This window comes from Papaver somniferum, unplaced genomic scaffold (assembly GCF_003573695.1).
Source record: "Papaver somniferum cultivar HN1 unplaced genomic scaffold, ASM357369v1 unplaced-scaffold_19, whole genome shotgun sequence".
Classification (NCBI taxonomy): domain Eukaryota; kingdom Viridiplantae; phylum Streptophyta; class Magnoliopsida; order Ranunculales; family Papaveraceae; genus Papaver; species Papaver somniferum.
In genome coordinates, this window is record NW_020628818.1 from 12260588 (window position 1) to 12321535 (window position 60948).

The following is a 60948-nucleotide window of genomic DNA, read 5'->3' on the forward strand; positions in this document are numbered from 1 at the left end:
ACTGCAAAGATATTTTGGAGTAATTGAGATGATTGTCGACCTAAGATTGGCTTCACAATATAAATAAGAGTGTCTTAGGTATCAGTGTGGGGGATGGAGAGTTTGGGGATCATTTAGAGCAAACCCGGTTTAATCATTATTTTCTCCCATTTCATCACTTGTAAACACTTTTGAGCAATGAAAAATTATTCTGAGAGTGTTTCCAATATGCGGAGCTAAACCCAATCCTCGGGGCTATGGAGGAAGCCGTTGTTTTGGTAAAAGTGATATATTTTTGGTAAAAGTGATATAAGTACAAAAAATCGACTACCAACAATACATGAAATTAAGGACAACGTAGACACAAAAATGTGTCTATCAAATACCCCCAAACTTATTATTTGCTAGTCCTCGAGCAAATCTAGAAAATAAAAATGACTACACTTAGCACGTGCAGCAAGCCGTTAAACCGCTAGGTGGCCCTAGTGGCGGAGTGTTGTCTCCGGAGGGTTTACCAGAGGTGTACCCACAAAACCTTTACTCCAGACCCTAGCTATCTATGCAGAACCTAGGAAGGCACTATAGAATCTCCTTGGTTGTCATACAATCATTGACTATAGGAGGAAGTACCTGATACGAAATTCCAATTGTTGTACACGAGTTTGCACTCAGCATACTAAAATTCATATATAAGTGACAGAGCTCTACTCAGATAGTTTCTGTACATCATAACCGGAGTCAACTAATCACATGGAAATATTAAGAAGATGGATAAAGAGATGGTTAAAAGTGAACGGTGTTTCCCATACCCGTTGTTGTAATTAATTAATAAAAATATATCACTTTTACCAAAACAACGGATTCCTTCATAGCCCCGAGGATTGGGTTTAGCTCCGCATATTGGAAACACACTCAAAATAATTTTTCATTCCTCAAAAGTGTTTACAAGTGATGAAATGAGAGAAAATAATGATTAAACCGGGTTTTCTCTAAACGATCCCCAAACTCTCCATCCCCCACACTGATACCCAAGACACTCTTATTTATACTATGAAGCCAATCTTAGGTCGACAATCATATCAATTACTCCAAAAGATCTTTGCAGTTAATGAAAGTATTTCACGGGAATATTTCTTTTCCATTTTCACACGTCTTCTGAGTTGTATGGTATATCCAAATCTTCTCATTTAATTGAGCCAAATAATGAAGAGAATATCTTCAATTAATTCCGTGAATAATTCCTTCTTTGTTTTCGAAAATATTCAAAAGTATACGATTTCCTTCCATTCAAGACATGTAAAAAATCTTATTGTCATGGTAAGAAGATAATCATGTCTTAAAGACACAAATATCCCCATAATATCATGATCAGAATCTCACACAGTTGAGATTTATTTTCCCGCCAATATCTTTCCCGTGAAGAAGAAGATGGGTGCCCCCTATCCGGTCCTGGGGTGCGAATAGCAGATGCCATGAGGGGTGTCTCTGATCAGCTGCTTGGGTGCAAATATCCTTTGGGTACCCCTTATCATTTGGGCGCCCCTTATCCACAAGTGAGAGTCTGAATAACACGTTCCTTCCGGTGCTTTAGACGACTTTCGAGCCGATTTTTCCAAAAATACCTAAAAACACATAAAATACCATAATAAGTACAAAAAATCCAATACCAACAATACATGAAATTAAGGACAACGTAGACACAAAAATGTGTCTATCACCTACTGTTTCCGGAAGTAGTACATAAGAAGAATATAGGTCTCTAGCCTCTACTGCTACAAAAGTTCTCTGGATTTGTCACATTCTCAAAGATCTTTATATCTTTATACCAGTCCCTCCTTCTATTGCCTGTGACAACAAGGTTCTATTGCATTAGCCTCAAGTCCAGTCTTTCACAGCAGAATCAAACACTTAGCTCTGGATTTTCATTTTGTCAGAGAGTTGGTGTAATCTGAAACTTTGCAGGTGGTCTATGTTTCAACACTACAACAGAAAGCTGATATATTCACTAAGGATCTCAGTACTCCAAGATTTGAGTTTCTCAAGCATAAGCTGAAGGTGATGAATCCCCATTTAGCTTGAGGGGGTCTAGTAAATGTATAATCAGTTGACAGTTACACTCTTGGTTAACTGTTTTATTACTTGTTTGTAAATGAGTCTGCCTGTAGTCTTATTATTGTATGCCTTTAACCTTATGTGTCCGTACAGGTTGAGTGCTATTGTGACAGCCTGTATTGTTGACTTTTTGTCTATAAGAAGAGATTCATCTCTTCTGTATCTGTTAATGAGAATTATCCATTACCATTTATTTTAATCAACTACCTTCCACATTGCAGATGGTCATTAAGAAATCCAATAATTATCAGAGGTCCAACACGATCATAAGGGTTCAATTCCAATAACAAGTTTCTACAACTCTGGATATACACCCCGTTTAGAAACATCTGTACATGCCATCATTGTAATTGCAAAACAATGTCCATGTAATGAACCGTATCCTTCTCTTGGTGTCAACAGATCCAGTTCTATAGAAGACAAGATATCTACACCATTATTTGCCGAAATCTCTAACCAAAATGCAGTAGCAGCAGAATATAATTCATAGTCTTCTTCCATAGCTCTCAAAAAGAAAGATTCCACATTAGCTCTTCCTTGACCAAAATATTGATATGGCACAACCAATGAATCATGAATAAAATCCATATTATCATCGGTACTTCCAGGATGTAGAAAACATTGCGAATAAAATGCAAACAAAAGAATTCCAAACGAATCTGGAAATAATGGAATACCAGAAATTTCGAGAAAAGGTTTACATGATGCTTCTTCTTCCTGTCGTCAAGTATTAGTATGATATAACGAGTCGGAAACACACAGTTTCACTTGTTTGATCTCCTTTTCACACCCAACCAAATTGTAAGCAAAGTAATAATTACGCAAACTCAAAGTAGGAACATAAATTATCCAAAGAAACTCTCCATGATGCCGCAAATAAAAGATATTGAAGTTACCATGCCAAGACTAAAAAACAACTTGATTTTCATCAAAGGCCAGTTCGGATCATCTCGAACTCAAGTGCCTGGTTTGTCAACAGTAATCAACACAATATCATATCCTCTTATAGCATTAATCCCATGGGAACATATTGGATCAAGTTCTAAATCTTCTTCTATCGTTTTTCTCCCGGTGTTTGGGAAATTCTACCACGAGTTCTTCCAACATAATTTTCAGTAGTTATATCTTTTTGAGATCGACGCCCACACATATGGTCGCACAAAATAAACAACACAAAAAAATCCTTGTAGGTCAATTCAACAAACTCTGCCTTGCTAAAGAACACACTGGACACCGTTGGTGTATAACAAAAATCAATAACTTGATTATTCTTAAACGTATGCAGAGCACATATTTCATAATCAGGAACTAGTACATCCAAAGGTTTATTAAAGTTAGATAACTCACCAAAATCACCTATAGAATCTGAAACGACAAGGTAAAGAACATGGAGTTTTGTGTTATTCCAAAAGCTTGATATTAGGAGACACATATATTTGTACGGTCCGCGAGTTATAATCCCAAAGGTGTCACTATCCATCCACAAAAAACCCATCAAAACAAAAGTAACACAAAAACCCCTAAATAAAAAAAGTAACACAAAAACCCTAAATAAAAAAAGTAACTCGAAAACCCCCAAAGAATTTAATGAAACCAATTTTGGTTTCAGCATAAAATTTGATGAAACATCATATAATTTGATGAAGCCAATTTTGGTTGCATCGTAAAATTTGATGAAACCAGTTTTGAAATTTGGGGGTTTTGTACCAATTTTGTTTAAGATGGAGTTTTAATGGATTCCAACTTTTGAATGGGGTTTTTGTACCACAAGTTTGGTCAACTTGGGTTTTTATGACTAGTTCTGATATATATTTTTATGACTAGTTCTGATATATATTTGTATATAGTAATATTGTATTTATGGTTGGGAAATATGTTAGTTAGGAAAGATATTAATTTGAGTTAATGCTAACCAAATTTGTTTGGGGTTCTCTCCTATTTAGTCTTGAGAAACAGTTTTGTAATCTCAATCTTTCAATAATAAGAAAACGTTTTATCATTCTCTACCTTGTCGTTTCATGGCATCTGAGATAGAATATTGCGACCATAGACCCATATTGGTAGATGGGGCTTAATTTAGTAGTTTATAAGTCAATGGGATCCCTCATCTAGTCAATCGGTTTCTGAGTTGAGTTCTACCCATGGGCTTATGACGAGTTGGGGTCGGTACCCTAACATTTGGCATCAGATCCAACCACCACGACCCATGCCCGCTCCACGGAGTGGGTGACCTATAGGCTAGATTAAAGTGTAGGGGCACCTGGTATCAGATCCAACCACCACGACCCATGCCCTCTCCACGGAGATTAAAGTGTCGGGGAACCTATGTATGGGTGTAGTTGTCAGCAGCATTGAATACTGGTAGGCGAGTGGAGCCGCCATAAGAGAAAGGGATACCATCCATCCAGTGTTGATAGAGTAGGACAACGAGGATATTGGGTCTGGAAGCGTGGTGGGATGTTGGGACCTTAGTCTTATATTGGTAGATGGGGATTAATTGGGTAGTTTATAAGTCAATGAGATCCCTCATCTAGTCAACCGGTTTTCGAGTTGAATTATACCCTTGGGCTTATGATCAGTTGGGGTCAGTACCCTAACATTTGTGTTAGGATACCAACACCAATTATGAAAGTCTAGTTATTTCAGGAATTAGTATATCTTTCCTTATTTATTATTAGCTTAGGACTCAAGTTATTATCTCTATATATTCATAGTTTGTTCTAGGGCTTATCAATCAATCAATATAATTAATATTAAGTGTTATGCTTATTTGGTGGTTAATCCCAAATTCAAAGGATTAAGGTGGCTGATCTCCAATCAACGGATCAATTTATCTATGTTTAACATTAGGATCCTCTAGTATCGGTGTCGGATCCTAACATCTGGATCAGAGCCGGTTAGGTCTTCATACTTTTTACCCCAATTTTTTTTCTTTTCTATACCATCTTCCGCTACTCCATTCAATTCATCTTTAAAAAAATAATTAAAAAAAAGATCGGTACAGTTTTAAAAAAAAAGATCATCCTTGTTACAAGTTGCGTCAACATCAACGTAAGGCTTTCGCTACTGCTGGTTGGTTTTGTCTCCATCAAGGTACATCACCAACGTGATTACAAACTGGGTCAGGTGATTTTTAATTCTCAGTGGGTTAAGATTTTATCGGTAGGTTTTGTCTTATGTCTACTGCCATTTGTGATCATACCATTCAGTAGCATATTAGATTTTGTTACAATAACCTTGTTTGTTGTTAGCTTACTCGTCATCCATTGATTACCCATTCACCCAGTAGAAGTTATGATCTCGTTCTTTGAAAAATACAACTATTTTTCTCTCCTGGATTTTGACAATGACGAGTGTGACTAATACATCCTTGGTTGAGGAAGCTTCTCAAAGGATAATCACAGCAATTTCATCTATTTTTCTTGAGTCGCGGCAAGCTCCTTAAATTTTGAGGTTCCCAATATATGATGAAGATGATTCTGACGACTGGCATTTTAAGGCGGAACAATACTTTAGTCTCCATAGAGTCACTGATGCTGAAAAAGTTTCACTGGCTGCTTCCCATCTCAATGGTGATGCAATCCGTTGGTATCGATGGATGCAACATTCTATAGGAGAACTGACATGGCCACAGTTCTCTCGTACATTTCACTGGCTACATCCACGACCAACACCACCAGAAAAATTTTCATTAAATCAAAGACCATTACATGCTCTTTCCGCAACCCAAGACAAGACAAAGAGTTAACAAGACATACCCGAGAACACCATTGGAGAAACCATAGAAATGAAGACGTTAGAAACCATCGGAGTGGAAGTTTTCCTGGTGGTGTTGGTTTTAACCGATCTTGAGACGTTTGACTTTTGGTTAAACTCTACCTTGTGAAAACTTGTTCCTAAAGTTTAGGAACTTAAGAGCTAACTTAGGAAAACTTGTTCCCAAAGTTAGGGATTATTAAGGGCCAAGTTAGTTTCTCTATATAAAGGATTATAATTAGTGGTGTAGAGATAATCTAACCTAGAAGAATGGTAAATCCTTGTGCTCAGGATTTGGTCTCTTTGTTAGGGAGGATCGTGTGCTACCGTGAAGGTCAATATCGGTGTGAGAGAAAAACTTGTAGAGAGATGATTTTTGTGTTCTAGGGTTTAGGGATTGGGGATTTGACCTAAACCTAGTTTCCAGTGTTTCCATGTTTCTCCTCTACTAGTAGTAGCTATGAAGAAGGTGTAGAAGAGAAGACATGAGGCTGGTTCGAGGAATGGTTAGAGAATTGGTTTCTATGGTTTCTTCGATGGTATTCTCGGGTATGTCTTGTTAACTCTCTAGGTCTTGTCTTAGGTTGCGGAAAGAGCATGTAATGGTCTTTGATTTAGTGGATGTTTTTCTAGTGTTGTTGGCCGTGGATGTAGCCTGTAAAGGTGAACCACGTATATCTTGTGTTGTGGTTGTGTGTTTTTTTATCTTCTGCCTCTCTTATTATTTCTCCCATGTTTGGTTCATATCACCAATTTCCCTTTATGATCCACTGTTCCGCTGCGTTCGGGATGCCAATTTTCCCAACAGTTGGTATCAGAGCAAGGATGGGCTGGTGTGATTGAACTTGAAATTGAACGATGGTTTATTTTTCGGGTGGAGAAATATGTTTTGAAGATAATGTTTTCAACATGTATTTACACAAAGATGGATTTGTGATGTGATTTACAAATCGGAGGTTCAACTTTGTAGAAGTGTATGTTCTTCGTTTAGTTTTATGATGTAGTATGGGATGCAAAATAAAGTTGAATTAGGTGGAATACATATATAATTCTTGAAGAGTGTTAGTAATCATACACTATAAATAATGGGTTACAAAGTTTGAAGAAAGGATGGGCCTGTGAGGTCTCGTGTAGAAGCAAGTCTAGCAAAGCTTCAAAGTTATGCGCGAGACGTTATAGATTTATGTTCTTAAGTCTATGTTATAGTATTCTTGATGGCTTGCACTTAATATCAAGAATGTGCCCGATCTCGGAAGCATGTACGAAAATAGTATGGGTATTCACATGGTATATATTCTAAGCGAGTATGTTGGGTGTGATGGTGGTAAAAATATGTCAGATTGGTGATGACTTTGGGAATCGCTCAAAGGTTTAAGGTTGTTAATCACAGTGGAGGTGTCTGATGGTTTGTTTCAAATACACGTTAATCTTGACATGTGCTGGAGTATGATATTGAAGCTAATTTTCCTTTCTGGATTAGAGTTCAATATGTAATTAGCTTACTGGTTAGGTGGAGCTAATGGTGATTCTTCTGGATGGTTTTCTTGGTGATCAATGGTGGAGTCTGTGCAAGGATTCATTGATGGTGGTAGAAGATTTTCATGGTGTTTGTGAAGTGTGGTCAGTTTCACAAGTGTTCTTCTGAAGAAGATGGTTTGAATACTTTTATCAATGTCATGATGTTTTGATGAAAGAGATGGTTCTATGAAGATGGAAGTTCAGGTCTGAGCTTCAGAAGTAATTCTACGGGTATATAGAGATGGTGAATAACTTTGGTGTAAGATGGAGGTGGTTTCCTGTGATCGTCTCATGCTTGAAATCATGATCCGAGGTGGAGAATTGTTGGTTTTAACCGAACTTGAGACGTTTGAATTTTGGTTAAACTCTACCTTGCGAAAACTTGTTCCTAAAGTTTAGGAACTTAAGAGCTAAGTTAGGAAAAATTGTTCCCAAATTTAGGGATTCTTAAGGGCCAAGTTAGTTTCTCTATATAAAGTATTAGAATTAGTGGTGTAGAGATAATCTAAACTAGAATAGTGGTAAATCCTTATGCTTAGGATTTTGGTCTCTTTGTTAGGGAAGACCGTGTGCTACCGTGAAGGTCAATATCGGTGCGAGAGAAAAACTTGTAGAGAGAGGATTTTGGTGTTCTGGGGTTTAGGGTTTGGGGATTTCCCCTAAACCTAGTTTCCAGTGTTTCCATGTTTCTCCTCTACTAGTAGCAACTATGAAGAAGGTGTAGAAGAGAAGAAATGAGGCGGGTTCGAGGAATCGTTAGAGAATTTGTTTCTATAGTTTCTTCGATGGTGTTCTCGGGTATGTCTTGTTAACTCTTTAGGTTTTGTCTTAGGTTGCGGAAAGAGCATGTAATGGTCTTTGATTTAATGGATGTTTTTCTGGTGGTGTTGGCCGTAGATGTATCCTGTAAAGGTGAACCACGTATATCTTGTGTTGTGGTTGTGTGTTTTTTAGCTTCTTCCTCTCTTATTATTTCTCCCATATTTGGTTCATATCACCAATTTCCCTTTGTGATCATGTGTTCCGCTGCGCTCGGGGTGCCAATTTTCCCAATAGTTGGTATCTGAGCAAGGATGGGCTAGTGTGATTGAACTTGGAATTGAACGATGGTTTATTGTTCGGGTGGAGAAATATGTTTTGAAGATAATGTTTTCAACCTGTATTTACACAAAGATAGATTTGTGATGTGATTTACAAATTGGAGGTTCAATTTTGTAGAAGTGTATGTTCTTCGTTTAGTTTTATGATGTAGTAAAAAATAAAGTTAAATTAGGTGGAATACATATATACTTCTTGAAGAGCGTTAGTAATCATACACTATAAATAATGGGTTACAAAGTTTGAAGAAAGGATGGGCCTTTGAGGTCTCATGTAGAAGCAAGTCCAGCAAAGCTTCAAAGTTATGCACGAGAAGTTATAGATTTATGTTCTTAAGTCTATGTTAAAGTATTCTTGATGGCTTGCACTTAATATCAAGAATGTGCCCGATCTCGGAAGCATGTACCAAAATAGTAGGGGTATTCATATGGTATATATTCTAAGCGAGTATGTTGGGTGTGATGGTGGTAAAAATATGTTAGATTGGTGATGGCTTTGGGAATCGCTCAAAGGTTTAAGCTTGTTAATCACAGTGGAGATGTTTGATGGTTTGTTTCAGATACATGTTAATCTTGACATGTGCTGGAGTATGATATTGAAGTTAATCTTCCTTTCTGGATTAGAGTTCAATATGTAATTAGATTACTGGTTAGGTGGAGCTAATGATGATTCTTCTGGATGGTTCTCTTGGTGATCAATGGTGGAGTCTGTGCAAGGATTCATTGATGGTGGTAGAAGATTTTCATGGTGTTTGTGAAGTGTGGTCAGTTTCACAAGTGTTCTTCTGAAGAAGATGGTTTGAATACTTTTATCAATGTCATGATGTTTTGATGAAAGAGATGGTTCTATGAAGATGGAAGTTCAGGTCTGAGCTTCAGAAGTAATTCTACGGGTATATAGAGATGGTGAATAACTTTGGTGTAAGATGGAGGTGGTTTCCTGTGATCGTCTCATGCTTGAAATCATGATCCGAGGTGGAGAATTGTTGGTTTTAACCGAACTTGAGACGTTTGAATTTTGGTTAAACTCTACCTTGCGAAAACTTGTTCCTAAAGTTTAGGAACTTAAGAGCTAAGTTAGGAAAAATTGTTCCCAAATTTAGGGATTCTTAAGGGCCAAGTTAGTTTCTCTATATAAAGTATTAGAATTAGTGGTGTAGAGATAATCTAAACTAGAATAGTGGTAAATCCTTATGCTTAGGATTTTGGTCTCTTTGTTAGGGAAGACCGTGTGCTACCGTGAAGGTCAATATCGGTGCGAGAGAAAAACTTGTAGAGAGAGGATTTGGTGTTCTGGGGTTTAGGGTTTGGGGATTTCCCCTAAACCTAGTTTCCAGTGTTTCCATGTTTCTCCTCTACTAGTAGCAACTATGAAGAAGGTGTAGAAGAAACATGAGGCGGGTTCGAGGAATCGTTAGAGAATTTGTTTCTATAGTTTCTTCGATGGTGTTCTCGGGTATGTCTTGTTAACTCTTTAGGTTTTGTCTTAGGTTGCGGAAAGAGCATGTAATGGTCTTTGATTTAATGGATGTTTTTCTGGTGGTGTTGGCCGTAGATGTATCCTGTAAAGGTGAACCACGTATATCTTGTGTTGTGGTTGTGTGTTTTTTAGCTTCTTCCTCTCTTATTATTTCTCCCATATTTGGTTCATATCACCAATTTCCCTTTGTGATCATGTGTTCCGCTGCGCTCGGGGTGCCAATTTTCCCAATAGTTGGTATCTGAGCAAGGATGGGCTAGTGTGATTGAACTTGGAATTGAACGATGGTTTATTGTTCGGGTGGAGAAATATGTTTTGAAGATAATGTTTTCAACCTGTATTTACACAAAGATAGATTTGTGATGTGATTTACAAATTGGAGGTTCAATTTTGTAGAAGTGTATGTTCTTCGTTTAGTTTTATGATGTAGTAAAAATAAAGTTAAATTAGGTGGAATACATATATACTTCTTGAAGAGCGTTAGTAATCATACACTATAAATAATGGGTTACAAAGTTTGAAGAAAGGATGGGCCTTTGAGGTCTCATGTAGAAGCAAGTCCAGCAAAGCTTCAAAGTTATGCACGAGAAGTTATAGATTTATGTTCTTAAGTCTATGTTAAAGTATTCTTGATGGCTTGCACTTAATATCAAGAATGTGCCCGATCTCGGAAGCATGTACCAAAATAGTAGGGGTATTCATATGGTATATATTCTAAGCGAGTATGTTGGGTGTGATGGTGGTAAAAATATGTCAGATTGGTGGACTTTGGGAATCGCTCAAAGGTTTAAGGTTGTTAATCACAGTGGAGGTGTCTGATGGTTTGTTTCAAATACACGTTAATCTTGACATGTGAGTGGAGTATGATGAAAGCTAATTTCCTTTCTGGATTAGAGTTCAATATGTAATTAGCTTACTGGTTAGGTGGAGCTAATGGTGATTCTTCTGGATGGTTCTTGGTGATCAATGGTGGAGTCTGTGCAAGGATTCATTGATGGTGGTAGAAGATTTTCATGGTGTTTGTGAAGTGTGGTCAGTTTCACAAGTGTTCTTCTGAAGAAGATGGTTTGAATACTTTATCAATGTCATGATGTTTTGATGAAAGATGGTTCTATGAAGATGGAAGTTCAGGTCTGAGCTTCAGAAGTAATTCTACGGGTATATAGAGATGGTGAATAACTTTGGTGTAAGATGGAGGTGGTTTCCTGTGATCGTCTCATGCTTGAAATCATGATCCGAGGTGGAGAATTGTTGGTTTTAACCGAACTTGAGACGTTTGAATTTTGGTTAAACTCTACCTTGCGAAAACTTGTTCCTAAAGTTTAGGAACTTAAGAGCTAAGTTAGGAAAAATTGTTCCCAAATTTAGGGATTCTTAAGGGCCAAGTTAGTTTCTCTATATAAAGTATTAGAATTAGTGGTGTAGAGATAATCTAAACTAGAATAGTGGTAAATCCTTATGCTTAGGATTTTGGTCTCTTTGTTAGGGAAGACCGTGTGCTACCGTGAAGGTCATCGGTGCGAGAGAAAAACTTGTAGAGAGAGGATTTTGGTGTTCTGGGGTTTAGGGTTTGGGGATTTCCCCTAAACCTAGTTTCCAGTGTTTCCATGTTTCTCCTCTAGTAGCAACTATGAAGAAGGTGTAGAAGAGAAGAAATGAGGCGGGTTCGAGGAATCGTTAGAGAATTTGTTTCTATAGTTTCTTCGATGGTGTTCTCGGGTATGTCTTGTTAACTCTTTAGGTTTTGTCTTAGGTTGCGGAAAGAGCATGTAATGGTCTTTGATTTAATGGATGTTTTTCTGGTGTGTTGGCCGTAGATGTATCCTGTAAAGGTGAACCACGTATATCTTGTGTTGTGGTTGTGTGTTTTTTAGCTTCTTCCTCTCTTATTATATTCTCTCCCATATTTGGTTCATATCACCAATTTCCCTTTGTGATCATGTGTTCCGCTGCGCTCGGGGTGCCAATTTTCCCAATAGTTGGTATCTGAGCAAGGATGGGCTAGTGTGATTGAACTTGGAATTGAACGATGGTTTATTGTTCGGGTGGAGAAATATGTTTTGAAGATAATGTTTTCAACCTGTATTTACACAAAGATAGATTTGTGATGTGATTTACAAATTGGAGGTTCAATTTTGTAGAAGTGTATGTTCTTCGTTTAGTTTTATGATGTAGTAAAAAATAAAGTTAAATTAGGTGGAATACATATATACTTCTTGAAGAGCGTTAGTAATCATACACTATAAATAATGGGTTACAAAGTTTGAAGAAAGGATGGGCCTTTGAGGTCTCATGTAGAAGCAAGTCCAGCAAAGCTTCAAAGTTATGCACGAGAAGTTATAGATTTATGTTCTTAAGTCTATGTTAAAGTATTCTTGATGGCTTGCACTTAATATCAAGAATGTGCCCGATCTCGGAAGCATGTACCAAAATAGTAGGGGTATTCATATGGTATATATTCTAAGCGAGTATGTGTGGTGTGATGGTGGTAAAAATATGTTAGATTGGTGATGGCTTTGGGAATCGCTCAAAGGTTTAAGCTTGTTAATCACAGTGGAGATGTTTGATGGTTTGTTTCAGATACATGTTAATCTTGACATGTGCTGGAGTATGATATTGAAGTTAATCTTCCTTTCTGGATTAGAGTTCAATATGTAATTAGATTACTGGTTAGGTGGAGCTAATGATGATTCTTCTGGATGGTTCTCTTGGTGATCAATGGTGGAGTCTGTGCAAGGATTCATTGATGGTGGTAGAAGATTTTCATGGTGTTTGTGAAGTGTGGTCAGTTTCACAAGTGTTCTTCTGAAGAAGATGGTTTGAATACTTTTATCAATGTCATGGTGTTTTGATCGAAGAGATGGTTCTATGGGTATATAGATATGGTGAATAACTTTTGTGTAAGATGGAGGTGGTTTCATGTGATCGTCTCATGCTTGAAATCATGATCCGAGGTGGAGAATTGTTGGTTTTAACCGATCTTGAGACGTTTGACTTTTGGTTAAACTCTACCTTGTGAACACTTGTTCCTAAAGTTTAGGAACTTAAGAGATAAGTTAGGAAAACTTGTTCCCAAAGTTAGGGATTCTTAAGGGCCAAGTTAGTTTCTCTATATAAAGGATTAGAATTAGTGGTGTAGAGATAACCTAAACTAGAAGAGTGGTAAATTCTTGTGCTTAGGATTTTGGTATCTTTGTTAGGGAGGACCGTGTGCTACCGTGAAGGTCAATATCGGTGCGAGAGAAAAACTTGTAGAGAGAGGATTTTGGTGTTCTGAGGTTTAGGGTTTGGGGATTTCCCCTAAACCTAGTTTCCAGTGTTTCCATGTTTCTCCTCTACTAGTAGTATCTATGAAGAAGGTGTAGAAGAGAATACATGAGGCTGGTTCGAGGAACTGTTAGAGAACTTGCTTTTATGGTTTCTTCTATGGTGTTCTGATGTAGTTTTGAAAGTGATAAGTAGAAGTTCGTTCAACTCGGACTTGTGTAGACTCGATTCTAGACTTAAATATTAACCCTAATAAATATATACAAAAAGATGATATAAATATCGGAGAAACTGGGACTTAGGATTCCACCAAACCTCATATCATGTGGTTCAACAATCAATTCTTAGACAATTATAGCTCTAGTTTATTGACTCTAATTCTTTGCCAGGGTAGATTTTAAAAAGATTAACTGTAAATCACTAGCACGATGCATCAAAAGCACTTAGACCAAGCATACATCATCATACGAATTCACGACTAATCAAGAAAAATCATAAAACCATTAAATTAATGCAAAAAGTCATAAAAAGAATTAAACATAATTACCACATGCATGAAATATGGCTTTCTCCGCCATCCCAGTGTTGGGGTTTAGCTCCTCATATTAATCACTTGCTCAAAATACATGTTTGTTGCTCAAAAGTTGATTAAAAGAGTGAAAGGTGTAAAGCAGCTGATTTGCAACAACGTAAAAGTGTTACAGATCTCTGGTACAAAGAGGAACAATGATTAACTGATGTATATAAACGTTACTGATCTTCTGTTGTTTAACAACGATACTGTTCTGCGACTGTTTTTCGTGCGTCAATGTTCTTCGCGTTCTTGAGTTGTGCAATAGCAGCAGCAGCAGAAACAAAGTTTGATAAAACTCTGATTTCTTCTTCTCTGGCTCTCCTCAGGTCCCCAAACTCTCGACACCCCTTCTATATGATCCAAACAATCTATTTATATCAAAAATACCGATTAAGTCTCTCCCAAATCTTGCAAAATCTCTTCCCCTCTCTTCACGGCAAAGTTGTGGCAATTTCTTGTTTTAGAATTTCTACACGTTTCTGAGCTTTCCTTTTTATCCTAAACTCTTCCTTAGATAGATACAAATCTTTGGGAAGGTTCATAACACTTTAATCTCTCTAAAATTCCCTAAAACAGGTCACACATGTGACTTTCCATATATTTCTGTTGTGATAAAAATTCGTCGATTTAGCCCAGTCTAATCGATTTCAACACCCATATCAGATTCCTAGACCCATAAGGAGTTTATCCTATGAAAATCAGAGGTTTAATCGACCTCAAACTCCTCCAAATCAAGAACCCTAATATGTTCTTCACTGCAACAAATTTTCCCGCCTTTTTATCGAATTTGAATTTTGGAAGATGACCTCCCCCTATCCAGTTCCGGTTTGCCAATAGTAGTTGCCCTGGGGTCACCCCTTATTAATTGAAGTGCCCCTTATCCACACTGTGGATCGAATAGTAATTTTCTCCCACGAGTGCAAATACCACTTTTCGAGCCAATATTCCCGCAAAAGCTTATTTCTCCAAAAACACCTACAAAAACATAAAATAACCAAATAAGTACAGAATCGAGCACTAACAATATATACAATTGAGATCAAAATAGATACATAAATGTGTCTATCAAATACCCCCAAACTTATTATTTTCTAGTCCTCGAGCAAATCAAATCTAGAAAATAAAATCCTAGCTCACTGTCGCAGGCATCGTCGGTTGCATTTAGCGTATGCAACAAGCCTTTCAACCCCTAGGTGGCCCTAGTGGCGGAGTGTTGTCTCCGGAGGGCTTACCAGAGGTATACCCACAAAACCTTTATACTCCAGACCCTAGCTATCTACACAGAACCTTGGAAGGAACTAAAGAATCTCCTTGGTTGGCATACTTATTGACTACAGGAGGAAGTACCCTGATGCGAAATTCCAATTGTTGTACACGAGTTTGCACTCAAGCATACTAAAATTCATATATAAGTGACAGAGCTCTACTCAGATAGTCTCACTATGGACATCAATATCCGGAGTCAAAACTAATCAGATGGATAGATCAAGAAGATGGATATAGAGAAAAACATAGATGGTCTTGATGTTTACTAGGTGAACGGTGTTTCTCATATCTGTCTGAAGGCCTCCGCAAAAATGAACCTATCCTAATGGACTGAGATACTAGTCTGACTAATATCAACACACTGGCATATACAAGGGTACCAGTGGTCGATAATCCTAACTCTAGGTCAACACAACTGGCATATACAAGGGTTCCAGTGGTCGACTTTATTGAATTTATTCCAGTTGTCTGATGGTCTGGTCTCAATTTCTCTTTTTTTTCTTTTTTATTCTTTTTCAACTTTTTTTTTTTTTGTATCTCAATCACTCTAATTCACCCTAGCATTGGTAACAACTTGAATCGTGAGCCCCATCTAATCACTTAGAGAAACATAGTTTAAAAAAAAAACAAAATAAAAACAGAAGTGAACTCAACGAGATATGGTGAAACTATCATGTTATTTCTAACACCTGAGCTCTGTGCTTTTATGAATAGACTCTTTAGATGTTGCCATCTAGTCAGATTGGTTCCTCAACTCCTACAACCAAAATGCTTCCATCCACTTAGATTGGTTAGTGCCATCCTTAATAGGCATAAATTTCTAGGCTCTGGAGTTTATTTATTACAACTAAAAGCTAACAAAAAGTTTCTTCCCCACCCGCAAACTTAAATCTAACATTGTCCTCAATGTTTCTAATGAAATATCAATACCAAACAGTAAATTAACATGAGGAATTGGTAAAGAGAGAAGTCGGAAAGATAGTACCTGGGTGAAGAGAGAAATCAAAAACTAATACACAACAACATACAATCGCCTCGATGGTCAATCAAGGGTAAACAGGGTCCTCCAGAGGGACCTCCTCAATATCATCTGCATGAAAGGGATCTAAAAAGGGTTTCAATCTCTGACCGTTAACCTTTGAAGAACTACTACCATCTGGTGTCTCGATCTCAACAGCTCCATGAGGAAAGACAGTGCGAACAATAAAAGGACCCGTCCACCGAGAACGTAACTTCCCAGGGAAAAGATGCAAGCGGGTATCATACAGAAGAACTTTTTGACCTGGAGAAAATGACTTTCTTAAGATATTTCTATCATGCACAAGTTTCATTTTGTTCTTATACTCCTTAGCACTATCGTATGCATCTCTACGAATCTCTTCCAACTCATTGAGCTGGAGTTTCCTATGGGCTCCTGCCTTGTCAAGTGAAAAATTTAGCAGCTTAAAAACCCAATAAGCTCTATGTTCTAACTCAACAGTTAAGTGACATGCCTTGCCATACACAAGTCGATAAGGTGACATTCCAATGGGGGTCTTAAACGCAGTTCGGTAAGCCCATAAGGCATCAGTAAGCCTAGACGACCAGTCTTTCCGATTATGATTAACTGTTTTCTCTAATATACGTTTTATCTCCCTATTGGAAACTTCTACCTGACCACTAGTCTGTGGATGATACGGGGTAGCTACCTTATGTGTAATACCATATTTCTTCATCAAAAGCCTAAAAGGTCCATTACAAAAGTGCGACCCTCCATCACTAATTATAGATCGTGGTGTACCAAAACGTGTAAGTATATTATTTTTCAAGAACTCAATCACAACCCTGTGGTCATTGGTTTTACACGCAGCCGCCTCAATCCACTTAGAGACATAGTCTACAACGACAAGGATGTATAAGTTACCAAAAGAGTTAGGAAACGGACCCATAAAGTCAATACACCACACATCAAAGACCTCCAAAACTAAAATAGGGTTCAAGGGATCCATGTTCCTATGGGAAATGGTTCCTAATTTCTGGCAACATTCACAAGTCACACAGTAACTGTGGGAGTCTTTAAATAACGAAGGACAATAGAATCCACACTGCAATATCTTAGCAGCAGTTTTCCTAGCACTAAAGTGACCCCCACAAGCATGATCATGACAAAAGGAAATAATATTGGACTGGTCACTCTCAGGTATACATCTCCTAATAATCTGGTCTGGACAATACTTAAACAAATAAGGATCATCCCAGAAGAAGTGCTTAACCTCAGCTAAAAACCTAGAACGATCTTGTTTACCCCAATGTTGGGGCATTCGACCAGTAACAAGATAGTTCACTATATTCGCATACCAAGGTAATTGGGTAACAAAGAACAATTGTTCATCAGGAAAGCTATCCCTTATAGGAATGGAATCATCAGGGGAACTAACAACTAGCTTAGACAAGTGGTCTTCTACAAAATTTTCCGCACCCTTTTTGTCTCTAATTTCTGGAGAAAACTCTTGCAACAACAGGATCCACCTAATCAATCTAGGTTTTGTATCCTTCTTAAACAAAAGATATTTCAAAGCAGCATGATCAGTATATATGATGATCTTAGAACCTAAGAGATAGGGTCTAAACTTGTCTAAGGCAAACACAATGGCTAACAGTTCCTTCTCAGTAGTGGTATAGTTCAACTAGGCATCATTCAGAGTTTTGCTAGCATAGTAAATCACATGAAGTAATTTGTTTTCTCGCTGACTTAGCACAACACCAATAGCATAATCTGAAGCATCGCACATGATCTCAAAGGGTAGGTTCCAGTTGGGTGCCTGGACTATGGGGGCGGTTGTGAGTAAATTCTTAAGATTCTCAAAAAACTCTAAACAAGCATCATCAAAGACAAACTTAACATCTTTTGCAAGAAAATTGCAAAGAGGTCTAGAAATTAAGCTAAAATCCTTAATGAATCGACGATAAAAACCTGCATGCCCTAAGAATGACCTAATATCTCTTACGGTTTTTGGGACCTATAAAGTCTTACTCAGGTCAACTTTCGCTTTATCTACCTCTATACCCTTAGAAGATACGATATACCCTAAAACAATTCATGAACGAACCATGAAGTGACATTTCTCCCAATTAAGCACTAAATTCTTTTCCTTAGACCTAGTCAACGCTGGTGACAAATGATGCAAGCACTCATCGAAATACGAACCAAACACTGAAAAATCATCCATAAAGATCTCTAAGAACCATTCTACCATGTCAGAAAATATGCTCATCATGCAACGCTGAAAAGTCGCAGGGGCATTACAAAGCCCAAAAGGCATGCGTCTATACGTAAAGGTACCAAAGGGACATGTAAAAGTGGTTTTATCCTGGTCTTCTGGGGAAATAATGATCTGATTATATCCAGAATAGCCATCTAAAAAGCAGTAGTGACTATGTCCAGCTAATCTCTCTATCATCTGGTCGATGAAGGGAATTGGAAAGTGGTCCTTCCTAGTGACCTTGTTCAATTTCCTATAGTCAATACAAACACGCCAACCCGTGGTCACTCGGGTCGGGATTAACTCATTGTTATCATTCTGGACTACAGTAATACCGGATTTCTTGGGAACAACCTGAACGGGGCTGACCCACTTATTGTCTGAAATGGGGTAGATAATGCCTGCATCTAACAACTTAAGGAACTCATTTCGAACTACCTCTTTCATATTAGGGTTTAGTCGACGTTGCATCTCCCTAGAAGGTTTGGTATCACTCTCTAAATAGATCTGATGCATACAAACAGTGGGACTTATACCCTTAATGTCAGCTATGGTCCACCCTAAAGCTTCCTTGTTGTTTTGAAGAATGGTTACTAGCCTACTTTCCTGGTCACTATCCAAGACGAAAGAAATAATCACAGGTAAAGTCTCAGACGGGCCTAAAAACCTATATTTCAGGGAATCTGGCAATGGTTTTAGGTCCAACTTAGAAGGCTCTTCTAACAAAGGAACTAGGGTAGACTTAGAAACTGGTAGTGGTTCGAACTTAGGTTTCCATTCATTACTAGTATCTAACAAAGGGGTTGAATCTAACAAAGCATTCACCTCATTAATCACATTATCAAAATCACTCCCAAAGTGAGCTAGGCATTTCTCTAATGGATCTTCTAGCAAAGTGTTTGGTAATGACTCCTCGACTAATGTTCCGATCATGTTTACCACTTCTATGTTCGAGTCATCTAGTTCAGAGGGTAGCTTACTAATATTAAAAATGTTCAGCTCAATAGTCATATTACCAAAAGACAATTTCATAATACCATTTCGACAGTTAATGATCGCTTTGGATGTAGCTAAAAACGGGCGACCTAAAATTACCGGTATCTGGTTCTCTGGGTCAGGGACAGGTTGGGTATCTAGGATAACAAAATCAACTGGATAAATAAACTTGTCAACCTTTATGAGAACATCCTCGATCACACCACGAGGAATTTTAACGGACCTATCAGCTAACTGAAGTGTCATCTGGGTAGGTTTCATCTCACCAAGTCCTAGCTTAAGGTACACATGATATGGTAGTAAGTTCACTTTAGCTCCTAAGTCAAGCAACACTTTCTCAACACGGTATTTACCTATTGTGCAAGAAATGGTAGGGGACCCTGGGTCTTTATACTTAGGAGTAGTGGTATTCTGAATAATAGAACTCACCTGACTAGCTAGAAAGGCTTTCTTCTGGACATTAAGCTTTCGCTTTCGCGTACACATATCCTTGAGAAACTTGGCATAAGAGGGAATCTGCTTAATTGCATCTAGTAGTGGAAGGTTGATAGTTACCTGCTTAAAAACCTCCAATATATCATTAAAATTGGACTCCCTCTTAGTTGGAACTAGCAGTGGGAATGGGGCTCTAGGGACAAAGCCGGGCTCAATATGACCCTCATTGGTCTCTTTAGAGACTCTATCAGTCTCCTCAGTTTCTGGTTCAGAAGGGTGAACTACAACATGTTCACTATCAGGCATGGAAACCTTGTTGTCTATCTCTACCACTCCTAAGGGTTTTAATAGCATTCACATGATCAGATGGTCTTTCACCTATTTCATTAATTCCTCTAGGGTTGGGTTGAGTCTGACTAGGAAACTTACCTCTTTCTCTTAAAGACTCATTTATCTGACTAACCTGGGTTTTCAACTCGGAAATAGCCTGAGAGTTAGCCTGACCTATTCTCTTATTTTCTTCTAAACCTTGAGCAACAGATTGCTGAAACTGCACAGTGTTACGAGTTAACAAAGCAAGAGACTCTTCTAAACTCATAATCTTCTTATCCGAAGGGTTCTGAAACTGTGCCGGAGCTGAAGGATTCTTAGTATAGCCAAAACCTGGGGGAACCTGAGCATTACTAGACTGACCTTGATTCTGGCCCTTGGACCAAGAAAGGTTTGGATGGTTTCTCCAGCCAGGGTTATAGGTTTCTGAATATGGGTCAAACTTCTGTCGGTTATCAAACCTAGTGTTGTTATAAAGAGCATTGGCTTGCTCTTCAACACATGGCCTTCCCAAAAAGGCTCATTTCTTCCACTACTACCACTAGAATGACCTAATTCTAAGGCTTCTAACCTTTTGGCTATAGCTGCTATTTTGGCATCTGACTCATGAGATCCTTCTACCCTATTAACATTTCCTCTACTTAGAAGAATTGTTTTCTGGGGTTCCCTACTATTTTCCCATTGTTGGGTCTTATCGGCGATTTCATTCAAAAATGTCATCGCTTCATCAACAGTTTTATTCTCAAACCCACCTGTGCATAAGGACTCAACCATGGTTGTTGTTGAATAATCTAAACCCTCGTAGAGGATCTGAACTAACCTAACCTTCTCCAAACCATGATGAGGACATTGAGATATCAAGTCATTGAACCTTTCTAAGTACCTATATAAAGATTCTCCCTCTTGTTGGGCAAAAGTACATATTTGTGTCCTAATAGACGATGTTTTATGCCTTGGGAAAAACTTATGTATAAAGGCAGAAGTAAGTTGGTCATAGGTTTCAATTGACTCAGAGTCCAAACTATACACCAAGATTTGGCTTTATCTTTTAAGGAAAAGGGGAATAACCTAAGTTTCAACGCATCATCACTTAGGTTTTTAATTTTCAGAGTACTACAAACTTCCTCAAATTCCCTAACATGAAAATAGGGGTTCTCATTCTCCTTCCCTAAAAACATTGGGAGCATCTGTAAAGTCCCAGGTTTCAGTTCATAATTTGCCTCGGTTTCAGCTAACTTGATACAAGACGGACGAGAGGTCCTAGTTGGGTTTAGCAAAGCTTTCAAAGTTGCCATTTCTGGCACTACCAAAGGACTAGGAGTACTAGGGGTACTTTCCTCACGAAGAGACAGATTCTCAAAACTGAAGTTTCCAAAAACGGGGCTCTCAAAAGAAGAGTCTTCGAGCTCCCCGCCTTCACAAGAAGAACTACTAGGTTTGTCACTAATCAAACGACCTAGAGTGTTTCTTTTCCAAGCCCGTTTAAAAACTTCGGGCATACACTAGAAAAACAAAATCAAAAAGAAAAGTCCTAAAAGGAAGGGATGTTCTATGCAAACACAAACAAGGCTGACTCCACCACAAACCTACTGATTTCTAGCAAACAAAAAGCATGATGGCTCCACTTAGATTGTTTCTAGACCAGCTTCTAATCCTTCGAACGGGAATTCGTTACAATTTAAGCAAACCCCTCTGGAATCAATCCGAGTCAAAGTAAGTTGAATAGAGGCGAGGGAAGCTCGGTGGAGCTTTGATACCCAAGGCCTCACCGGTATTACAAGGCGGCGCAGTCACGCATTCAACTTACAGAAACCGTCAAGAACTTCGAAGTATGCTTAAAAGAGTAACCAATATTTTTCGAATGACTTTCCTGTTAAGCTCGTTACCCTATCGGTCTCGTTCTAGTCAAAATTTTAGGCTTAGGTTCGCGTTTGGTGTCGTTTTCCTAAGGCGGGCAAGAAGAGAACGGTGATGAAATCCGAACCCTTATCTTGTATGGCCAGTCCTTGCCCTTTACTAGGAAATTAAAGCAGCCGTTTTCAAGTCCTCAACATATATGCATACGAAGGAAGACAGTAACTCGCTGACAGGGGATTCGCGAGTGTTTCGACAAACTTACCTCCCGTACCAGACGGGGGATGAACCTTTGTAGTCGACTCGGGCCACGACTCCTATGTCATGTACGAACCCGAGGGGCCGAGGTGATATCGTAATCACCGTCCTTCTCTGCAAACAGTTTATATTTACCCTTCCGTAGGGTTTAAAAATAATGTCCCAAAATTTAAAGTCCAAAGTCCAAAAATATAAAGTGCAAAAGAAAAAGAAAGTCTAAAAAAAATAAAAATCTACAAAAATAAAAATGTCTCTCTTTTTTTTATAAAAAAAAATCTTATTCTTTCGCTCCTTTCGCGTTGCCTTTTACTCCAGTCTTTAAGTATTCACCAAAACCTTTGGCAAAATTTTCTTTCGCTCCAAATTCCAAAATCTGAAAGAAAAAGACAAAAACCCAAAAACGTAAAGAAGAACAAATAAAAAAAAAACCTAAAAAAAAAAAAAAAATCTAAAAACTCTATCCTAAAGACAAGTCCGCGTCGGCGGCTAAAAAAATTGATGTGGTTTCAAGTTGTTGTAGTAAAAAAAAATAGAGTTCGTTCAAGACTTGTGAAGGTTGTGCTTTTAGATTTAAATTTTAAAACTAAAGAAAATAAAGTAAATTAAAACTGATTATAGTAGAGACCGGGGTTCAGGATTTCACCATTCACCAAGATTCATGTAATTTAATGTTAATTTTTATCATGCAATTCTAGACAATATAACTCCAATCAAAAGAAATTGTGATTTTAATCATTGCCTAAATTAGATTTTCAAAACATCAATTGTTAATCGCAAGAATGAAGTATCAAAAGCCCTAAACTAAGCATACTTCATCAACAGAAAACACAACTAATTAATAAAAATCATTACTCAATTTCCATTCGAGCAAATCATCATAAAAGAATTGCATAAATAAATTTTACCACATAACTTTTGGAAGAATGGCTTCCTCCATCGCCCCGGAAGATTGGTTTTAGCTCATCATTGTGAAAATGCGCTCAAAAGTTGATTTCATTGCTCAAAGTGTTTACAAATGATGAATTGGAGAAAAACTATTAAAAATCGGGTGTTTGCAACGTTTTTAATTGTTGCAAAACACTGTTACATAAAACGATAAAAGCCAACTGTCGTTGTTCAGCTTCTACGACCCCCGCCTGTGTGTCGTTATCACTGTTGATAAACGACTGTCTTCGTGAGTCTGTTCTTCGTGTTCTTCACTTCTGCAGCAGCAGAAATGGTGTTCTCTGCAACTCGATTTTTTCGGCTCTGTGATGCTCTGTAACTCTCCCAAACTCTCCAGTGCCCCTCTATGAGTCCCCAACAGAACCTCCAAATATCGCATTAAACTCTCAAATATTCTCTCATTACTCGGGTGATATAAATTATTTTCGGGGAGATTTTCTTTCCTGTTTTGTTGTTTGCACACACTTAGAGATGTATTACACACTCTATCTCATTCATATTATGTTCCATAACAGGATAGACTCTCTCCAACACGTGAGAAACTCTCTGCAATTCAACTAAACCCGTGAAAACTTCATGAAGCTCTGTTTTTCTCCACGTGACGATTCTGCCAAATTTTGTCCAAAATAAAACCCATACCAACGTTATATAGTCATATCGCGTCCACCCATGAAGTTTCAGCGATTCAGTCTACCTCTAACCCATCCAAAATATGATCGAAAAAATCTGCCAGGGGTGAAACTCTTCTTCCCGCCAAAAATGAAATTTGAAATGAAGAAGAAGGGTTGCCCCCTATCCGGTCTTGGGGTGCCTTAAGCAAATGGGTGCTATAGACAAATTTGGGCGCTGAGGATGAATTTGGGCTACACATAACCTTGGGTGTCCCTTAGCCAAATCTGGGGTCGTATAGCAAATGTCCTTCGGGTGCTTTCCGACAACTTTTCGAGCCAATATTTTCCAAAAATGTTTATTGGCCAAAAATATCTACAAATAAAACACCATAATAAGTACAAAAATGAGCCCTAACAATATATAGAATCGAGACAAATCGGACACAAAAATGTGTCTATCACTAGCCGTGGTTCAGGTTCAGGTTCTATAACTGGGTCCAAATAAAATATTTTCATGGGTTGCGTTTCCTCGTAGCTAAGATCCGCTTCAGGTATTAGAGTCTGGAAAAACTCAAGTAACAGCTTAGAAGCACATAATAATAACCTGAACAATTGCGGATCTTTAAATTCAATCAGTTTTGACTCACACATTTGTCCACGATGAAAGTGATGGTCAATCTTAGGCAAATGTGTCGTTTCTAATATCCTAAAGTACTTAGGTTCAGTCTCAAAACTCAGTAACTGACACATTTGAAATTCATACATCCCCATATTTGGAAGAAAAATATTTGGTGGGAAAACAAAGTCAATCTTGGTATCATAGCCTGGGCAAACCACATCAACCAGGGGATGGGTTTCTAACAACTGAACTTCCTTATGGACATCACTAGGTTCAGGAAAACGTGTATGAAGATAATCTTTTAAAATGGTTGAGGCATATATGTCAAGTCCCAAGTGAAGGATCTCTGTAAGAGCTAAAGGTAAGGCACAAGGAGAATGATAATCACCCCCAAACTTAGAGTTTTGGGTGTCTCTAGATAGACTAGCTACAATTTCCCTAATTTCTAGATCATCAGAATCCTGAAAATGGTCAATTTCTTCGTGTAGATTATACTCAGGTGATGCATCCTCACTCATATTTAAAAGCTCTACGAGTTCGTCTTCTTCGTCTAAGACTAATGTTTCTAAGTCCTGGGACTCTAAAACAGTATTCTCAGAATGAACTCGTTCCTCTAAACCATTATTAGCTTCGTAATCAAAAGGAAATACTACATCGTCTAAAACGGGGGTATCTCTAGTCAAATCCTCGTCCTTTTGAATAGGTGAATAATTATTAGAATTATTTGGATTTGAACTAGAAATAATATTATCATCGTAAAGCTTAATTGGAGTAACAAATTCCTGATCACTATGCCTACATATTTCAAATTCTTCATCAACATTATCCTCATCATAATCATCATTATAAGAACATGAAAATGGTTGAACCTCATCTAAACAAGTAGTGTAACCAATTTTATCTTCGTCATCCTGTTTATGCAAATAACTATCCTCATTTTCAAGGGTATTATTGGAGACACTGTATTGAAAATTAAGATTATTTCAAGCAATTCTTTCATTCGTCTCAGCTATCAGCTTGAGGGATTCCTCTATAGAAAGTTTTCTTTCGTCATAAACCAAGTTATTCATCTCAGCTATCCTACGTGTCGACTCTTCTAATTTCCTGAGAGACTCTTCTAAAGGAGAAATATAAGAATTTTGCTCATATGACCGGTGCGTATGTGGATAGTAATTGGGCTCACCATGGTATGGACCATAATATTCAAAAGGCTGATTTTCCCAACCACTATTCACACTATGGTCAAAGTAGTGACGTCCATTTTGAAACTCAGTCGGATATTCGTTGTATTGTCTATTGTAATACCAGTTCGACATTCTACTGCAGGGGTGTGAGTTATCAACAAAATAAAACCCACTGACAGGGGATTCGTGGGTGGATAGAGTCTTACCTCCCGTACCATACGGGCGATGAACCGTTGAAGTCGACTCAGGCCACCGACTTCAATGTCAGTGTACGAACCCGAGGGGCCGAGACAGTATCGTAACTGTCGTCCTTCCCTGCAAACAGTTTATTTTTAATTTTTAACCCTTCCTTAGGGTTTCAAAATAATAATAATGTCCAGTCCAAAAATAAAGTCCAAAAATAAAAATGTTCAAAAAGAAAAAGAAAAATTACAAAAATAAAATCCTATTTACAGTTTCTAAAAATAAACAAAATAACTATATACAAAATCTTCTTCTTCACTCCTTTCGGATTCCTCTTTTCTTTTCTTTCTTCGTCGATGATTTCCTTTTATAGCAATTTTCCTTTCCTTGTAGCTTCGCTCCAAATCTGAAAAGAATCGAAAAATACCAAAACGCGTAAAAAAGAACAAAAAAAATAATAAAAATAAAAATAAACCTAAAACAAATCTAAATACAAATCCGCGTCGGCGGCGCCAAAAATTGATGTAGTTTTGAAAGTGATAAGTAGAAGTTCGTTCAACTCGGACTTGTGTAGACTCGATTCTAGACTTAAATATTAACCCTAATAAATATATACAAAAAGATGATATAAATATCGGAGAAACTGGGACTTAGGATTCCACCAAACCTCATATCATGTGGTTCAACAATCAATTCTTAGACAATTATAGCTCTAGTTTATTGACTCTAATTCTTTGCCAGGGTAGATTTTAAAAAGATTAACTATAAATGACTAGCATGATGCATCAAAAGCACTTAGACCAAGCATACATCATCATACGACTTCACAACTAATTAAGAAAAATCATAAAACGATTAAATTAATGCAAAAAGTCATAAAAAAGAATTAAACATAATTACCACACACATGAAATATGGCTTTCTCCGCCATCCCAGTGTTGGGGTTTAGCTCCTCATATTAATCACTTGCTCAAAATACATGTTTGTTGCTCAAAAGTTGATTAAAAGAGTGAAAGGTGTAAAGCAGCTGATTTGCAACAGCGTAAAAGTGTTACAGATCTCTGGTACAAAGTGGAACAATGATTAACTGCTGTATATAAACGTTACTGCTCTTCTGTTGTTTAACAACGATACTGTGTTGCGACTGTTTTTCGTGCATCAATGTTCTTCGCGTTCTTGAGCTGTGCAGTATCAGCAGCAGCAGAAACAGAGTTTGATAAAACTCTGATTTCCTCTTCTCTGGCTCTCCTCAGGTCCCCAAACTCTCGACACCCCTTCTATATGACCCAAACAATCTATTTATATCAAAAATACCGATTAACTCTCTCCCAAATCTTCCAAAATCTCTTCCCCTCTCTTCACGGCAAAGTTGCGGCAATTTCTTGTTTTAGAATTTCTACACATTTCTGAGCTTTCCTTTTTATTCTAAACTCTTCCTTAGATAAATACAAATCTTTGGGAAGGTTCATAGCACTTTAATCTCTCTAAAATTCCCTAAAACATGTCACACACGTGACTTTCCATATATTTCTGTTGTGATAAAAATTCGTCGATTGAGCCCAGTCTAATCGATTTCAACACCCATATCAGATTCATAGACCCATAAGGAGTTTATCCTATGAAAATCAGAGGTTTAATCGACCTCAAACTCCTCCAAATCAAGAACCCTAATCTGTTCTTCACTGCAACAAATTTTCCCGCCTTTTTACCGAATTTGAATTTTGGAAGAAGACCCCCCCCCCTATCCAGTTCCGGTTTGCCAATAGTAGTTGCCCTGGGGTCACCCTTTATTAATTGAAGTACCCCTTATCCACATTGAGGATCCGAATAGTAATTTTCTCCCACGAGCGCAAATACCACTTTTCGAGCCAATATTCCCGCAAAAGTTTATTTCTCCAAAAACACCTACAAAGACATAAAATAACCAAATAAGTACAGCATCGAGCACTAAAAATATATACAATTGAGATCAAAATAGACACATAAATGCGTCTATCATGTTCTCGGGTATGTCTTGTTAACTCTCTAGGTCTTGTCTTAGGTTGCGGAAACAGCATGTAATGGTCTTTGATTTAATGGATGTTTTTCTGGTGGTGTTGGCCGTGGATGTAGCCTGTAAAGGTGAACCATGTATATCTTGTGTTGTGGTTGTGTGTTTTTTATCTTCTGCCTATCTTATTATTTCTCTCATGTTTGGTTCATATCACTAATTTCCCTTTGTGATCCTATGTTCCGCTGCTCTCGGGGTGCCAATTTTCCCAACACTGAAGATGGTGGTGTCCATGTTTATGGAAATAAAGATACAATTGCAGAGATGGTGGTTGGTGTCCATGTTTATGGAAAGATTTGAAGTCCATAAAATCTAAATTGGAGGAGAAGGCTCAGTCAAAACTCTCGGATAATGAATCTCCTAAAACAAGTTCTATTGAGCCGAATCAAAACACCACTCAACCATCCACAACCGTTGCACAAGAAAGCAATATTTTACACGTGAAAAACAAGGAAATGGATGAATTAGTACATGGAGGATTCGTTAATAGAGCTTGCAGTGATATTAGTATACAAAGAAGTGGGAAGACCATTGTAAATTTTGACTCGCCCATATATGGAAAAGCACCATTCGATACTAATGATGGTCAGTTAAAAGGTCACGACTTTGTACTAGTATGAAGTTCGGACCTTGAGGACAAGGTCCTTTTCAAGGAGGGTGGAATAATAAGACAACAACAAGTACTGCAGAACTGTAATTCGTCTTTGGAGCACGTCTCGAATTTTTCTGTTGGTTATGTTAATGTTAATTTCAAGAATCATCAAGATGGTGTGAATGCAATGGATATTTTTGTACCAGCGAACGAGTCAAGTCTAACAAGACTATGGAAGCCACCTTGTCTAGCTGGACATGATGATGCTCTCGTGATGAATTATAACGATCCAACTTGAGGACAAGTTGTGTGTCAAGGGGTTGGGGATGTTAGGATACCAACACAAATTATGAAAGTCTAGTTATTTCAGGAATTAATATATCTTTCCTTATTTTTTATTAGCTTAGGACTCAAGTTATTATCTCTATATATTCATAGTTTGTTCTAGGGCTTATAAATTAATCAATATAGTTAATATCAAGTGTTATGCTTATTTGGTGTCTAATCTCCAATTCAAATGATTAAGGTGGTTGATCTCCAATCAACGGATAAATTTATCTATGTTTAGCATTGGGATCCTCTAGTATCGGTATCGGATCCTAATACAGAATCGAAATAACCTAAATAATTAAAAATCAGAAGTTAATTTCTCTTTTAGCGTCATGGCTTGGGAAGAATCTACTTCTAATGGTAAACCTAAAATTGATTCAATTTTATGGGAGAAATTATCATACCCGTATAATTTGAAGGATGTAAGTAATACATTGAAATTGAATGGTGATAATTATGAACAAGATAGACAAGTTGTTGTTAATACTGCACTTATGAATACTGATGGGAATTCAACTGGAAGCTATCTTTCATCACAAGATCGAGTACCACTTGCTAATACTCTCACTGATGCACAATGAAGCAATTGTGAATATGGTTAATTCTTCGAATAAGGATGGTTCGAAGGAAAATATTTCTAGTAAGTGGATATTTGATACAGGGGCTTCAAGGCATTTGACATGAAGGAAAGAGTTTTTGTGTAAAAATATCAAATGGGGTTTTCTTCCGTAAAACTTCCGAATGGCACATACACAATTGCTCCATGTGAAGGCAATGTGGTGTTTCGATACAATATGAGATTATATCGTGTTTTATATGTTCACGATCTCCACTGTAACTTGATTTCGTTAGCATGTTTAATTAAAGATCTGAAATGCATTATCACTTTGACTGATAAGTTGTGTGTGATACAGGATCGCACTACGAGGACGCTGATTGGTATGGGAGAGGAACGAGATGAGGTCTATAAATTTCACAATGGAGCATAAATTATGGCAAATCGACTTATTACTGGTGAAGATTATTACTTATGGAATAAGCGTTTAGGTCACCCTTCTAATAAGATTATTTCCTTGCTTTCTGGAATGAACAAAGTTGATTGTCAGAATTGTCATATGTATCTCAATGAACCATGTGATACTTGTTTTAAGGCTAAACAAAGTCGTGCTAGTTTCCCATATGAATAATTTCACAAACAATCGTTTTTAGATATAACCAACTCAAGTTCGCGGACTAGGTTCGCAGACTTAAGTTCCCGGAAGGAGTTCACAAACTCCAACAGATTTTCTCGGGTCGAGAACTTCCGCCAGTTCGCGGACTGAGCTCACGCCACTATCCGGTCTCTTGATCAACAAAGTTCGCAAACTTCGGTTCAAGGAATAAGGACTTATACATATATGTGTTTCCACAACAATGCTTATATCCATCAATGGTTATATAATCTAAACTCTCATTTCAATCATTGAAACATTCTCAGAGGACGTTATATAGTTGTTATTCACAAACCATTTTTCATCAGAGCAATTTTCAAAGTGATTGAAACATAACATGACTTTCGTCACTATGTAAATATGAACTTGGCCAAAGAAAAAGCTACCAACACATATTTCGAGAAATCGATAGACGAGGTAAGCTCGACTCGAAATAGCAAATGTGTATAATCAAAGTCTATATAGCAAAACGAATTTTGTCTCAAGATAGGAGATAGAGTAGATAGACTTTTGAGTGATAGATAAGTTCAAGTATCCACATACGTTTTTGTCGATGAAGTTCCACCAGTTCCTTGAGTAGTTCTTCGTCTTGTATGATGATTCTCCATGGAGTTATTGAGCTCAACTACACTTTCTATCCTAGTCCGAGACTTAACTATAGTAGACTAGAAATCAAGACTTATAGTTTGATCACTAACATTTACAAACATGCTTGAGATAGAAACGCATGCGAGTTCGACCGAGAAATGTTCTAACACAAATAACCCTTCTTCTTAACCATATCCGTATCGTCTCACTACCTCCTTCTCTCTATCTCTCGCTCTCTCGTTTCTCTTGTTTCTCTCATCATAATGTCTGAAAAACATTCCCATACAAGTTTAATACAAAATCATCGTCTCACACACATTTATTACGGGTACATATTACTGGTTATCTTTTAAATCGGTTACCCCTCTGACAAAATCAGGTACTTTTTTCATTTAGATATTTTTTTAATTAGGGTTTTGATAGATATCAATTTCAGTGGGAAACCCTTCCTAAATTCTTCTTTTGATTTGAACTTCAAACTTCCAATCTATGCTAAAGTTTCTGTTAAAGTGATTCAGGTAATAAGCAAATTTTTTCTTTTGGCTGTTTTGTTACCCCTTTTCTTTGGGGTTCTTAGAATTAGGGTTTTATTTGGGGGATTTTGTATGTATTGAATAATGTATTTTGTAAACAGTGTAATTTTACTAAAATTTGTCAAGAGTAATTGTATTTGGTGGGTTGTCTTACTATGTTGCTCAAGTACATTAATATTATTGATTTCTTTTGTCACATATTTGTAGATGTCATGACGTCCTGTGGATCCTCCAAGTAAAGAATGGTTGAAGGCACCAAAGGGTTCACCTCAGTTTATTAAAGGTGTTAAGTCGTTCATTAAATTTACAGTTGAGAGTCTTGGGGAAGATATAAATGAATTTCATTGTCCTTGCATGAAATGTCAGAATTACAATAGTTTTCCAACATCTCTTGAAGAAATACATGGGGATATACTTCAGCATGGGTTTGATATGACATATCGAACGTGGATCCATCATGGAGAGCAATCTCGTGAAAATTATTCCAGTGTTAGAGCTCCTACGTTACCCACTAATAAGCTTGTGAATGAATCTCCTAGTCCGAGAATGGTCGAATTGTTCTTTGAAACGCTACGCCGCGCTGATATCATTAACCATGAAGACTTTATTAGTGATTCTGATCTGCAAGCTGGTAGTGCTGCAACAATTGAAGATGGTTCTGGTGCTAATGTTGAAGACGATGCTGGTGTCGATTACAGTAAGAGGATGGTGGATGCATTAAAACCCCTGTATCCAGATTGTGGTGGTGAACATACATAACTGTCAGCAGTAATCGAGCTGCTTAGTATAAAAGCAAGGTATCAATGTTCCAAAAAAAATTTTAATGAATTATTTAGATTCATGAAAACTATTTTACCTAATATCACATTACCAGATTCTTTTCGTAAAGCTAAGGACGTGATTAAGCCATTTAACTTGCCGGTCGAGATTATCCATGCTTGCTCTAATGACTGCATACTTTATCGGAAGGAGTATGCTGATTGTGATGAGTGTCCCAAATGTCACACAAGTAGATGACAAGTACCTCCTGAAAGGGAGTAATCCAAATGCTAAAAAGGTACCAGTGAAGAAATTAATATATTTCTCAATTACCGAAAGGCTGCAGCGTTGGTATGGTACTCCGTGGATAGTTGAAAAGATGTACTGGCATTCCAATGTTGAAGAAAGTGCTACGCACATGCGACATCTTGTGGATTATTCTTCTTGGAAATCAATAGATAGGAAGTGACATGCGTTTGCTTCCGAGAAACGTAATGTGCGTCTGATGGGATGTCGTACGCACAACAAATTAATAAAGATATTTCCCACTAATTAACTAGTAATATAGCGGTAGTAAGAGATCGTTCCCACAAAGAGCTGTGTAATTGATAGGTTATTTGTATTAGCAAAACAAAGTAAATAACAAAGGGGGGTTGTTTTTAAGATTAATAAAAATATAATAATAAATAAAAGAGATGATCAAGGAATCCTTCGCCGTTACCAAGCGATAGCTGGATTAGTATACTTATCTACCGTTCGTAAGAACCATTCATCACCAACTGTAGAATAGAAGCTAGCTCAGTGCTATCCCAAAAACTCCTTTTACCACGGATACAAAAGCTCTCCAATATCAGATTCTATCCAACCGAACCACCAAGTAGTAGCTCACCCAAGGTGTAATCCATTCGAACGCTTCAGGCTTTGTGAATTAGGTTAAATACCAGTAGTTAAACTCTTAGCTCAAGGTTCACTTGATGGTGTTGTATTCACACACGATTTCTACAGAATCCCTCTGCGAGGTCTCGTGATTTCTACTTGTGTATAAAGTTATTCGACGGTAACTTATCTCCTAACCTCTACTTGCAATAGAATGATCAACGAACTAATCTGGTTGCACACCCAAAGCAATCTAAGAATCAATCATAAACCCTAGATATAATGAAAACAAACGATGATGATTAAAAACTCTCAATAGATTTTTATTATTAATAAAACTTCAAGCTTAGAACATTGAATTCATCCTTAATCAACAAAGAATTTAGCTACTCATATTACAAAGAAGATGAATAATAGGGGTTTCCCCCTAAAGGGGTAAACCCTAGGTTTTTGATATTGAGTAAACCCTAGCTTGTGATATGAGATGATATATGATAATAATCTTTGGAAGGCCTAATACGTATTTATATAGGTTTACAATGCTTGGCCTCCAAGTGTCCTAGTCGGTTAAGGAACCCGACCCTATAAAAGTAGTAAATAAAGACCATAAACATAGTTCGGGACTTTTTGGCCTTCATAGGTATGCGTACGGGTTTGCATACCTAAATTTCAGTTAAATCCAGGGGAAATAAGTCAAATCCAGGGGACATAGTATGCATACTTTTCTGTCTTCGGTATTCAATAAAAACTCGTTTTGCCCACAACTTCTTCGTCCGAAATCGGAATGACCTCATTATTTTTGCATTCTTTTTGTCTTAAATTATATTAAAGATAATGATGATAAATCCTTAATTTTAATGAGTTAATCTCGGTATTTGGCCCATCTCTTGATTTTGAGCGCTTTGCTCCTTTTCGTCGCACTTTTCAACTTCCCTTGGACTTGGGCACTTGGATACTTGGAATGCTTCTCTTCATAGATCTTTTCATAAATTTATAGCTCATTTTTGGATGATTCACCTAATAGAGACACATATGAGAAAACAAGAGTTAATAATACAAAAATATGCAAGAATAATAGCTAAAGCAAGTATGGAATGGACACTAAAATCATATGAATTATGCACTTATCAAATTCCCCCACACTTAGCTTTTTCTAGTCCTCGAGAAAACTAAAATAAACTAATCCTAAATAGAAAAACTCCATATCGTTTAGAAAACAGTTATAGTTAGCATGTATAACAAGCCTTTAAACTCCTAGGTGTTAGTGGACGAGTTATAGTCTCGTGAGGGCTTACAAGAGGTGTACCCACAAAACCTACTCCAATCTCTCGCCTTGGAAGAACCACTAAGGATAGACACAAAGTAGAAAGACAAATAATTAGCATGCATATGTTCTTTAGCTGCAAACATCCCACATACATTCCAATCATCACACATAAGTAATTACTTACATGTGACATTCAAACTGATTGCAAAACTATACTAAGATAGTCATCGTACTTTTTGCAACGTTTGTCACAACACTCGCATACTGAAATCACATGGAGAGATAAGAAAATGGAAATATAAAAGTGAAGTGTGCAAATGTTGACTAAAGTGAAAGATGTATCCCACAATACTTGTATGAATGTCGTCAAAGAAGTTTTATTTATAGCGGAATAGTTGAGAGAAGCACCCATTTAAATCAACCACATGATTAGATAATCTAAGCGCATGTTCCTTTTCAGTAAAGTACGTGATAGTTGCCTTGGATCCTGCGTTCCATGCTTGTTTAGGCGACGTAGACAGGGACAACGTTTCACACATACTGCTATCCAAGTGTCAAGAACCTCATCAATAGTCTTTTTGACTTGCTATATAATGATGATAGGTTTTTGTTTTCATCGACTACATGATTAGTCCGCAATTCCGGACCTATCATTTATTAGTGTCGACAAATGAAAAGGAGCCTTATATATTTTTTTTTTCCGGCTCACTCTTTATGAGTGTAAGACAATTGTCTATGGGGATTTTATATACTCAACTAATAATTACCTTACTACAACATCCATGGAAGTATCAAGATCCCACGAAATCACTTTAGAGAAACATAAAACTGCAAAGATAAAAAGAAAGTGATTCAGTAATGATTAATTACGAGGATGAATCTTTCAAACGACTACCATGCCATTTCTAGCAACTGAGTTTCGCATTCAATTATGAACATATATATTCAAGTATTTTAGAACGATAAAGTGGAACTCAATCTACAGCTGTAAGAACTGTTTCAACCTAAAAAGGTTTAGTGTGTCATCCAAAATAGCTCAAAATTAACTCCAAAAGATGAAGTCTCAAGTATGCAAGAAATCAAAGAGTAGTGTTTATTTATTTATTTATTTTATATGCAAGACAAACATGCTTAACTACTCCCCCACACTTAAACTCAACATTGCCCTCAATGTTCAAAACCGAAAATTCTGATTTCTGACATAACATCCCTGAAAAACTCAAAAACTGTACAAATGGGTAGAGAACTAGGAAAAACATCCTAGACGAAAGTTGTTCGCCTACGTCTTTTCTGTAAGGTTTCAAAAGGGCACAGTGTTTCTATAAATGGTCGGACTTTTACGGCATCCGGACTGACTGACATGCAATCTGAAAAAGTTCCGGAGAAATACCGAAACTCAAATTTCCAGGCTTATCGATCCAACTTAACAGACTCCAAATTCAGATTTTCTTTTTGTAAAAGAAAGGTAAGTCCATCCTCTTTAAAATTTGGGGTCAACCATTTAAATCGGACTCTGTATAAAGTCTCGAGAGCTATTCTCGCAACAAGTGTGCAGTCAGAATTTTCTGACGAAAATGGTTTCGTCAAGACTTTCATTATAGATATAGAACTTTGTAAAGTCTAAGAAGGGAATGCAAAATATGATATGAAAAATTAATAAAAACAAAACAATAAATAAATAAAATGGATAGAGATACAAACCGATGGGTTGACTCCCACGTAGCGCTTGGTTTAACGTCGTCAGCCCGACGTTTTTGTTATCGTCCATACACCAGTAATCTGAAAAATTTGGTAATCCTTCCAAATAACAATCTGCAGTTTAAATAATAGCTTCACAAAAACATTAGCACAATATATAAATATTGAAGATATCATTTTATTGAAATTTCCCCCATACTTAGTCCTTTATACACTCGGAAGTGGATAGAGAACATAAAATTCGGGAACTTCAAAAGGTTCCTCAGCTTGATGAACCTGCACAATACTCGAATCAAACACATCAAGTGGTGGGTACTTAGAAGAAAAATAATTCGTTAAAACTTTGGAAGCACACAAATCTAATCCTAAGTGAGGTATTTTCCTAAAAGCTGGGTTAACAACTCTTTGTGAAACTACTTCAATTGGATGGAAAGGATCAATAAATATAAATTATGCAAAGGATTAGACAAACCTTGTACGTGATCCTCATTAATTATCTCCAGTGAATTATTTACCTCAAGTATATCGTGGTCCTCTATCGAGCTTTTAATTTGTGCTTCAACTGAAATCTCAGCATCATTATAATCCTTAGCAAGCTCAATTGGGTCTTCCACGACTTAAATCAATTTGGTTTCATTCTTAATTTCCATCTCTTCAACACTCTCATCATCTGAATCAAATTATGCTCTCATGAACTCTTCTTCAGTATAAGTTTTTGGGTATTGTGTATGAGTTTCCGTTGAGGGAATAATCGGGTCTACTTCTTGCAAATCAACTGGCGTAAAAACATTATAATCTGTATGAAGCAGCAGTACATATATCCCGTACTGACAGAAACCTAGTTTATTTTTGAGAAAAAGAAGAAGAATAAGAAGAAGATGCATCGTTATGATTTACCACGAGAAGAATGTTTGTGTTTACAAGTATGTTTGCTAATCATCTTCTTTGATTATTTTGTTCGCCCGGCTGCGTCTTGACCCCTATCCAATTTTTGGGCCAATTCCCCCTTCGTACTACCAAAAAAATGAGATTCTTGCGTAATTTGAGTTTGTTGTTCCAACCATTACCAAACTAATACCTTTTTTTTATTTGTTTTTTTTAATTGTATTATGAAGATCAAATCGTTTTTCATGACGCATTTGTGTTTTTAGGTTTGTTACAGTTTTTTTTTTGTGTATGAATTGACAATATGTATATGGCATACTGATATACAATTCTTTTGATTTTGTTACGTTCAGAGTTTTACCACTTTTTTTGGTTTGATCTGTTAGTACGTATGTGTAATACTAAAATATGTGCTTTGATTCAGTTATATTAATGTATTTATCACTTCTTGTTGACATGCAGTTGATTTTTTTTAGTTCATGAATACACAGTACGTATATGGCGTACTGATAGAAACTTCTTTTGATTCTGTTTAATTCAAAGTTTTGCCACTGTTTTTGGGTTCGATTCGTGAGTACATATGTGTAATACTGAAATATGTGCTTTGATTCGGTTATATTCATGGATTCATCACTTCTTCTTGACATATTTGATTTTTTTGTTCATGAATACGCAGTATGTATTGGCGTACTGATAAAAACTTCTTCTGATTCTGTTTTATTCAGAGTTTTGCCATTGTATTTTGGGTTCGATCCATGAGTACGTATATGTAATAATGGAATATGTGATTTGATTATGTTATATTCATGGATTCATCAATTCTTCTTTACATGCAGTTGATTTTTAGTTCATGAATATGCAGTACGTATATGGCATACTGATAAAAACTTCTTCTTATTGTGTTTTATTCAGAGTTTGCCACCTTTTTTTGTTTGATCGATGAGTACGTATGTGAAATACTGTAATATGTGCTAGTTTTGTATAGTTTATTCTGTATTTACTGTGCATACAGGTTTTCCTTTATCTTTTCTATGATTTAATACTGTATTGAAGAAATATTAGAGATAAATTGGTATGATCCTACAATATATGTGATGTAATGCGTTTTCTAATTTATTTTTCATTGATTCTAACAGAAATGTACTCTACTTTTAAGCAGTGCAGCAGATATATACTCAAATTTGTAAGCAGCAGATATATACTAATTTATAAGCAGTCCGGCAGATATGTATTCTATTTGTAAGCAGTGCGACAGATATGTACTCAGATAGTATAGCAGATATGTACTCAAATTTGTAAGTAGTATAACAGATATGTTCTCGAATTTGTAAGCAATGTAGTAGATATGTACTCGATAAAATGAGCGTGTAGACACGCATTTTGACATTAGGGAGTATTATGGTCATTTCTATGTTTTAATTAATTTTGGACCTTCAGATAAAAGAAAATTCGAGTTGTTATGGTCATATCTATATTTTAATTAATTTTGGACCTTCAAATAAAAGAAAATTCCGGTTGGACCCTACTATAAAAAACTATATGGGCCTATGACCAACCAACAAAGTTTCCTAAAATAAATAGAAGTTTGATATATCTATTATCATCTCAAATGGAGACGGACGTCTTGTGGTCAACCGAGCTTCGACTCAAAAGGGGATGAGCCTCGGCTCAAAATAGGATGGTCGTCCTTTATAAGGACCATCGTCTCAACCTCCATTAGTATTTATTTATTTATTATTATTTTCTTGACACAATCAAAGTATAAATTGAACTCGCAATCTATAGGTTGGGAGCCCAATCCCTGGTCAACTGGGCTAGTGCAAGTTGGTTACTGGTATTTATTTTTCCCATTGAGAAACTTGGTTTTTCCATCCACCAAGACCCTCAAATATATATATAACTACCCATATTCGGGGAAGGATCCGTTTACATGGTTATAATGACATAATCCGTTGACATGGTTATCATTTTCTCTACCTAACCCAACCGGCAATAAATTTAAAACTAATATTTTGGTGACATGTTCCTCATATAAAACTCTACATTCCTATTAAAAATGATAGCATTCCGAAATACGAAACTTTACCATCCACAAATTTTGATTTCAACCATTAATTTTCGACGGTTAATATTCAAAATGGTAGATGGTGATCTTATACATTTCGAAATGCTCTTATTTTTGGTGGGAGTGTAGAGACTTATAAAAAGAACATGTCATCGAAAGATTAGCTTCAAATTCATTGCCGGTTGAGTTTGGTAGAAAAATGACGCTAAAATGTCAAGATTATGTCATTATAACCATGTAAACGGATCCTAGCCATACATGTCTGATGGACTTGCCCTTTTAAGGGAGAATTTTGGCTTCACGGTGTCCACCGATCCGGAACCGGATGGTTCCAATCTCATATGTCTCGTTCCCATTCTAACCGAGATAAGTAGTTTGGTACTTCGGTTCAAATTCCCCTCTTCTCTTTTACATCCCTTAAGTTAGGTCTCATTTTTTTCTTTCTGATTCTGAGTACTCATCAATGGGGAGAGACGGAGGTAGTAGTAGCAGAAGAAAACACAGAAATTATTCAAGTAGTGATGATGATGATGATCGAAGAAGACGAAAGAAGAGTTCTTCTAAACAAATCACAGAACAAGAAATCAATGAGTATTTAGCCAAAAAAGCTCAGAAAAAGGTATGTTTATTTAATTCGATGGTCAAATTTTGGGGTTTCTGTTTTCTTTTCTTTTTTTTGTTGTGTTTCTAACGTAATTTTCTTTTTTTTTGAATCTGTGTAGGCAATAAAAGTTGCGAAGAAATTGAAGACGGAAACAGTTTCTGGTTATGCTAATGATTCGAATCCGTTCGGTGATTCTAACCTTAATGAGAAGTAAGTGTGAATTTATTGTTATTTTTGTATTTGTTTGATTGAATTGAACCTAGAAACCCTAAACCCTAAGATGAACATAACGTGAATCAATTTGAAACCTAGTTTCTTCTGTTTAATGTGCTTATTAGGTTAGATACTGGCCAAGGCGTGGTTAATAGTCCAAGTTGATTTCAGTTTTTTGTATGCTTATATGTGTTGTTTGGTGAATCTGGGCCGAGTAAAAATGTTAATGTTAATGTGAATCAAGGGGAAGCTTAGATTAATTGGTTAGTGTGTAATTAAGTTTAGATTTTTGGTGAGATAGAATAAAAAGTGTGAAAGTGAATCATGGGGGAAACTTAGTTCTGTCTGTTGTTGAGAGTTCAGTTATTGAATTTGCATTGTTGGGTTGCAGGTTTGTGTGGAAAAAGAAGATAGAAAAATCGATATCTCAAGGTGAATCTATTGATGAAATTTCAGTTAAATCTGAAAAGAGGAGAATCAAAGAAAGGATGGTATGTTCTTTTGTCGTTCTCTTTTTTGTTAGGATTACCTAAGATTATTTAGAGGTGTGTATTTGTTTTGGTGTTACTGTATGCTCTACATCAGCTGTTTTTCTTCAAGTTGATACTGTTGCTAATAGAACTCGTAATACACATGCCAAGAAAACCAACTACTTGCTATCATATGTTGTGAAAATATCACAGTTTGTTATCTATTTTGTTAGCTAATGTTCTTGTTCTTATACTCATATTTGTTACGCAGGCGGAGATTGAGAAAGTAAAAAAGAGAAGGGAGGAAAGGGCTATGGAAAAGGCTCAACATGAAGAAGAAATGGTTAGAGTTTATGACTTTATTCTAACTTATTATTAATATGTTGTTTCTTGTTGTTGCAAGATAATATATAAACTATAGTGTGGTTTTCCTGTAGTCGACTATACATTCTTTTTTCAGATTTTTCATGTGACTTGTATGAAGGTCTGGTTCTGGATTTTACCTAAAAGTTTCCTAATGTGTAGGCAATGTTGGCTAGAGACCGTGCGAGAGCTGAATTCCAGGACTGGGAGAAAAAGGAAGAAGAGGTATTGAATAATACTAGTATTTCAGCTTTTGCATTTTAGTACCTTGACTGCATGCTGCTTGTTTTCATATCTTGACCTGTTATCTGGAGAGACCATTGGTCATCTTTTTGCATTCTTGACTCCATGTTTTGCTTCTAAAATTCTACATCCACAGTTTCATTTTGATCAAAGCAAGATCAGGTCAGGAATTCGATTACGTGAAGGGCGTATTAAGCCTATTGATATACTCTCCAAGCATCTTGATGATTCAGATGATTTTGAGTTCGAGATTGATGAACTGGATGAACCATACATGGTGTTCCAGGTAAATATTTCTTGTTTTCCTTAATTTATTCATTTGATGTTTGTTCAGTATACAGAAGTTTTTGCTTTAAGTAGGAAGTTATAATTCTGTCGGACACCATGTCAGGCATTACTTATGCAAAAAAAATTTACTTCCTTCATGATTCCTGAATCCTTAATGGCGGAAGCTTGATTTTCTCTCAGTTGGTCTTAACTCTTGAGATGCAGTGTCTAAAACCATATTAGTTAGCCTGCTTGGTAACTGAGGCTGAGCTTCTGATGTATTAGGGTAAACGGCAAACACTGACGGACCTATGAGGGAGCTAAAAAGAGCTTTAGCCCGCCCCCTCAGAGGTCCAGAGTTTTTTTTAGTATATGCAGTAGTTGGAATTTCATTTATAACCCAATGCACAGCCCGCCATCATGTTCACTAGCGACTCTTTTTTAGCTTCTTAAACATATATACAGCCGATTGAAAACACCATATAAGTCTGGTAGAGGTCTTGAATCTTGATAAAAATTTAGGAGTTTGGGGAGCTTAATAAACTAATGAGAGAATACCTTTTAGTTTTTAGGGGTTTTCGCTGATTCATGGTAATGCTAAGAGAATTAAAGGGGTATTCAAATATGTGGCTGGTGACATTGGTAAATTAGCGCCTTCCGAAGAAAAATTCTGGGTTCATCCCTGACGGCAAATGACCCCAAAACGATTTTGGATTAATTTCTTTCTTTTTTTTGGCCTTCTGCTCAAGCCAAGTATTCTGTGTTTGTTATGTATTAATAGTAGCGAATTCATAAGATTCTCGGGCAGTGCAATCGTCGTGTTACGTCTTTCTTTCTTTCTTCTTCTTTCTTTTTTTTTTCTTTTTTTTTTTTTTAATTTTTTTAGTTGCAAAGAAAGTTCGAGTTGGGTACATGCTATACAGCCTATACAGCATGGGGACTTTGACTAATAAGCCTATCCTAAATGTTGTTACTAGAGCTAATCTCAAGTTTTAATGGCAAGAAAAAACCTCATTTATAATGTATAGATATACTAGGTAACATTGCGTTTAACATCTTGAATTTCACATTACAGGGCTTGACTGTGAAAGATATGGAAGAGCTTCGTGAGGATATAAAACTGCATCTGGATTTGGACAGGGCAACACCTACACATATAGAATATTGGGAGGTATTACCCTTTCTCTTCCCTGCTACCCTCTTCGTATAATTAATTATTTTCCACTGGAAATCCTTCTGGATAATTGTCTATTAGCTGACTGATGTGCCATGAAACAATGACAGTCTGTTGGATATTTTATATATAGCAAGTTAGCAACATGTATGTGTTTGCTATCAGTGGCTGGTGTTGCTGCATTAATAACATATTTCCTCTAACCGTCCATCTGATGCCTTTTGGTATTACAGCTTGTTTCATCTGCACTCATATGTTGGTCCTGAAGTGACGTTCTTTGTTTTTTGACAGGCGTTATTGGTGGTTTGTGATTGGGAACTAGCAGAAGCTCGAAAAAGGGATGCTCTTGATCGAGCTAGAGTACGTGGAGAGCAACCACCTGCTGAGTTGCTTGCTGAAGAAAGGGGCCTACATTCAAGCATCGAAGAAGATGTGAAAAAACTCCTGCATGGGAAAACTTACAAGGAATTAGAAGTGTTACAGACGCAGATTGAGTCACAGATGCGTTCTGGCACTGCCAAGGTAGTGGAGTACTGGGAAGCTGTTGTCAAACGACTTCATATATTCAAAGCCAAGGTAAGAATCCAGTTTTAAAATCTTCTTAGGTTGCATATACTCTGGTTCTGAGTTGAAACTAATTGCTCAGTTGTGCAAATCACACAGGCTTGTCTAAAGGAAATTCACACCAATCTGTTGCGTAAGCATCTAAGGCGTCTGCAAAACCCCGTGAAGAGTGAAAATATTTTGGAAGATGATCGTGATGATCCGAAGCCGCAAGCTGAGGAGGATATCTTTCCTGATGCAGAAGGTATGTAACGTTAATCTCATTTACAGTCATGTGCTAGTTTGCCTCATGATATGTTGCTTGTGTAGCTGACAATTATCTGTAAAAAACAGATGCTGGGTCATATTCTCCCAAACTCATAATGAAAGTGGAGGAGGCTGACGAGGAAGAAGAAGAGGCTGGATCATTTTCTCCAGAACTTCTGCATGATGATGAAAACGAAGAAGCAATTGACCCTGACGAGGATAGAATTGAACTAGTAAACTATCTGTCTTCTATATATTTTTTTTTTGACACGGGGGCATTTCTCTGTAGGAACCAATAAGTAGACTGCATAGTGCATACTATGATTTGGTCCAGCAAAACATGATTTCTCTTTGTTTGACTTTTGATCTTGTTCCTATTTCATTCTTCTATATACTCACTGCTTTTTCTTTTTTGTTTGACTTTTGATCTTAATGTCTTTTGTTTCAATGAAACAGGAACGTAAACGTCAGGCTGTCAAAGAAGAACATAAAAGACGACTTCAAGAAGCGATGGCAGCAAAACCTGCTCCAGTGGACGATAACTGGGAATTGAAAGCCAGTAAAGCAATGGGAGATGTTGTGGATGGAGATGCAGTATTTGGTTCTGGTGCTGAAGTAAACCTAGATTCCCAGGTTTATTGGTGGCATGACAAATACCGTCCTAGAAAACCGAAATACTTCAACCGTGTTCATACTGGGTATGAATGGAACAAGTACAACCAAACTCACTACGATCATGACAATCCGCCTCCCAAGATTGTGCAAGGTTACAAGTTTAACATATTTTACCCAGACCTTGTAGACAAAACAAAGGCTCCTACTTACACCATAGAAAAGGTGGAAGGAAGCAATGGTGAGACATGTCTTATAAGGTTCCATGCAGGACCCCCATACGAGGACATAGTAAGTTTTCATCACTGTGCTTGCCGTTACTGATTTTAAAAGAAACTTTCCACCTCCAAGGGTTGGATTACTAATATGTTTTTGTTGATAATGCAGGCATTCAAGATTGTTAATAAAGAGTGGGAATATTCCCACAAAAAAGGCTTCAAGTGTACTTTCGAGAGAGGAATCTTACATGTCTACTTCAACTTCAAACGTTATAGGTACCGCAGATAAGTTCAAGCTGAGGAGTGTCAACTGTGTTGGGTCAAGGTTGTTTGACTTCTGCTGTGCTTTTCCATGAAAATGCATATTCCCTTAAATGTTTCTTCCAGATGAATTTCCTCTTTCTCCATGGAATTCATTAACATTCTAAACATGCCAGGTAATTTTTGTATGATGTACCAGAAAGCATCCAAATTTTTGCACGATTTTTTAGGAAGTGTTGATGAAACATGTTTATTATCTAATCTTGGATAATGAAAGATTGGGTGACAAACACAGAGTGATAGGGCTTCTAACTTGCGCAACTAAAAATCCTTTCGGATGAAAAATTGACAATGGCCGGTCTCATCAGTCGACTAAGAATTTTCAGTTATGTTATATGAAAATTTTCCAGTTTACCTCATAATTGACCATTGTGAAATCACTATTGTAGAAAAAATTACGAGGTAAGAATTTTCACAATGGTCAAGAAAAAAGCAGAAGATAAGAATTATACAATGAATTTGGCATTAGTTATGTTGGGAGTTGTTTCTGGGACGTATGTTGTTAAGACTAGAGAGATATCGTTTTTTTTTTCTATAAAAAAAGCTTAGGCCTAGAAAGGCACTTAAGACAGGTACATAGAGTTTGTGATGACATTGGCATTGGATGTAGTTTGTGATGACATTGGCATTGGATGTACCACTCATCCTGCCAACATTGTTTTTACAAAAGAGAGCTAAATTAAAAGCGTCCATATTTTGAAGACAATGGATGATGTTGAGGTTCAATAAGGCAAAAGATATTGGGTTGAAACCAATATTTCTACTACTTTCTTCTTGACAGTTACTTCGTTCATGGTAACTAATGTGAAATCTTCCTCTAACAGCTTCATGGTAGAGCATCTTGAAACAAATCAGAATCTCCATTGACTCAGCAGATATCAATATGTTTGTGTGCTGCAATTCTTTAGCCCACTGGAAAGCTAGGTCTGCCCCTCCTGTTGCTCCCAAGCTCCAGAGTATCCTGGATGTCCTCTGGTTCCAACGATGTTTCCTGCAAAATCTGTCATCGTCAGAGCAGTGTAGTATAAAAAGTTCTCAGGGTCTTGTAGGGTACATATTTTGATAGTATTCCCAAACTCTGACGTTGCATTCAGATTATATGGAGTAATGTTATGATGCATTGTAGGGCTCAATTTCCTCAGGTAAAAGTGGGAAATCATTCATGATATGATCCTGCATATGATGTATTCTATTATGTTTGCACAAGTGTTGCTTAATGCGCAGAGAGGTAACTCCCGCTTTAGGTTGAATTTGTCTGAAGATCAAGTCACATCTTGCTTTCCAAATATACCAGCAAGTAGTGGCATAAATGTTGCAGTCATTACTGGTCATTCCAGTTTGAAACCAGGAATTCAGCCAGTCTATGAAAATGGTAAAACTGAGTGTTGTAAGAGCCAATGATTTCATGCAAAACTACAGTAGCAGCAGAGCAGTTGAGGAACATGTGTGTCATGGTTTCTTCTTCCCCACTATTGCAAACAATGCATGTAGGATTGATGTAGTAAAGTATGCTAGCTGTTTTAGCATTTGTGGGAAGAATTCCATGAGCACATTTCCAAATGAAAATTCTGATAACTGGAGCCACCTCCATGTTCCAGATGGCTTCCCAGTTCCCTGTTATAATGTCATTTCTGTAAAGATTTCCAAATTTTGCCTTGTATAGAGCCTTGACAGAAAAAAAAATCCCGTGTCATTGAGGTTCCATATTATCCTGTCTTCTTCATTTGGGTGAGTCTGCAGGTTGATAATCACTGCAGCATTATCATTGTTGAAGTAGGTATAAACTTGAGTTTCATCCCAATTTCCATCTGGAAGGAGTAAAGACTCCACATTTTCAATATGTTGTGGGCAGTTCTGAAGTTTAGTCTGTCTTGAAGTGGTATTGGGGATCCAAATATCTTCCCAAATCTTGATCTTCCTCCCATTTCCAATTCTCCAGGTGCAGTGATGTTGGATGTTGCTTATGCCTTCTAAAATTCCTTTCCATATCTAGGAGTCACCATCCTTTGATTTTGTATCCATGTTGAGAACATTTCTGCCCAAGAGATACTTGGCATCCATGAGTTTATACCATAGAGGATATTTATCCTGCTCAAGTCTCCAGCCAATTTTGGTTATCATAGAACTGTTAAAGAGTTCCATATTCATGAATCTTAAACCCCCCAACTCTATTGGTTTGCACACTGATGTCCAAGCTTTTGGGTAATAACCAGTAGGGTTTTCTATATTTTTTCCCCAGAAAAAGTCTCTTTGAAGCTTGTTGATGTCTTTACAGGTTTTCTTAGGCACCTTGAAGCAGTTCATCTGGTAGATACATGCTGAAGAAGTGACAGATTTGATGAGAAATTCCCTTCCAGCAGGGTTTAGAGGAGTATTTTTCCAACCAGAAAGTCTTAGCTTCAATTTTTCCACTCCAGGCTTGAAAAAAATTATTTTGCTTCTATGAGTGAAGAGAGGTGAGCCTAGGTATTTATCATCCAACTGAAGGATTTGAACTCCCGTAGAGCTACTGGTTTGAGAGATGAGATTTGGGTTAGTGTTTTTGCTGAAGAAGACTCCAGATTTGTTGAAATTTATTAGTTGCCCTGAAGTGCTTCCAAATATTTGAAGAAGTTCCATAATATTGTGGGCCTCAGACATGTTGGCTTTGCAGAAAATCATACAATCATTGACAAAGAGAAGGTGGCTGATAGATGGTGCAGCTTTACAAATCTTGATACCAGTAATAATGCCCATTTCCTCAGCATGCAGAAAAGAAACATATAAGGGGATAAGGGGTCACCTTGCCTTATCCCTCTAGTGGGTTTGAAGAATTTATCAGGGGAGCCATTAATTAGGACAGCAGAGGTGGAGGTTGAAATGCACTGGAGAATTTTGTTACACCATTGATCATCAAAACCAATTTTCTTCATTATGGCCATTAGAAATGTCCAATCAACTCTGTCAAAAGATTTTGCCATATCTATTTTTATGCCCATTGTACCAGAGTTTCCTTTTTTCCCCTCTTTTTGATCTCATATTATGAATAATTTCATGAGCAATGGCTATGTTGTCAGAAATTTGCCTTCCAGGAATGAAAGCATATTGGTAAGGAGATATGATTTTGTTGAGATAAGGTTTCATTCTTTGGGCTAATAATTTGGATATAATTTTTTAAGTGGTGTTGCAAAGACTGATTGGTCTGAAATGGCTAGGGGAGATTGGGTTGTCAGTTTTGGGTATGAGAGATATGAAAGTGGCACTCATTTCCTTAAGTAAGTGGCCTGAAGAGAAGAAATGCTGAACCATTTTGAAAATATCATTGTCAATGATATACCATTTGATTTTGAAGAAATTTGGTGGGAATCCATCTGGTCCTGGATCTTTATCACTAGCCATACTGAATAAGATAGTTTTAATTTCATAAGATTCATGCTTTCTGTTGAGCATAGTGTTACCATCAGGGGTTATGGTTAAGGGATTCAGGTTGATGATTTCAGATGAGGGGTTTATGGTTTCAGCAGTTTCCATTTGAGAAAAATGGTTGGTAAAACAGTTCTTGATTTCTTGATAATCAGTAATCCAGTTGCCTTCCTCATTCTGGATTGAATCTATTTAATTTATTTCTTCTTGTTCTACTCTTAGTAGATCTGTGAAAGTAACTTGTGTTCTGATCTCCCAACTTTATAAGTTGATCTCTGCTCTTGGTTTTCCATAACTTTTCTTCTATGTCTAGCCAGTTTTTGAGTTGTTTTCTTGCATCAGCTAGGGCCTGACCTCTATCTTCTTTGAAGTAGTGAATATGAAGCCAATTTAAGTATTGCTTGCATTCATCAATATTTGTTTTTGATGTTGTCATAGACTTTATTGTTCCAGACTCTGATTTGTAGATTTATGTCTTTAAGTTTCCTAGTAATAAAGAAAGCACTTGAACCAGGAGTTACCTTTTCCCAGCAATCAGCTATAATTTTCATGCATTCAGCATGGTCTAATCAGGGACCAAAAAACTTTAAAGGAATCTTACCATTTTTCCAGTGAAGATTGGAGTTTAGAAAAATGGGGTGATGGTCAGACCCAATGGCTAACATATTAGTGATGGCGGTGTTAGGATAGATGGCTAGCCAATCATCATTTGCTAGACCTTTGTCCAGTCTTTGTTCAATAAGAGCATGACCCTTTCTTTTGTTTGACCAAGTAAAAGGGAAACCAGTAAAACCAAGATCAATAAGATCCATATTAAGAATCTTTTCATTGAATATGGAAGCTTCATTAGCATCCATTGGGTGAGTGCTGAATTTTTCAGTATCATGGAGAATGAAATTGAAGTCCCTAATTACCAACCAAGAAAAATTATTGGAAGATGTAGTTTTCTCTATCATTTGCCAAGAGTTTATCTTAGAAGGAGTGTTATAAGGGTTACTATAGTATCCTGTGAATAGACAAGGAGGGATATTGGCAGTTCTGATTATTGCATTGATATGGTTCAGAGAGAAATCCATAATTTCTAGGGATACATTGCTTTTCCATATCAATGCTAATCCACCAGCAGTGCCACTCGCCCCTCCTGGGTTAACATACCAGTAATTGTTGACCCCTATTTCATGCATAGTTTTCTTAAGCTTATCATATTTTTGTTTTGTTTCAGATAAGAATATAATGTCAGGGTTCAGTCTGTTGAGCATATCATTAAGATATATCTTAGCATCCCTAGTACCCAATCCTTGGCGATTCCATGCTAGAGAAGTAAAGAATTGCCAAAAATATGACACATTTGGATACTTGGAGATGAGACTTCTAATGATATTATCATAACAGGTGCAGACCATGATATGATCAATAATTAAGAGATTATAAGAGCTTAATCAATGGTAATTACTAGAGTTGAGGAGGTGTACCATGGTTTTTTTTAGATGAGCTATCCAAAGTGCCATTAGCCATGAGGAAAGGAATATTGTCCATCTGCTCCTGAGGAAGATCAGTCAGGTTTGTGAATCTTTTGACATTTGTCATCCCCATGCTATGGAGGGATAAATTTTCTTCATTATAGATAGACTTCTTTCTTTTGGTATCTATGATGGGGGTGTTAATAGTATTCAGGGTATTTTCATCAAAGTTATCAAATGAGTATCCCTTTTTCTTGACCTTCCATGCTTCTTTTTTCTTCTTGGTAGCTTCAGCTTCCATGTTTTCTTTGATTTGAGCCAAGGTAGGGAGGGTATTGAAGGGGAAATGTTTTGGAGTATTAGTGGCTGGGAAAATTTGTTCAGCAGCAGCAAGGTCAGCAGCAACAACTTTCTCATCTTCAATTCCTGGCTCAGAGTTCTTGTTGAGGTTAGTTCTTGCAGCAGCTTTCCACTTTGGAAGCTTTTTCTTGTAAGAGCCAGCAATCTTTTTTGCTAGGTCCATTCTTCTGTTTTTGATCTGACAAGCTAAGACATCTGGGTGTGGAGGGTTTGAAGTATCAGAGGGAGAGGACTGATATCCAAAGATGATGGGGTTATTTGAGGTAGAAGCAATATTTGCTATTGTCCTTTGAAGCTTCAATCTTTTAGCAGCCTTCATTTTTGCTTCAAACTCAGCAGCTGCATCTGCATCAGAATATTTTATGTGAATGACATCCTTTCCAGATTGAACAATTTTTTGTTGAGGGGTTATTGGTGGTGGGGTTGGTTGGGGAATTGGTAAATGATGGTAATCAACATTTTTTTGGTTTGGGGGGGAGGGACATGGAGGACTTTGGTGGTCAAGCACTCTGCAAACTTTGCAGAATTTGATGCCATTGAGAGCATAAGAACATTCCATCCAGTGAGAGAGAGTAGGGGTTTCAAATGCTTCTATTCCAAACTTGAGAGATCTAGTTACATTGATTGTAACTTTTACTTCCATATTTTTTTTTTCAAATATGTCCCTACCATAAGGTTTTTTTGAGTCTTGGTAAACTCCAATTGGATTAACTATATTTCTTATATCTGGAATGATATGAGTTGGGATTCTCTTTACAAGGAGCCAGATCATGAATTTAGAGAATAGTTCTTCATCAATTAGTTCAAGACCTTTGGCAGGGACTCCTACTAGAACCATCAGCTTGTCAAATACCCCTTTAGTGCCTCATTTCCTCAAAGTTGAGTAGTCTTCTTCATGAGTGGTTCTGAGAATGTAAAAGTTTCTTCTTCTGTTCCAAACTTCCACCTCAATTCTGCTAAGCATTTCCCAGTTTGCATTGATAAAGTTGCTTACTCTGGATGTTTGAAAGCAAATGTTGCTGCACAGTTTGCCAATAAAGCATCCTTTCTAATCTTGAGGGATATTGAGGTTGTTTAGTTCTGATATTTTCTTTCTAATCTTGAGGTTGTTTAGTTCTGATATTTTCTGAGTTGATAAACACTTTTGGGAATAGATCCCCAGGGATGGTTAATGCTGAATTCATTTTTTTCACTAGGTTATAAATGGAGTGTGGGTTTGAATTTGAGGAAGAGGCCATGAAATTGATAATTTGGTACCAAAGAAGAGAGGGTGTATGAAGTTTATGTTCACTTGGATAAAGGAAGGAAAAGGAGATGGTAATGAGAATGATGTTGATATGACTAGCTTTAATTTGAAATTTGTTCACAGGTATACTTTGATAATTGTCGTAAGTGGAGTAGAAAAAAGGCTCTGTATGAAGACTGTTGGAGTTGTACTTGTGAGTGTTGTTACATTCGTCATGGTATTCCATGGAAAATGGCAGTTTGGATGTAAACCTGTTAACAAAAGCGCCACTATGTACTATAAGGTTAGCAGCAGTAAAAAAAAAGTTTGATGAGTGTATAGTTACTAGTTTACTATGCTTTTCATCAGTATCAGCTTCTAATGTGAAGATAGTGTAATCGAACTTTTGGTTCCAACTTAAAATTATGTTGAGCTGTCTCCTTGTAGTTATGGGCTCATTTGTGTGATTGCGATGAATTTCAGCCCTACGTATTTCGAGTCAGCCGGTGTCTGAGTCGTTATTTGGTGAGTAAGCATCTGAGTTAGGATCGTATGAGATAGGTGTGTGGGAGGCCAAGTGTCTTTGCATGTCATCCATCTGCTGGTGCCCGATGTGGTTTTGTCCATCAGTTCATTTCCATCTGGAAAGACCAACAGAATATCAGTCAGAAGAGAAATATGTGTGTAAAATAGTTTCCTGCAGCATAGGTTATTATAGCCTAAGTGCGGGAGATTTGAAGAGACATGAGTAAGAGAGAAAGGTTTTCGAGAGAAAGAAGTTAGATATTGGGAATCGTTGCAATTTATTGGCGAAACGATCGAAGCTTCAAGGATGAATCCCTTTATAAGAGTCTTTTCACTTGTTGGGAGAGGAACCAATTGCTTTTTCTCTGTAAGTCTTCCTTCTAAAAATTTCCTGAGAGTTTCTTCATGGATGGGAGTCAGGAAAATATCGATTGCAAGGGCAAACAAAAATTGGTTGAAGTAGATGTTGAGCCCCGTATACAATGGTACCCTTATGAGCATCTGGTTAATCGTCTGCCCTATAGAGTAGCTTTTCCACAGGGATGTGAATCCCCCAATTTCAGAGAAAGTTTCAACTGGTATTTGAAGGACATGCAACATAACATGGATGTAAATATTGAAGAGGGTTTGATGCAAGACAGTCTACCAGGAGTTGTACAAGAGTTGTTGCTCGATTCCCCAGTTGAGAGATTGATTCAGTTCTTCAAGCAACCCAATCCTTCTCCCATTAATCAAAATATAGGTAATCCCTTTCTCAGACCTGATTTGAATGTTGAACAGGGTGGATGTAGAATGCCTGATGCTACGCATCATAGAGAGAGTAGTGCACCTGATTCTAGAGGAACTGAAGGACCAATGCCATCGGAGAATCCAAAGCGACATGGATATGATGATGATGACTGGGTCTTGTAAGATTATCATCCAAGATATATGGACCCTTTGAAGTTCATGAGGGAGTTGTAATTTTTGATGATCAGTTTCTCGTATCTGGGTTGATTAAGATTGGTTTTCAGTCGCTTACTCTTACTCCTGTTGCACGGTTCATGGTTCGACAGTTGGTTGCATAGCCTTGGAAGGAGGAGGAGCCTATGCACTTTCCAGTTTTGGATGCTCTTTGTTCGGATACTGGTTAAATTGGGCGAGCCAAATTTGCCGAATTTTATCAACCCACCACCGATCCAACCGCCGATCCAGATGTCGATCCCGTTCAGCAGATGAGTCCGTCCAAAGGTGAACCTAAGCAGACTGAGCCGAAGGTGGACCAAGAAGAACAACATACAACTCCTCTGAGAAGCCAGATTCCAAGGCCAACCAGGCGATTGACTCGGAGTCAGACTCGAAGTGTTAGCCAAGGTACTCGGAGCCGAACTCAGCAAATGGGTTAGAAGGTGAGTATGCTGATTTTCTTGCTTCGTGTACTCAAGAATCATGTGAAGCAGTGTTTGATTTGGTTTTAGGATATGATGGGAAACAATCTGGGGATAAATTTGGGGATTATGTTTTGGATTTTTTTGGTAAGTATTTTGGATAATTTGGATAATGGTAATTTTATGGATAATAGATGGATGTTTGTTTTTATGAAAATTTTGAAATGGATGTTTGTTGTTTATGAATGTGTGGGTATGAATGGATTTTATGGTCAAAGCCTTGATGTTGGTAACCACAGTTAGAGGATCAGTAGGATTTTCTAAGGCATGATTAGTTTGAATAGAAGCAGGTAAATCCTGAGTATGATTTTCCTCAAGATGTTGAGAATATGTTGATAGATTTAGGGTAGGGGTTTCAGTAACATAGCTCTGCTCAGGTAGATGTGTGAAAATATTCTGGTTGAAATGAAGTGAGTGAGATTTCTTGGTAGTAGTAAGACATTTCATGATGGGGTTATGGTTCAAAGCATCCTGAAAGTTATTTCTGGTATTAGGTTTGATTGAATAGAAGTAACTGGGATTTCTTTTAGCCGTAATTAGGCAATGGGTAGTAATGATTAAGGTGAAAGATCTCCTGAATATGAAGGATTGGTTTTACATAGTGATTTTTGTTATGCTTGGGTTGTCTGGGATGTTGTTGGTGCCTGTAATGGTTATGGGATCTGTGATACCTGTGAGACTTGTAATACTTGTGCTTTTTGTGATTCTACTGATTCTAGTGATTCCTGTGTTGCCTGTGATTTGCGAGTAGCTTTTTCGTAAGAGCTGAGGCAATTACAATTGCTAATACTGTGATTTCGATTGTTGTGATTGTGATTGTGTTGCTGATGAATATCTATAGAGAAATGAGCCAATTAGGAGAAGATGTAAAGAAGAAAGATGATCATGGAAGCATTAGAGAAGAAAAAAGAAAGAGATTTGAAGAAGAACTGAAAGATGGTAGAACACCGGTAGGAATCCGGTAGAAAACTGGGAGAAAAATACCGTTGAGATACAAGAGAACAATGATAACGGATAAAATCTAACTGATATTTGTGTTTTCAGGCGATGTAGGATTTAGAGTTGCACAACTCATTCCCTCTCTTAAAACTCATTCTCTCATCAGAGATATTGTTAAACTCCAGAACCTAGTACAATCAAGTAATACCGATTAAGAGAAGTGGTTTCTGTTAGGGTTCTTTTGGATGTGTCAATGAATTTTGTTTTAGATTAATGTTTTATGAGTCAAAGTTACTTGACTTCTGTCGCAGTGTGTTCCTTCTAAATTCCAGCCATATATAAAATTAATATTGATTCTAAAATTAACAACTACAAGATTTTAGAACGAAGTTCCAATTTAGGTAACCAAGGGCTACTCGATAAGGAAACCATATCTAAGACTTCCATAAATCAAACTTTTTTTTTTTTATAAATAAAAAGTGTCCCTTAAACCTATTCATTCATCTTAATCTCTCTTTCTATCTCTCGTCATTTGTTCCGATGGCCAGACAACTTGCAGGACATAGACAACAACAACCAAGAGATCTACCACATTACTTTGCGGTAACTTTTTTTTAGTTTTTTTTTTCCCTCTCTCTGATAATATATCATTCTCAATTTCTTAATCATTTCCCTTGTCTTTTTTCTTTTTTCATTATGATTCAGATGACAATTCACGCACTGATTTCCTTAGAGTGATATAATCCCCGTGGCTCAACTATTGCACAAGTTGAACATCAAATACGGCTGTTATATAATTCACCAGACTCTCAAACCCGGCTGTTATTTGATAATTTACCAGACTCTCACGCATTACAAGTGGAGATGGAGCTGGAAAAAATGGTTAGAACGAGACAAGCCTTCAAAACAAAACCAGATAAGTATATGTTTCTGTATACATGTAAGCTACACTACAAGTTTAAAGACGCAGGAGGAGGTGGAGGATACAGACCCTGAGGACCAGGAATACTACATGTGAAAGGACAATAGTCTCACATCACTAGTTTCCGCATAATGAACTTAAAATATAATATGGAAAAGCGGCTCCACTCATTGCCAATTGGTTTTGAGTTGGATGCCCGCAGAATTTAACATGGTATCAGAGCTAGGCCCGTACGCGGGGTATAGGCCGAATCAGTGGCCACCGTGACCGAATGACCGGTTCACATGTGCACCCATGACCGAATGACTGGTCACTCGTATGATCTGTACGTGGGGTGGACCGTGACCGAATGTCACCTGCACATCCATGACCCACACGTGCGTAGGTCCACGTGTTAGGCCAAATGACTGGCCTTACACGTGAGGGAGGGTGTGAAAGGACAATAGTCCCACATCACTAGTTTCCACATAATGAACTTAAAATATAATATGGAAGAGCCGCTCCACCCATTGCCAATTGGTTTTGAGTTGGATGCCCGCATGATCTGACGGATGCAAATAATATGGCGAAGTTAGGTCAATTTTTCGTTCACCATTAGATGTTGATTCTTTATCATTAGATGTTGATTCTTTCCCTGTCATGGTGCAAAGCTTCGGCGCATACGAGAGAGAGTTTACCAAATGGTTTATGATTTTTTTTCCTTGAGGTTAAATCGTTTTTGGCACGGATGCCATGAAACGATGTGGAGAAATGAAATTATTCTTTCATAACTTGATTACAGAGATTTACAAAGGCATGTTAAATAGAGAACATACACAGGACTCAACTATGGTTAGAAAATCTCCTCAAAGAAATCCTGCCATCTTCAGCTAAAGATTTGCCTAACATATCTAAATGCAATATCTAAATATAAACACAGCAAATATATACATTAATATCGTATATCTCCTAATACTCCTCCTCAAGTTGGAGCATGGATATCGCGAATGCCCAACTTGCGAAGAAGCAACTCAAACTGTAGACGCCCAAGGGCTTTCGTAAAAATGTCAGCAAGCTGGGCAGTTGTACGAACATGAGAAGTGACGATGTCATCTGATTGAATTTGATCCCTCACATAGTGACAGTCAATCTCTATATGTTTGGTGCGTTCGTGGAAAACAAGATTGGCAACAATATGAAGTGCGGCTTGGCCATCACGGTAAAGATGCATAGGTTGATTATGTGAAACACTAAGAGACTTCAATAAAGCCTTGAGCCATGTGATCTCACTACAAGTATGAGCCATGTGATCTCACTACAAGTATGAGCCATCGATCGATATTCAGCTTCAGCGGAAGAGCGTGAAACAATGTGTTGCTTCTTTGTCTTCCATGATATAGGAGATCCACCCAAAAATATGAAATATCCCGTAAGAGAGCGACGACTAATAGGACATGAGGCCCAGTCAGAATCACAATATGCAACAAGTTGAAGTGCTCTATCCCTTCGTAAAAAAAATACCTTGACCTGGATGAGCCTTGAGATAACGAAGAACACGAACATCAGCATCCCAATGAGACACTCTAGGAGACTGCATAAACTGAGCCAACACATGTACTGAATAACATAGTTCAGGACGAGTGATTGTTAAGTAAATCAAATGCCCAATAATCCTGCGGTACTGCGACGGATCAGAGTAGAAAGGTCCATTATCAAGAGCAAAATGATGGTGTTGATCAATAGGTGAGGAAGTCGGTTTCGCTCCTAGAAGACCGGTTTCAGAAAGTGTATCAAGAGTATATTTCCTCTGAGATAAAAACAAACCATCAGACCCTCGAGACATTTCAATTCCAAGAAAATACTTGAGGGTACCCAAATCCTTCATATGAAAGCATCGACCTAAATATGTCTTAAAGGAAGTAATAGCAGCGGAATCGTTCCCAACAATAATTAAATCGTCAACATAAACCAAAACTTGGAGAGAATTAGCACCTCGTTGTAGTTTAAAGAGGGAGAAATCGGCATAAGATTGAACAAACCCAAAAGATTTAAGAGCGACCGCAAGCTTAGCAAACCAATTACGAGGAGCTTGGCGGAGACCGTATAAAGATTTATGGAGATGACATACTTTACCAGGAGTGGTTGTTGAAAAACCTGGAGGTAGTTGCATATACACTTCCTCATCGAGATCTCCGTGAAGAAAGGCGTTATGAACATCCATCTGATGTAACTCCCAGTCTCGAGCAACCGCAGCGGCTAGAAATGTTCTAACAGAAACCATTTTAGAAACAGGAGCAAACGTTTCAAGGTAATCCATCCCTTCAACTTGTTTATTACCAAGAACTACTAGTCTAGTTTTAAATCGCTCAACACTACCATCGGAATTGTATTTTATTTTATATACCCATTTACACCCTATAGCCTTTTTGCCCGGAGGCAGATCAACAATAGACAAGGTACCATTTTCAATAAAAGCATCAACTTCCCTGGACATTGCCTTACACCAACGTGGATCACGTACAACATCCACATACCTGGTAGGCTCAGTAATAGCAGTAATTGCCGCTAGAAAATGAGTATGACTTTTTGAAAAATTAGCACAAGTCATATAATTAGTTATGGTATAAGACGTACCTAAAAACCTTGATGAGTATGGGGATGATGACGAGGGGTCTATAACAGGGGCAGTGCGACATACATAATCGCACAAACGACTATTAGGAAGGCGAGTTCGAGTACTGCGACGAATAGGAGACCCATGGATTTCCCCCTCTACTAAAGACACAGATTCTGTATCTTCTGTACTTACTTGAGTAAGTTGAATAGGTTCCGTATCTACTATTGGAGGTGGTGGACCAGATGTATCAGAAACCAGTATAGGTGAGCTCCCCCTGTCGTGGATGATAGATGTATCACTAGAATGATCCGTGTCAGCTCCAGTTGAGAAATGACTAGTAAGCACAGTAAAGTCGCTATCATTTTGCTCCTCAATTAGTTCTGATGATGTACGAGGTGAAACAACAGTAGATATAGGAGTATCTAATGTAGGTACCTTGTACGGAAATTTTCTTCAAAGAAGACCACATTTCGGGATACAAAGAAAACTTGTTTTTCCAAATCAAAAACTCTCCAACCTTTTTTACCGTGGGGATAGCCAACAAAAATACACTGTCGACTCCTTGGATTAAATTTATTCTTATCATGAGGCACTAAACTCGCATAACATAGATATTCAAAAATGCGAAAATGATTATAAAAGAGGGGGTTTCTTATGCAACAGTTCATAAGGAATCTTCCCACCTAGTAAAGTAGTTGGTGTACGATTAATAATATAAGAAACACTCAAAATACATTCACCCCAAAACCGAAGAGGTAAATTGGCTTGGAACCGCAAAGCACGCGCCACATTCAGTATATGACGATGTTTGCGTTCAACTCGCCCATTTTTTTGTGGTGTATCAACACAAGAAGTTTGAAATTCAATACCTTGTTCCGCGAAGAAGGGAACCAATGGTCGAAATTCTGTACCATTATCACTTCTCAACATCTTAACTTTCTTATCAAATTGTGTCTTTGCCATAGCACAAAAATTCTTAAAAATTTGCACCACTTCAGTTTTATGTGCCATCATGTAAACCCAAACACATCGAGAGTAATAGTCAACAATGGAAAAAAAGTAATGTGCACCACAAGAAGACTTAGTATGATAAGCATAATGAACTTAAAATATAATATGGAAGAGCCGTCCACTCATTGCCAATTGATTTTGAGTTGGATTCCCGCAGAATTTAACACTACCATATATGATAAATTATTACAATATGGTAATTTTATTGTTCTATTTCTGTTTTCTTTTTTTTCTTTCAACATCACTTATAATTTCTGAATCATTTCCTCTTTTCTGTTCAGATGATAATGCACGCAATGATCACCTTAGAGCCAGAAAATCCTGAAGGCTCAACTATTGCACAAGTTGAACATCAAATCGGGTTGTTATATGAAAGTTTACCTTATTCTCATTCGGCCCAAGTGGAGAATTGGCTGAAAATAATGATTAGAAGTAGACAGGCCTATGAAGCAAGCTTAGATCGATATAAAGTTATGCATGGATGCGAACTGCACAAAAAGCTCCTAATGTACGGAGTAGGACGACGGAACGTGAGGAGGATAGTGGAACGTGATGCCTCGTTGCCTCTTGCTAACTGAAGATTTCATTATTCCCATGGATTTACTTACGGGGCACCTGTTTTCGGCGTAGTTATGTTATCTTTATTATCACTTATCGAGTACTGAGCAACTTATGAAGGCAAATGTTATTCTGGATTACATTACATGAATCAAGTATTTTTGCATCTGCAGGATAATATGGTAAACCAAAAAAAATCTTTTATTGAATAATGGTCCTTGCACTGTACTTTGCCGATCTTATCCAAAATCAGAGACATAGACCCGAGATTTTTCCTTAGTTGGGGCTGAAATGTTATTGATGGGCAAGGCACCCGAAAGTGACTTTAAGATGTACGAAACCAAAGCTTCCTCACTGCCTGTATGAATACTGCAATCATATAAACTGGTTTAAATTTCTACTTTCACACAACAGAATATTATTTCCAGACACGACCAATTTAACACACATGCAAAGTTCATTCCCTTGTTGTACACTTATATATTTATGTAATTTGAGCAAAGCACACCACCACTAGAAGAGTTGTGTAATTAACGAACACGTTGCGAAAAATAAGCTACTCAAGGTCTATCCTTGGGAAACCTTTAGTGAAGCTGGCCTAGATGAAACATCTTGCCGCCATGCCTTCACATGAGGCCTACGATTGATCAAATCAGCATGTGGACCAAGTCTTCATGATATAGGTGATATATGGAATAGAGCTGGCAAACGGGCGGGCCGGGGCTTGCCCGTTACGGGTTCCACGGGTTCGGGTTAATACGGGTTGAAACCCGTGGGTTGAAATTCTTTACGGGTTGTCGTTTCTTCAATCCGTGTCCGTAACGGGTTGAACCCGCGAGTTCACGGGTTGCCCGCCCGTTTCAGAACTGAAGATAAGGAACTCACATTGTTGCAGGTGAAGAAACAAGAACAGATTTTCTAGAACAATGCAAGAACATGGGATTGAATTTCCTGTATCAAATCCATAAAACCCATCTATGAATTCATGAAAGAAGAAGAACCCAGAAATTAAAAAATAGAAGATGATGAAGTAGTACTAGTACTAACATTGTTACAGGAAAAGAAACAAGAACATGTGGTTTATGCGAAATTATTCTTCCATGGCAAGAATCAGGGAAATGCAAGAACTTGGCAGTAGTACCTAATGCCAAGACATACCATCTACAGAAATGAAATATATTTAAATCAACCAACATTCACTCTGTACAATACCTACAAGTAAATTTCAAGTGATATGATTCATTCATCCGTGTCTTTTATAGGTGAAGATAGCTCAGTCACGGGTTTACGGGTTGAACCTGCGGGTTCACGGGCCGGGACGGGTTAACCCGTTTACTCACAAGCCGACATTTTTCCAACCCGAACCCGGCTTGTTTCAAAACAAGCCGAGCCGGATTCGAGTTTTCACGGTCCAGGCACGGGTTAACCCGCGGGTTTTGGCTTGTTTTCCAGCTCTAATATGGAATATGATTAAGATCAGCTAGTATATACAATCGCGGAGGAGATGGTGGACCCATAGTTACGGTTAGTAAATATCTCGGACGAGATTGTGGATCCAAATGCTCGATACCAACCGTAACTGAAGAAAATTCTCAGATATAAGAACATACGGTTGGTAGTTGAACTATTACCAACCGTAATAACATCAAAATCTCCAGTTACGGTTCGTAATAGAATTAAAATTAACCGTAACTCACATAAACTCAGAAACTTCAATTTTAGTTTTCATCTTAAAACCTAATTTTTGATAGAAATTAAACTTAAATCGAACAAAATAAACTAAACCTTAATTGGATTTTTCAAAACATACTTTATTTAAGTCATTACACTACACTTGATTAATTTTTTAATCATCGATTAATCGAAGACGATGAAATTGTAAGTTTTAATGGAGGTTACATTTGATGGGAGGAGGAGAAGAGAAGAAGAAAGAAAACAAATTTTCAATTTAGTTTTGATTTAGGTTAAAAAATGGGAAAGGTAATCTAGTCAATTTACATCCCCTTTAGGACATCCCCTAACCAACTAAAGGGACACTACTATCACACTGCCGCCTCTCTAATAAAACATCCCCTTCAGCATGTGGACCCATAGTTACGGTTCGTATCGAGCATTTGGTTACCAACCGTAACTCAGTTACGGTTGGTATCGAGCATTTGGTTACCAACCGTAATTGAGTTACGGTTGGTACCGAACATTTAGTTACCAACCGTAACTGGTTTTACGATTGAGTTTTCTTCAAATTTAACCAGTTACAGTTGGTAGTTCATCTTTTACAAACCGTAACTAAGATTTACGGTTGGTTACGAGCAAAATTCCAACCGTAATTAACTCTGAAAATGTAAAAAAAATGGATTTTTTCTAAACTCTAAAATCTGACATTGTTTTGATTTAGAGTTAATTGAAGTGAAACTTAATCATTAACACTAAACTAGATTATCAAGACTATATATGTAAGAGTTAATTTGTCATTTCCAGTTTTATGGATAAGGGGCACTTGAATTATCATGTAATGACCTTTTTTGTCCTATTACAATGCCGTCCATCTAATAAATCATACTGCCGCTATAACAGGCTTGTATCATAAACATCCGGGATTACTCTGACTTTAACAACGTTCTCGTAGAGGAGCAATAAAGGTTTGAATGGAAAATGGTCCAATTGTATA

The 60948-nt window shown here is 37.4% G+C and overlaps 2 protein-coding genes across 3 annotated transcripts; one reads left to right on the plus strand and one right to left on the minus strand.

Moving 5' to 3' along the window:
- Positions 1-38884: 38884 nt before the first annotated feature.
- LOC113338858 (cactin-like) lies at positions 38885-55457 on the plus strand. 2 transcript variants are annotated; one of them, XR_003354872.1, is made up of 14 exons: positions 38885-39179; positions 39283-39374; positions 39769-39868; positions 40119-40190; positions 40373-40435; positions 40590-40739; positions 41796-41891; positions 42186-42470; positions 42558-42702; positions 42792-42937; positions 43161-43607; positions 43704-43971; positions 48195-48196; positions 55447-55457. XR_003354872.1 is itself a non-coding variant. In XM_026584251.1 (12 exons), the coding sequence occupies exons 1-12, from the start codon at positions 39024-39026 to the stop codon at positions 43821-43823; spliced, it is 1872 nt and encodes a 623-aa protein (XP_026440036.1). In that variant the 5' UTR covers positions 38885-39023; the 3' UTR covers positions 43824-44085. The 2 variants fall into 2 exon arrangements, 1 of the variants encoding a protein (XP_026440036.1); XM_026584251.1 differs by lacking the exons at positions 48195-48196; positions 55447-55457 and having other exon boundaries at positions 43704-44085.
- On the minus strand, positions 45177-46591 carry LOC113338531. The gene is made up of 3 exons (XM_026583933.1): positions 45856-46591; positions 45608-45663; positions 45177-45521 (listed from the first exon to the last, which is right to left on the minus strand). Exons 1-3 carry the CDS (start codon positions 46589-46591, stop codon positions 45177-45179), a joined length of 1137 nt encoding a protein of 378 aa, XP_026439718.1.
- Positions 55458-60948: the final 5491 nt, after the last annotated feature.

Bases quoted from the DNA above. Each gene is read 5' to 3' on its own strand.
- LOC113338531 (XM_026583933.1), bottom strand. From the start codon at position 46,591: ATGGGCATTATTACTGGTATCAAGATTTGTAAAGCTGCACCATCTATC. The intron at 45,664-45,855 runs GTGACTCCTAGA...TACTCCTTCCAG, and splicing joins GGATACAAAATCAAAGGATG to ATGGAAATTGGGATGAAACT. The intron at 45,522-45,607 runs GTGATTATCAAC...TTTTCTGTCAAG, and splicing joins TCAACAATGATAATGCTGCA to GCTCTATACAAGGCAAAATT.
- LOC113338858 (XM_026584251.1), top strand. From the start codon at position 39,024: ATGGGGAGAGACGGAGGTAGTAGTAGCAGAAGAAAACACAGAAATTAT. The intron at 39,180-39,282 runs GTATGTTTATTT...GAATCTGTGTAG, and splicing joins CCAAAAAAGCTCAGAAAAAG to GCAATAAAAGTTGCGAAGAA. The intron at 41,892-42,185 runs GTATTACCCTTT...GTTTTTTGACAG, and splicing joins CACATATAGAATATTGGGAG to GCGTTATTGGTGGTTTGTGA.